General features: G+C 63.8%; 7 protein-coding genes across 8 annotated transcripts; 5 read left to right on the top strand and 2 right to left on the bottom strand.

Moving 5' to 3' along the window:
* The first annotated feature begins 9,749 nt into the window (after positions 1-9,749).
* LOC127380837 (sphingomyelin phosphodiesterase 5-like) lies at positions 9,750-13,562 on the top strand. Its single transcript, XM_051610320.1, has 8 exons — positions 9,750-10,101; positions 10,543-11,510; positions 11,633-11,705; positions 11,788-11,928; positions 12,130-12,219; positions 12,301-12,364; positions 12,957-13,110; positions 13,180-13,562. The coding sequence occupies exons 1-8, from the start codon at positions 9,750-9,752 to the stop codon at positions 13,273-13,275; spliced, it is 1,938 nt and encodes a 645-aa protein (XP_051466280.1). The 3' UTR covers positions 13,276-13,562.
* A 297-nt stretch (positions 13,563-13,859) lies between these two features.
* Positions 13,860-25,487, bottom strand: OPLAH (5-oxoprolinase, ATP-hydrolysing). Of its 2 annotated transcripts, none has more exons than XM_051611576.1 (26): positions 25,078-25,487; positions 24,347-24,538; positions 23,737-23,851; positions 23,537-23,660; positions 23,262-23,457; positions 22,641-22,806; positions 22,438-22,576; positions 22,272-22,339; positions 21,926-22,194; positions 21,727-21,839; positions 21,155-21,325; positions 20,937-21,074; positions 20,179-20,317; positions 19,987-20,099; positions 19,279-19,430; positions 19,000-19,160; positions 18,804-18,905; positions 18,393-18,567; positions 17,720-17,904; positions 17,525-17,656; positions 16,822-16,956; positions 16,218-16,367; positions 15,222-15,379; positions 14,986-15,146; positions 14,584-14,681; positions 13,860-14,514 (listed from the first exon to the last, which is right to left on the bottom strand). In XM_051611576.1, the coding sequence occupies exons 1-26, from the start codon at positions 25,249-25,251 to the stop codon at positions 14,362-14,364; spliced, it is 3,879 nt and encodes a 1,292-aa protein (XP_051467536.1). In that variant the 5' UTR covers positions 25,252-25,487; the 3' UTR covers positions 13,860-14,361. The 2 variants fall into 2 exon arrangements, with proteins under 2 accessions (XP_051467536.1, XP_051467537.1); XM_051611577.1 differs by having other exon boundaries at positions 24,347-24,896; positions 25,078-25,145.
* A 114-nt stretch (positions 25,488-25,601) lies between these two features.
* Positions 25,602-27,161, top strand: EXOSC4 (exosome component 4). Its single transcript, XM_051611578.1, has 3 exons — positions 25,602-25,813; positions 26,467-26,673; positions 26,754-27,161. Exons 1-3 carry the CDS (start codon positions 25,643-25,645, stop codon positions 27,114-27,116), a joined length of 741 nt encoding a protein of 246 aa, XP_051467538.1. The 5' UTR covers positions 25,602-25,642; the 3' UTR covers positions 27,117-27,161.
* Positions 27,162-27,947: 786 nt separating this feature from the next.
* GPAA1 (glycosylphosphatidylinositol anchor attachment 1) lies at positions 27,948-34,822 on the top strand. Its single transcript, XM_051612078.1, is given in 13 exon segments — positions 27,948-28,002; positions 28,675-28,764; positions 28,837-28,897; positions 28,899-29,017; positions 29,194-29,305; positions 30,185-30,332; positions 30,685-30,786; positions 30,856-31,052; positions 31,483-31,679; positions 32,549-32,702; positions 32,786-33,141; positions 33,221-33,391; positions 34,086-34,822. Coding segments are annotated over 12 exon segments (1,935 nt in total). The 5' UTR covers positions 27,948-28,002; positions 28,675-28,690; the 3' UTR covers positions 34,330-34,822.
* A 108-nt stretch (positions 34,823-34,930) lies between these two features.
* Positions 34,931-37,163, top strand: LOC127381211 (cytochrome c1, heme protein, mitochondrial). Its single transcript, XM_051611174.1, has 7 exons — positions 34,931-35,080; positions 35,654-35,847; positions 35,924-36,050; positions 36,127-36,284; positions 36,399-36,559; positions 36,644-36,744; positions 36,855-37,163. Exons 1-7 carry the CDS (start codon positions 34,997-34,999, stop codon positions 36,957-36,959), a joined length of 930 nt encoding a protein of 309 aa, XP_051467134.1. The 5' UTR covers positions 34,931-34,996; the 3' UTR covers positions 36,960-37,163.
* A 214-nt stretch (positions 37,164-37,377) lies between these two features.
* On the bottom strand, positions 37,378-49,342 carry SHARPIN (SHANK associated RH domain interactor). The gene is made up of 14 exons (XM_051611173.1): positions 49,095-49,342; positions 46,185-46,359; positions 45,440-45,550; positions 44,154-44,295; positions 43,262-43,352; positions 42,710-42,983; positions 42,030-42,160; positions 41,704-41,877; positions 39,248-39,408; positions 38,705-38,816; positions 38,445-38,624; positions 38,267-38,365; positions 38,000-38,143; positions 37,378-37,770 (listed from the first exon to the last, which is right to left on the bottom strand). The coding sequence occupies exons 1-14, from the start codon at positions 49,305-49,307 to the stop codon at positions 37,690-37,692; spliced, it is 2,088 nt and encodes a 695-aa protein (XP_051467133.1). The 5' UTR covers positions 49,308-49,342; the 3' UTR covers positions 37,378-37,689.
* A 204-nt stretch (positions 49,343-49,546) lies between these two features.
* MAF1 (MAF1 homolog, negative regulator of RNA polymerase III) lies at positions 49,547-60,010 on the top strand. Its single transcript, XM_051611664.1, has 8 exons — positions 49,547-49,883; positions 52,580-52,717; positions 54,536-54,664; positions 55,478-55,643; positions 56,675-56,796; positions 57,337-57,456; positions 57,889-58,008; positions 58,429-60,010. The coding sequence occupies exons 2-8, from the start codon at positions 52,635-52,637 to the stop codon at positions 58,448-58,450; spliced, it is 762 nt and encodes a 253-aa protein (XP_051467624.1). The 5' UTR covers positions 49,547-49,883; positions 52,580-52,634; the 3' UTR covers positions 58,451-60,010.
* The last annotated feature ends 4,770 nt before the right edge of the window (positions 60,011-64,780 follow it).

Consider the following 64,780-nt stretch of genomic DNA (forward strand, 5'->3'; position numbering starts at 1 on the left):
GATCCTCATCCAGCCAACAGCACTAGGGCAGGAAGTGAAGGAATGATCTCCAAAGGGCAGGAATGTTGACAGGTTGTTTGATGTCTCTGTTGTGGTTTTGTCACAGGTAACTGAACCAGCTCCTCTGCCTTTGGACTCACCTGTGTCTCACTTCCAGCCAGGAGACTCAGTCCACAGCTGGACCTGGCAGGAGGAGCCACGGAAGAAGCAGTGGGAGGGACCCTGTGATTCCCTGCTGACCACAGGGAAGGTGACCAGTGTCACCAAATATGGGAAAAATAACTGATTGACACCAACGTGCTGCAGATCAGCAGACACTTCCTTGTTTTATGCACGGAGGATACAGGGATAACTCCTCCCAGTGTATCCTGAGTTGCATTACAATCAACAGTTTTTTATATATTGAATTCCTGTTGTCCAAATATTTAACATAAAAATGCATATAATGCTCGCTTTTAGTTACCCATTAAGTTTAATCTTTGCATTGATTGGCCCCTTTGAGTTACATAACTTCATACATATTCATTTCTAACAACAATCTTTGGTCACCCCATTGATTATAGTCCCTGGTATTCAAACCAGGTTGGGATGGGGAAAGGGGATATTTGAGCAGCATAACTGGTTGCTGTGACCTTGGCCACCATGTGGTAGGTTCCAGATTTATTATTGTGCTATTCTTTCCACGGTAGCTGCTTAAGCATAATATCTTACTCTTTATGCAACACTAGCCCTAAGCTACTTGTACGTGCTGCTTGTCTAGCACACGTGGCTTCTGTGACTACTGAAGTAAAACTTAATTACCTGCTCTCCCTCCCAGTATGATTCCTATACAAACACTTTTTTCTAAAATCCTTGTCTTGGTCAGGCCCAACCAGGCCCAGGCCTTCTAAATACTCAAAATTTATTCAATTCCATAACACCAGCATCAGCTACTGGATCCATCACCCCTGAGGGAAGGACAGTCCTCTGGAGGGACAGGGAACATCAACTTTAATTCATGAGTTGTGCCTGGGAACTGGGGAATCCTCATCCAGAGCTCAGTCCCCCCTGGGGCCCCATATTATCCTGTGTGATAGCAGCACGAACCCCAGCAGTTCTCCCTTCATTGTGTGGAGCATCCAAGTCAACCAGAGCTCAACAGACCCCAGTTTTCCATGAAATACAACAAGATGACACGTCTTTGGGATTGACTGAAATGTGGGATTGGCTGACTTCTTGGTTTCCAGGCTCAGGGAGTTGGTTTCAATTCTCAGTTATTTTTATATCAGTGTTTTGTGTCTGTTTGTACCTGCACGCTGCACTTCCAGGTGCTGTGGCCAAGATCTGCTCCCCAGGAAACTCCTCCCAGACTTCATGAAGAGGAAACGTCACAGAACCTGCCCAAATGTTGCTGGGAAAATACATCCAAGGAGGAAAACATGAGCAAGAGTTAAATGAGTAAAAGTCTGTGTATATCTAAGCCTCAAAGAGGGGGAACTGATGTCAGTTATTGATTGAAATAAGTAAAATTTTGGGGGAAAAAAATCACGTTTTGGGGGAAATAATGAAAAAAAAAAAAAAAAGAGAGGGACATGCATAATAACAACAGAGCTTAGATATAAGTGAAACAGCAGGAATTAGAAATATAAACCAGATCCCAATTAGAGACAAACACATCCCAAGCAGTCACTGCCCCAGGCTGTGGGACACCTGCAGGACAGGGGACAGGAGAGAAAACACTGACCCATTAATAAACCATTAACATGTTAATGAGTTACTAGTGGCCCAAAATACCTACCCCCAGGCCAGGGGGACCCTTGCTAGCACCCCAAGCCTGAATCCCATCTCCAGCCCTTCCCGTGGGAATGCAGCCCCGTGTCCTGGCAGGACAGAGCTGCAGCTGGACACGGTGGGACCAGCCCCTCCGTGGAACCCCTGCGGGAGCAGCAGGGGTGGTGGAACCCATTCCCCGTGGGGCTCCCTGCTGGGTCCAGGTCACAGACCTCCCGGAAGAGGTGGGAAGGGTGGAATATCGGCCTCCTGCAGCTGCTGCCCCCACGGGCCCAGGGACGGTCCCTGCCCGAGGGCTGGGCTGTCACACTGTGGCCACCACTGCTGTGAAGGACACACTCTGCCTGGTGCCTTTACAGGAGGGTGGTCGGGAGAGACAAGCACTCCCATGGGAAGGTGTCCAGCAGCTTTCACTCCCAGCCCACACCCAACATTCCCGTCCCTTGGCACACCACGCTCTGGCCCTGGCTCCATCAGGAGTCCCTCTCCAGGAGGGGCTTGAGTGTCCCAACTTCGGGGACATGGTGGGGGGATCTGGAGCTCTGGACAAACAGGAGGGAAAAGAATTGCTCTGCTGGGAAGCTTGGGGCTACAAGATCCAGCTGAAATGGCACTGCTCCCTCTCCAGAAGGGAAATCCCTGGGGATACGGTGGAAGGGAGGGGCAGCGAGTGTGTCCCCTCAGACCTCACCTGCTTTGGAGCAAGGGACACAGCAGGGAAGCAAAGGAGCTGCACCAGGCCTGGGCTCCCTGGTGCTCTGGGGGAGGCATGTTCCCCATTTCCCCATCAGGGCTCGTTCCCTGTGGGATTGAGGAGGGAAAAGGGCTACCTGGGGCTGGAGCCCCCTCCCCAGGATGAGGAGAGCAGCTCCTGCGTGGGGCTGGGACAGACCAGGCTCTGGCTCCAGCACCCCAGGGATCCACTGCAGCCTGAGGGGGGTTTGGAGCCATGGGGCACCAGCCCAGGGGGCAGCAGCCTGGGGATCCCACCCCCATGGGCTCTGCCCTTGGCATTCCAAACGGGCAGACAGCAAGATTCCATGTGGGAGAAGGGCCTTCGGGGGGTGGGGAGAGGGTGCAGGGAGGCTGGGCAGGAGGCTGAAAGAACAATTCTGCAACAGTCCATCATCTTATGGGCACCTTTTAAGGAATTCAATTAATGGAATGCACAGCTTGGGCATTCCTGCCACACATTCCAAGGAGAATGAGCCCTCCAGGCTCTCCAATCACAAGGAGGGCTGTTCTGTCCCCAGGCCAGGAGACCCCTCTCTCCTGCCCAAGAGAAACCCCTCGTGGGGATTCCCTGTGGGCTTTGCTGGTGGCCCTTCCAAGATGCCAACCCCAGGGATCCCCTGGAGGGGATGGTGAGCAGAGGACACTCCACTCTGTCCCACCACAGACCTGCTGTGCTGTCACACCAGTGTCACTACTGAAGGTCCTGGCAGGCCCCTGATGGTGACCTCCCTGTCCCCAGGCTGGCCATGGACAGCCAGAGCTCACCATCACCTCAGCCATGTTCACAGCTGTTCCCATTCATTGGGTACAACCTCCACAAACCTCACACCAAGATTAAACCAGCATCAGCTGCAATCCCTGAACTCCCCCATGATTGTTCCAACTCTGCAGACCCATTTTCAGGCTGTTTTCACTCCCCCCCAGTTGGTGCTGCAACCACCACTGATGACATGGTTTCCTCTTCCCGGTTTTTAGGGGATCCCCCTCTCACCCTGTGTTTCAGGATCCATCCAAAAGGGGCACAGGGGCACACCCTTGCTCTTCCCTTAATTGCCCTTAATTGCAGCAACATGTTAGCTCAAGGGTTGTACCTGGTGTCCCTCCCTGCCTGAGGAGGGAGAGGGGCCAAGGGACCCCCCGACCAACTGGTCAGTGGCTCTGGAGTCCCTGCTGGTCCCTCCTCCGTGTCACAGGCAGCACGAAGACCCAGGCAGGGCTGTTGGTGCTGGCTCACCTGGGTCACCAACCCTGCTGTCCCCAGCCCAAGGCTTGTCACCCCACATGCCCTGAGCTGGGCACACAGAGAGCCCAGATTTTGGTTCCTCCCCATGGGTGGGTGCTGGGGATGGCATCACAGGGCTGCAGTACCAGGTGCTGGGACAATGCACCTGGTCCTTAGGGACACTGACAGCACTGACTGATCCAGAGCATGAACCTCCTGATAAGGAGCAGCAGACACAGAGCACAGAAGTCTGATTTTTTTTGTTTTCTTTTTTCCCTTTTCCTTTTTATTCAGACATTTAATTAAAAAAAAAAATAAACTATACCCAAAACAACAACAAAAAACAACCACAAAGAGTGACAACCTTGAATCAACTGGGTAAAAAAAGCACCTTCTGAAATGGCAAAGGGCCAGAGTGTCAGAGCAGCAATGCCAGGCCCCATCCTCTCCCTGTGCAGACACAGACCAGGCTCCAGGAAGTCGAACCAAGCCGGGATAAAGGCCCCAGTGCCGGGAGCGTGGCCAGGGCACTTGTCCCTTGGCCTTGTGCAAACTGGCTTCCAACTTCAGGAACTGAACAGCCCAAAAATGCTGATGAGCAGAGCGAGCTCCTGCTCCTGGGGGCCTTGTTCCTCATCTCGAGCTCCAGCACAGCTCCATGCCCAGATCCCGGGGTCTCCCCAGCCTCAGGAGCCCTGAGGAGCCCACCCAGCACCACGAGTCAGAAACACAACTGCAGGTGACCAGGCAGCTCTGGGCTGGGCACTGGAGAGAAGGGTCAGGGCTGCATGGTGCATCCACTGCACCATTCCCCAGAAAAACAGAAGGATAAACACAGCAACAATAACACCCCGGCAGCTGGAAAGAAAGACTGCTTGATATCCAGGGAAAGAAGCCACGTCCCAGCCAGACACTGCTAAAAGGAAAGGTCTAGAGGAGGCCACGGAGATGATGGGAGGGCTGGAGCAGCTCTGCTCTGGAGACAGGCTGGGAGAGTTGGGGTGTTCAGCCTGGAGAAGAGAAGGCTCCAGGGAGACCTGAGAGCACCTTCCAGTGCCTGAAGGGGCTCCAGGAAAGCTGGGGAGGGACTTGGGACAAGGGCAGGGAGGGATGGGAGCAGGGGGAAGGGTTTCCAGCTGGCAGAGGGAGCTGGAGCTGAGATGTGAGGGAGAAATTCTGGGCTGTGAGGGTGGGGAGACCCTGGCCCAGGCTGCCCAGGGAAGCTGTGGCTGCCCCATCCCTGGCAGTGTTGAAGGGCTTGGAGCACTCTGGCTAAATGGGAGGTGTCCCTGGTTGGAACTTCAGAGGTTCCTTCTCACCATTCCATGGTTCTATGACTCTATGACTTTGGAACCTGGTGTCCTGTGGTGATCCAGGGACATTCCCACCCCTGGTCCTGGTGCTGCCCCTGGCGTGGGGCACACGGGGTGGCAGAGTCCGATGCTGGTGCCCACCATGGAGATCCCCAACTCACACACCGCAGCCGCGGTGATGGCCTCCTACCAGCATCTGCTGGGGCACATCCAGGGGCTGCTGGCAGAGAACGAGGGCCTGCGTCGGGAGGTGGTGCTCGTCAGGGCACAGCTCAACATGCAGAACGTCCCGCGCCACCAGATGCCCGGCATGCCAAGCTCGGCTCCCCCCAACGTGTCTGACACTCGTGTTCCCACCGTCCGCTTCGCCTTCCCCAGCCCAGGTGGGGGCATGGAAGACCCTGCGGTGGCCCCTGGGCTTGGGGGGGCAACACCACAATCACCCCCCTCTTCCTGCAGATATGCCCTTCATGAACTGGGATCTCCCAGCGGATCAGAGCTCTGTCTTCCAAGCCCTGTCCTGGGAAAAGGATGCCCATGGCAACCTGATACCCAAGACCACTGACGCCAGAGTCAACATCGGCACCAGCAACAGCAGTGGGACCTTCCTGAACGTTCCCAAGATGTCAAGTATTGTGGGGCAGGGAGGAGGCTGAGCCCAAACTCATGGGAGGAGGGATGGGGTGGGCTGAGCCCCATCCCATCCCCACCCATTCCCATCCCCATCCCATCCAATCCCATCCCCATCCCAATTCCATCCCATCCCACACCATCCCTCCAGGTCTCCCACTGATGGGACACTCCAGCTCGAACACCGACAACCGCCACCTCTTTGAACGCCTCAACGCCACAGGCCCCGCTGCCCTCCAGCAGCCCTCGGCGCCGCCGCTCATCTCCGTCTCCCCGTATCCCAGCAGCTCCACACCACAGACCTCGGAAGTGCCAGACGCGGGCTCCTCGGAGGGGCCTCCACCACCACCCCAGGAGGCACCGCAGCCCACCTGGGAGCACCTGCTGGGCGAGATGGCCTTCCAGCTGGACCGCCGCATCCTGACTCACATCTTTCCCCACTTGTCCCGCCACTATGGCATCACCGTCTCCAACATCCCTGAGAAGATCATGGAGGTGGGCTGGGGTGGCCAGGGTGGGGCGCGGGGGATGGTTCTGGCCCTGGTGCCGCGGTGACCCCGTGCCCTGTGTCCCAACAGACGGCACTGATGGGCATGCCAGGGGGCTTTGAGGAGCAGCAGTCTCTGGGGGCGGTGCAGCGCTACCTGGAGCTGATAAGGCGGCTGCGGACGCTGGGCTACATCCCGGCCGTGCACTCAGCCTGGGCTGCACACCTGGTCAACACCTACGGCGTGATGCCCCCGGGGATGCGGGTGGACTCCAGCGTCGTGCCGGCCCAGCTGCGCAGCCTGCTCAATGACCCCAGCACCATGGCGCCCGAGCCGCAGCGCGACTGCCTGGTGCTGCTGACCTGCCTGCAGGAGATGGCGCGGGAGGACGGGCAGCCCCTCTTCATCTGGTGAGCACGGGGCTGGTGCACCCAGCACTGCACCCAGCACCACGCAATAAACCTGCTCCAGCATCATCACTCTCGTCTGCCCTGGTGGCTCCAGTGGGCACTACGAGCACCACCACCACTGCTGATGCTCCTGCTCGGGGCACCCCATGATGGGCAGCACTGCCAGGGTGTGGGTGGCAGTGCCGAGGGGCAGGTGGCAGTGCCAAGGTGTGGGTGGCAGGGTCAGGGTGCAGGTGGCAATGCTGGGGTGCAGGTGGCAATGATGAGGGGCAGGTGGCAGTGCCAGGGTGTGGGTGGCAATGCTAAGGTGTGGGTGGCAGTGCCAAGGTGTGGGTGGCATGGTCAGGGTGCAGGTGGTAACGCCGGGATGCAGGTGGCAATGCTGGGGTGCAAGTGGCAATGCAGAGGGGCAGGTGGCAGTGCCAGGGTGTGTGTGGCAATGCTAGGGTGTGGGTGGCAGTGCTGGGGTGTGGGTGGCAATGCTGAGGGGCAGGTGGCAATGCCAGGGTGTGGGTGGCAATGCTGGGGTGCAGGTGGCAATGCTGGAGTGTGGGTGGCAATGCCAGGGTGCAGCAGCCGTGCCGAGGTGGCGGAGGTGACGCCGACATCGAGGCTGCAGGTCGGTCCTTTCCCTTTCAATTGTGGTCGGATGCGGAAGCGAGAAACAGGAATTGGCCCCGGGCCTCACGTGGCACTGCAGCGGGGGGAGTAGAGGGGGGATCAAATCTCGTCCCTTTCTGCCCCAGCTCAGGATGTCCTGCTGGTGTGTCCCCCCCTGACCATAGCAGGACAGGGACCCTTGTGCCAGGCTGTGCCACAGTGTGCCGGGGTGCCAGCAGAGGAGTCCAGGGAGTTGAGGAACGGTGACCCTTGGTGGCAGTGATGTGGAGGACAGGTCAGTGTCACCGATGGAAGTGGGGTCACCGAGCTGGTCTGGAGGGGGAAGCAGAGTTGAAGGGACATGCCACACTGATGTCTGCAGCTCTGAGCAAACCGGAAAACAATAGCTAATTAAACTTGCCGTGACCTCACCTCATTAACATACTGAAATACCCTCCCTGAGGCTGGAAGAGCCCCCCCCCCCGCTCATAAGACACCCACCCTCCCCCCTGTCAAACGCGCCCAGGGAAAAGTGAAGCGCTGCCCCTGCAAGTGGAAGTGAAGAACTTGAACACGAAGCAGGTGAGCAGCCGGTGGCATCGGTGGCCTGAGAGATGAAGTCACCTGCCGGGTTTTGTGTATAACAGAACCCCTGTGTGCTGGGGGGGGGGGGTCGGCCGGGTACGAGGGGGGGCGGGCCCCGTCCCTGCACTTGACCGCGGGCCCAGCGGCGGGAAGGGGAGGGGACAGGGGTGCGGGCTGCAGCTGCAGCAGCTCGGGGCGATGCGTCGGGGGGGTCCCACCTGTTGTGCCCGGCCGTGGTGCACCGTGCTGGGCCGGGGGAACCGGAGCCCCTCGGGCGGGGGGTCGCGGCAACACGCGGGTAGGTGATCCCCCCAACCCGTATCGGGGGATGGAGAGCGGGGGAGGCACCCTGACACCCCTCCCGGCAGCGAGGGCGAACGCTCCCCGAGCAAGGGGGGCGGGGGTCGGGGGGATGTGGGGGTCCCTAGGCGCCCCCAGCCTCGCCAGAGTCTGACCTCGGCTCCTCCCCCTCGTGCCGGGGTCCAGACAGGGACCGGCTTGGCCTCGCGGTGCCGGAGGGGGCGACCCTGACCCCTCCCGGGCGCTTCGCCACCGTGTCCTCCCCCCGGCCCTGGCAGCCATCGGCAGAGCCGGTCCGGGTGTCACCGGCCGGGCAAGGTGCAGCGCGGCTGGCACCGGCCCGCGGAGCCCCGGGACGTGCTGGGGGCACAGGGAGCACGGCGCGGGGGACCGCGGGCTGGAGGGGTTTGCCACGCACCGCGGCAGGAATGGGGCCGGCCGGGGCCGCTACTAATTACCACCCGGTCCGGCCCGCGGCTAATTACTGCCCGGTCCGGCCCGCCGCCAGCTGATGTTTGTGACTCGGTGAGCTCCCGGTGAGCTCCCGGCGGGCCGAGACGGCCGGTGGCCCCGGGCAAGCGGTGGCCCCGGGCAAGCGGTGGCCCCAGGCAAGCAGTGGCCCTGGGCAGACGGAGGCCGCGAGCTGGCGGCGGTGGCGGCCGAGGCGGAGGTGCCGGTGCCGCGGGCGGTGGCCGCCAGGGACGCGGGGCGCAGAGGTGAGCGGGGGAGCCGGGACACTGGGGACATGGGCCGGCCCCGGGGTGTGGGACGGGACGGGCAGGTATCGGGCACGCACAGCGATCCGGCTGATCCCTCCAGGGGCGGCTCGGCGGCTGCCGGGCCCTCGGGGGAGGGAGCAGCGCCCGGCCGTGCTGCCGCTCGCCCTCCGGCCACCGAAGGCCGCCGGCGAGGGTAGGGCCGGGTCGGTGCTGCCGGCAGCGGGAAGGGAGCGGCCGCCGCACCTTGCGGAGCAAACACGGCCCCGGGGTCCGACGGGGCAGAGCTGCTGTGGGGTAGTGCCCATTCCTGCTGCCGGTGCGGGGGGGCCGTGTCCGTTGGTGCCCTGGGGCAGTGTCTGTTGGTGATAGCGGCTCCGGCTCCCTACGGGTGAGGACCGGGGGCTGCGGGGGCTCCGGCTCAGCCCTGGTGCCGGGTGCAGGTGGTGCTGCTCCTGGCACACTCATGCTCCCGTGACAGGTAATCACCTTCCCGTGGGTGTCAGGGATACTGGAGTGCCCTGGATGTGCCGGGATCCTGGCTGAGTCAGCCCCATGGGCCGTGGGGCAGGGCGATGTGCCGTGGGGCAGAGCGACATGCAAGGCACTCGCCACGGCCTGGAGCCCGGTGCCGATCTGGGGTTAGTGCAGGGGGCCCCGTGCCCCACAGCTGTGTGCTGGGTGGGGGGACCACTGGGACCTCCATGGTGGGCAGGGCCTGGAACTGGGGTTGCACTGTGGCCAAGTACCTGGGGACGGGACAGAGCCAGAGCAGCCACAGCCGAGTGCTCCAGACTTGGGGGGCAAGTGTGAGGCAGCCCCGTGGCGGGGGGGGGGACACGGGACCACAGGCTGAGGCACCCCGAGACCCTGCACAGCCAGTGTCCCCACCATTTCCAATGTCCCCAGCATTCCCAGTGTCCTCCAGTGTCCCCAGTGAACCCAGCAACCCCAGTGATCCCCCCATCCCCAGTGCCCCCATGGCCCCAGTGGACAGCGCTGTCCCCCTCTGGCAACGGGTGGGCAGGACAGCCGGGCTGTCTGGCAGCGTGGGGCAGCCGAGACAGGCAGGAGTCAGGCAGGAGTCACGCGGGGTCAGGCAGCACCGCGTCCAGGTGATGGGGCGGGCGGGGGCGGGGGGTCTGAGGTGTCCAGCCGAGGAGCCAGTTCCCGGCCCGCGGGGCGGCCGCGGGGCACGGAGGTGCCGGGAACCCGTCGGGCCGGGCCGGCCGGTCCTGGCGTTACCACGGCTCAGTCGTGTGCCACGCGGGCAGCCGGCAGGACTCCGGGAACGGGGGACAGCAGCCTCTGACCGCCCCAGCCCACGGGCAGGTGAGTGGGGGGCTGCGAGGTGGTGCGGAGGAGGATAGGAGCCAGCACAGGGACAACGGCAGCTGGTGCCATGGCCACCGGACAGGACCGAAGGGCCAGCAGCGCCAGGGGAGATGTCACCAGCCTCGACTCTGGATCCTGGCCCTGGGCTCCCCCCCAGCTGTGGCTCTGGGGGTCCTGGGGACCCCACAGGGGCCCTGCAGGGACATGGTGGGGGGCAGCCCCGCATGAGCCTTCCCACCCCCCTGCACGGCAGATGCCTTCACTCCGCTCCAGCAGAGCCCAGAGACGTGTGGGATGGTCCCCAGGGATGCGGGGGAGATCTGGCTGCAGCTGCAGCATGTTCCCACGGTGGCAGCTCAGCTGTGGTGGTCAGGCAGGAAGGGGAGGGGTACCTGCTGCGTGTCCCCCCAACCCTGATCCGGCATCTCTCTCTTGCAGGTCACACCAGGCAGGAGCAGGGGGATGTTGTGGTGCCTCTCACCCCCCAGCCCAACCCCCCAGAACCCCCAGATCCCCTGTCCATGCTGCGGGAGTCTCCCTTCCCCAGTCAGGTGCTGGTGGCCCTGGACTATTTGGCTCAGGGGCTGCTGGCCCCCAGCTTCTGGGCTGTGAACAGCCTCCTGGACCTGCAGCAGACGACGGAGGAGCGGCGGCAGCAGCGGATGCGGTGCAGCCATTGCTGCAGTTGTGCCCGTCGAGCACTGGCTGGGCTGGTGTACGTTGCGGTGCTGCTGCTGATGCTGCCGCTGACCGTGCCGGGGCTGCTGCTCTGGCTGCCCGTGCAGGCGGCACGGCGGCCCTTCGCCTACCAGCACACGGTGGGCCCGGCGCCGGCTGAGCCGTGGGACCTGCGGCAGCGCCGCACCTTCACCATCCTCAGCGCCAACGTGTGCCTGCTGCCCAGCGGCCTGGCCAAGTTCAGCAACCTGGGCCGGACGAGCCAGCGTGCCGCCTACCTGGCCCGGCACCTCGCCCCGGCCTCGCCGGAGCCCGCCGGCACACGGGCTGGCCTGGTGCAGCCATGGCATAGCCAGGCCAACTGCTATGGTGGGACACACAGCTCGTGGGCCAGCAGTGCCACCGTGGAGGTGCCGGTGGAGGCAGCTGAGCTGGTGCCGGAGCCACTGGTGTTGTCTGAGCATTTCCCAGCAGATGCTGACGTCATCTGCCTGCAGGAGGTCTTTGATGCCAGCGCTGCTGCCATCCTGTGCCAGCGGCTGGGGGGCTCCTTCCCACACATCATCCATGGAGTGGGGGGCCAGGGGCTGCAGGAGGGCTGCCTGAAGCTCTTAAACAGCGGGCTACTGCTGGCCAGCCGGTACCAGCCACTGGCCGCCCAGTACCATGGTTTCCCCAACGGCGCCAGGGAGGATGCCCTGGCTGCCAAGGGGCTGCTGACTGTCCAGGTGAGGCAGACCCTCTCCCCATGCCTGCCAGACCCCCCGGTGGAGGGTCTGGGCCCTGTCCTGCCGCAGCGGAGGGCAGGGGGTGCTGGACCCCCTGGCTGAGGGTGCCGCGTCCTCCCCAGGTGCTGCTGGGCTTGGTGCGGGGTCGGCGGGTCGTGGGCTACATCAGCTGCACCCATCTGCAGGCACCCGCAGGTGAGGGGTCCCCGTGCCCCACGAGGGGTCCCAGGGGGTCATGGCGGGGTGGGCAGTGACACTGTGTGTGTCCCCCCCCCAGCCGATGGTGCCATCCGGGATGCGCAGCTGACGCTGGTGCTGCAGTGGCTGGGCCAGTTTCGGCGAGAGCAAGAGCAACCGGGGGACGTGGTGGCCTTTGATGTCTTCTGCGGGGACCTCAACTTTGACAACTGCTCCCGAGGTTGGGGGATACATGGGGGGGCAGTGGCTTGTCCCCCTTCCCACAGTGACCTGCCCCCCTCCCTACAGTGACATAACTCCCTCTCCACAGTGACCTGTCCCTGTTCATATGATGGCCTGTCCCCCTCCCAATGCATGACCTGTCCCCCTGTCCATGGGTGACCTGTCCCCTTCCCTGTGGTGACCTGTCTCCCCCCCACAGGTGACAAGCTCAACCAGCGGCACCAGCTCTTCGAGGAGTACTGGGACCCGTGCCGCCAGGGGCCGGGGCAGGACGTCCCCTGGGCCATAGGTGGGACCTGCCGCCCCACCCCCTCCCATGTCCCCAGGTGGGACATGGCAGGGTCATGCTCACCTCCATCCGCATCCCCAGGGACCCTCCTCAACTACAAGAAGATCTATGAGGAGCCTGTGTCCACCCCAGAGAAGATGAAGAGGTGATAAGGGGGGGGGAGCATGGAGGTATGGGGGGTGGGCAGCCCTGAGGTACTGTGGGAGAGGCCACCCACAGCGCGGGGAGAGGGGGATGCTCCAGCCAGACCACCCCAGCCTGGGGAGGGGCAATGCCAACATTGGGGTCCTCTGTCCCTGTGCCACCATGTCCCTGTGCCAGCGCACACCCATGCCATGTCCTGGTGTCACCACCTACCCATGCCACCATGTCCCTGTCTCCAAAGCATGAAGTCCCTCTGCCACCACATCATAGTGCAAGCACATCATTGTGCAAGCACGTCCCCATGCCACTGCATCCCCATGTCACCATGATCCCATGACACCATGTCCCTCTGCCACTGCTTCCCTACGCCACCAGATACTTGTGCCACCAAGTCCATGCCAGCACAGCCCTGTGCCTACATGTCACTGTACCTCAGTGTCCCCATGCCACCATGTCCTTGTGCCATTGCATCCCCGTGACACTATGTGCCCATGACCTCACACCATTGCATCCTGGTGCCAGTGTCCCTGTGCCTCCATGTCCCCAGGCCACCATGTCCCCATGGCACCGTGTCCCCATGTTCTCTCCCACAGGACACTCTCGCAGCCAGCAGGACGGCAACAGTTCCTGGCGGGCCCGATCCTCTCCAATGGTGACCCTGACCCGGCGGCCACCAGTGCGTGGCAGGGCCGGCGTGTGGATTACATCCTATACCGGCCACCTCCCACGGCTGCGCTGCTGCGGACCGTGAGTGCCCGACCCCCCTGAGCCCCCCATGCCTCTGTGACCCCCCTGATGCCCCTCTCCCTCTCGCAGGAGGTGGCTGGGTTCTCTGTCATCACCCAGCTGGCCACCCGCTCTGATCACCTGCCCGTGTCCCTGCGCCTCCATGTGGCCCCCACGCCATCCTGAGAGCCCAGCACTGGCACCAGGTGGGGGGGTCCAGCCCTGCAGGGAGGTCCTGGCACCCCTCGGGGATGGCTCCTGGGGCCTGGGTGTGTTGGCTACACCACGCTGTGCCCCTGGGCCATGGGGTTGCCATGGTGAGTAGCTGTGCCCACCACCACAGCCCCTGGGTGCTGTGGGGGGTGGTCTGGCAGCGACCCGGCACTGGTCTGGCACTGGTCTGGCATCCCTCTGGCATGACTGGCACCAGCCGTGGCTTTAGCGACCAGAGCCAAATAAAGGCCTTGAGCGTGGCTCAGAGTGTGGTGGCACCGGCACCAGCCCCACGGCGTGTGTGGGGCTGCCAGGGCAGGCACTGAGCAGGGGGTGATGGGGCACCTGGACCCCCACCATGGGGACCCCTGGGTGCTGTGGGCCACCATGGGACCACCACAGCCACAAAACTGTGGGTTAGAGGATCCTTGGAGAGCACTCTGTGGGGACACTTGGGGACGGTTCCATTGGGACCCCTGGGGACTCTGCTCCTTGGGGACTTCCAGGGTGGGGCAGCCTGGCAGGACCCCCCCCTCTCCACCCTGAGCACACAGCTGTGCAGGAAGGGCCCAAAGGCTCGTTTATTGGAAGGCACCAAGCTGAGGGGGAACCCTAGGCCTGGGGCTCAGCCCCTCCATCAAGGAGGCAGGGGGCACCTGTGAGATGGAGGGGCTGAGCCCCGGGGGTGGGGGTCAGTGAGGAGGGAGTGTGGGAGCCCCAAGGGGGTGTGCATAGCTGTGGTGGGGGTTGCCCTATAGCTTGTGCGTGTATGGAGTTATGGGGCTGTCCCCATGCATAGCTGGGAGTGGGATAGAGCTCCTTGGGGAGTGCATTGGGGGTGGGGGGCTGCCCTATAGACTGTGCGTATTTAGGAATGGGGGGCTGCCCCCCAGAGTGTGCAGGTTTGGGGCTGGGGGGCTGCCCCATGAACTGTGTGTACCTAGGGGAAGGGGCGGCCCCATGGATAGCATGTCTGGAGTTGGGGGGCTGCCCCATGGGATGTGCGTACCTAGTGGGGGGGCCACCCCACGGGGTGCCTGGGGTGGGGGGCCGGGGCCCTCAGACCCCCTCCTGCGCCCGCCGGTACTCGAAGACGCTCCCGCGCTCGGTGAACCTCCGCGGCGCCAGTGGCTCTGTCGCCTCCTGGGGGTCCCCCCCATCGCCGGGGGGACCGAAGCCACCCCCGCCGGGGGTCTGCAGGCGGAAGACATCCTAGAGAAGAAGGGGGTGAGGGGGTGCTGGGGGGTGGGGGCACACGGGGGGGCTCAGGTGGGCACTCACCCCTGGCTCCACTGGCACCGAGGTCTTGGCGCCCAGGTTGATGGTTCGGCCGTCATGGCGCAGCAGCAGGTTGAGTCCCAGGGCGCCAGGACTGCCCCCTGAGGGGGAGGGGGGGGGGCAACAACAGGGGGTCAGGCGGTGGTGGGGTACCACGAGGGGCAATGGAGGGGGATCTTATGGGGGGGGGTGATGAAGTGCTAATGTGGGGTCATAAGTGGCTATGGAGGACTATAGGGAGCCATGGTGGCCTATGGGGGGACCTATGGAGAGCTATGGGGGGCTGTGGTGGGCCATGGATGTCCATGGCGCTATGGGGAACTGTGGGGGTGATGGGGGGGCTGTGGGGAGTGACAGGTGGCCATGGTGGCCCATGGGGGGGTGCGGGGGCAGTTCCCCCCTCACCTTGCAGGCCGTAGGGGCGCACGGTGCGGCGCTCGCTCAGCACCGACAGCACCATCTGCTCGCGGAACAGCAGCTCCCGGATCACCCCATCGCCGCCCCGGAACCGCCCTGCACCCCCCGAGCCCCGCCGCAGCTCGAAGCGCTGCAGCACCACGGGGTACCTGGGGGGGACATGGGGTCAGGGTCAGCCCGGGGAGGGGTCCTGCAGCCCCCCCGCCCCCCAGCCCGGCACCCACCGCTGCTCCAGCACCTCGGGGTCGGTGATGCGGGTGTTGGTCATGTGGGTGTGCACCCCGCTGCGGCCGTGCCAGCACGGGCCGGCCCCTGCGCCCCCCGCCACCGTCTCGTAGTAGCCCACCCGCTGGTTCCCGAAGGTGACGTTGTTCATGCAGCCCTGAGGGCACAGGGGAGGGCGGGGCGGGGGGGGGGAGGGGGAGCGGGAGAGCCCCACAACCCCAGCCGCGGGGTCTGAACTCTGGGACACCCGGCACCTCAGATGCCCAGGAACCCCCAATCCCTGGGTCCCCAGACCCCTGAGACCCCAATCCCCAGGACCCCCATCACCTGGGATTCCCAGGACCTTCAGCACCCTGGAACCCCCAACCCCTGGGATGGACCCCCAGCGCCCCAGGACCCTTGACCCCTTGGGACTGCCAAACCCTGCAACCCCTTGCCCCCCGGGACCTTCAGTGCTCTGGATTCCTGGGAGCCCCGGCACCCCAGAACCTCAGTTCCCAAACACCCAGGAGCCCAGATCCCTAAGACCTCCAAGACCCCTGACCCCTGAGATGCCCAGGACCCCTGGCCCCTGGCAAACCTGGTACCTCAGGACCCCCAACGTTGGCACATCTAGCACCCTGGGATTCCTGACCCCCAGGACCCCAAAGATTCCCAACCCCTGGGACCCCTGCCACCCAGGACTCCCAGTATCTCAGGACTCCTGAACCCCTGGGACCCCTGGCACCTGGGACCCTTAACCCACATGACCCCCAGGATTCTGGACAACCAGCAGACCAGGACCCCTGACCCCTGGGATGCCTGACACCTGGGACTCCCCACTACTGGGACCCCCAACACCTGGACCCCTGGGACTACCTGACTCCCAAGACCCCCAGGATGCTGGACACCCAGCAATCCTGGACCCCTCACCCCTGGACCTCTCAGCACGCTGGGCCCTCCAACCCCCAAGATTCCCAACCCCCTGGACCTCTCCCTGTCCCCTCAGTTCCTACCTGGGAGGCAGCACAGACGCCGAAGGCCCTGAAGATGACGTCCACCACACGCTGGGAGGTCAGGACATTGCCCCCCACCACAGCGGCCTCAGGCGAGGGGTCCAGGATGGAGCCCTTGGGGATGACCACCCGCACAGGGGCCAGGCAGCCCTGGGGGGCAGCAGGTGGCTCATCAGCCCTGGTGGACCCCCACAGATCTGGCAGCACCCCGAGCCCCCCTGCCCCTTCTTGTCCCAAGGGAACAGGGTTCCAGGATCCCTACCTCAAGGGATCAGCGTTCCAGACACACATCCCAAGGGAAAAAGGGTCCCAGGACCCCCCGTACCCCAAGGAATCAGAGTCCCAGGCTCTCCCTGTCCCAGGGGATTTGGGTTCCAGACCCCACGGTCCCAAGAGCCCCCACTCCCAGGTAAAAAGTGTCTTAGGACTCCCCCTGTCCCAAGGGATCGGGGTCCCAGACCCCGTGTCCTGCATCCCAGGGGGTCCCACAGCCTGGAAGTTGTGCAGCTGGGGGATCCTGCAGCCCAGGGGTCCTCTGTGGAGGGGTCCCATAGCTGGGGGGTCCCACAGAGGGGGTTCTGCCATGCTGGGGGTCCTGCCCCACCTGGTTGAGGGGGATGTCCTGTCCCACCATGCAGCGCAGGCAGTAGATGAGGGCCGAGAGGGTGATGGCGCGGGGGGCGTTGCAGTTCCCGTACACCTCCGGCCCCGAGCCCGAGAAGTCAAAGACGGCGCTGCCCTGGGGGGGGACAGTGGGGACCAGGGGTGGGCTGGGGGGGATCCTCCAACACCATCCCTGGGGAGTGAGGTGGAGGGATCTCAGGGCTGAGTGGAGGAAATCTCATCCCAGGTCCAGAAGGAGATCTCTGACATCCTGGGGCTGGGGCAGAATTCCCACATCCCAGGGCTGAGATGGGGATCCTGGGACTGAGGGGGCCCCCAGCACCCCGGGGCTGGGGGAGATCCCAGGGCCAGAGAGAATCCTGGGACCAGGGAGATCCTTAGCATCTTGGGGCCAGGGGCATCCCAGAGCTGGGGGGAATCCCAGGGCTGGGTTTGATCTACATTCCAGGGCCAGAAGGAGAATCTTCAGCATCCTAGGGCTGAGGGAGGTCCCAGGGCCAGGGTTGATCATGACAATTGGGTGGGAGGGGGAATCTTGAGTATTCCTGGTCCAGGGGCATCCCTGGTCCAGGGGGCTGGAGGGGATCCTGGTGCAAGAGGGATCCTGGTGCTGGGGGGAACCCAGTGCTGGGGGATATCCTGGTGCCAGGGTGGATCCCCCCGATCCCAGGGCACCTGCTCACCTCCTGGGGGTCCACCTGCACCCGCAGCCGGATGGGCGAGCCGTCGTCCATGCTGTCCTCAGCCTCCACCGCTGAGCCCCAGCGCGCAGCGAAGCCCTTCAGCATCTCCCTGACGGCCACCTCGGCGTTGGCCTGGGGACGGGGCGGTCAGGGCGGGCGGGGGGCGCCAGGGGGGTGTGGGGGGGTGGGGCCCACCTGGATGTGGGCCATGTAGGCCTGAACGGCGGGCAGCCCGTGCAGGCGGATCAGCCCGGTGACCAGCTGGATTCCCTTCTGGTTGGCGGCCACCTGGGCCCGCAGGTCCGACAGGTTGTCCCGCAGGTTCCGGCTCCCGCTGCAGCCTGGTACCCGGCCCGGTGCCAGCAGGGCCTCCCGCACCGCTGTGGGGAAGCGCCAGTGCCATGCCCATCGCCCACACGCTGCGGCACCAGAAGCCACACCACATCCCCCCTGCATCCCCACCATGTCCTCCCTGCATCTCCACGGCCGCGGCGGCAGCCACACCCTGACCCTGCCATCCCCACTGTGTCCCCCACATCCCTGCTGAGTGCCCACCGTGACCCTGCTATTCCCACTGTGTTCCCACTGCATCCCAGCCACATCCCCACTGTCTCCCCACCATCCCCAGCACGTCCCTATCATTCCCACCATGTTCCTACAACCCTACTGTTTCCACTGCATCCCCACCTTATCCTCAGTGTATCCCCACTGTCCCCACAATGTCTCCACCATGTCCCCACCACATCCCTACCAGTCCCACTGCTACCCCAGCACATCCTTGCCATGGCCACCACATCCCCAGTGTCCCAACCACTCTTGTCATCCCCACCACGTCAATGCCATCCCCCCTATGTCCCCATGGACCCACCCTCCTCTTGGAAGATGCCATCCTTCACCAACTTGAAGGAGATGAAGACAGCCCCCTCCTCCTGCAGCGTCCGCGAGTGGGGGGGCATGGAGCCAGGGGTGATACCCCCGATGTCCGCGTGGTGCCCACGGCTGGCCACAAAGAACACAGGCTTGGGGACACCTGGCCAAAACACCTGCGGGGGAGACCAGGACTCAGTGGGGGCCCAGGAAGGGGTCCTGCACCCCAGGAGGGGGGTCCTGCACCTCAGGTATCATGGAGGAAAGGGGATCTGCACCCTGAGAGGAGGTTCTTGCATCCCAGAGTGCCCCAGGGAGAGTCCAGCACACTGGGTTGCCCCAGGGGAGGTCTCCTGCACCTCAGGGTGCCCCAGGGGAGGGGTCCTGCCCCCCAGGGAGGTCTGTGACTCACGGGGGTGATGACAGTGAGGTCGGGGAGGTGGCTGCCCCCTGCACAGGGGTGGTTGCTCAGGATGACGTCCCCCTCATGCAGGTCTTCACCCAGGTTGCGGATCTGCACCAGGGAGAGACAAGCAGGTCCTGGTGGGGGTCTGTGGGAGGGGGCTTCACCCCCGGGACCCACCCCAGACCCACAGGGATCCTCCTACCTGGAACTGGACAGTCTCCTGCATGGCGCCCAGGTGGACAGGGATGTGGGGGGCATTGGAGACCAGCCCCCCGTCTGGCCCAAAAAGCGCGCAGGAGAAGTCCAGCCGCTCCTTGATGTTGGTGGAGATGGCCGTGCGCTGCAGGATGCGGCCCATCTGCTCTGCAGGGGGGGCGCGGACCCTCAGGGACCCCCATACACAGCCACCCCCCTCCCCGCCTCCCGGGATTCCCCGCCCCACACAGCCCTCCTGCCCCATCTCCTGGGACCCCTGCCCCACCTGCGATGCTCATGAAGCGGTGGGAGAAGATGGAGAGCTGGACGGGATCGAGCTGGGGGCCGAGGGGCTGCGGGGGGCCCGAGCCCACCGCGATGCAGATGTCGCCGAAGCGGGTCAGGCTGGCGGAGCAGCCCGGCTCCACCACGATGGTGCTGGGGGCAGGGGGGCACGGAGCTCATGGGAGTCCCCAACGGTTCCCTGGTGACCCCACCAGTTCCCAGGGGTCCTTCTGGCTTCCTGAAGTCCCCACCAGATTCCCAGTGTTCTCACTAGTTCCCTGAGGCTCCCATCAGTTCCTTGGGGTCCGCACCAGCCCCCAAGGGTCCTGTCCATATCCCCCCCCTGCCCCTGGATCCCATCAGCTCCTTAGGGTCCTGCTGTCACCTGGAGGTCCCCAACACCTCCCAGGGTCCCCACCAGACCCCTGGGATACCACAAGTGCCCTGAGGTCCTTCTGCCTTCCCAGAGTTCCACCAGCTCCTTGGGGTTCCTGCCATCTCATCCAGGGTCCCCACCATCTCTCTGAGATCCCACCAACTCCCCAGGGTTCCCACTGTTCCCCAGTGTCCCTGCTGTCCCCACTGGGGTCCCACCAGCTCCTTGGGGTCCTGCTGTCACCCCAGGTGCCCATTGTCTCCCAGTGTCCCTGCCATTCCTCCACAATCCCACCAGCAGCTTGGGGTCCCACTATCACCCTGCTGTCCCTACCTGTTCTTGTCAATGATGATGGCGGGGCCAGGGATGGTGTGGTCACAGGCCAGCTCCTCCAGCAGGAACACCGGCGTCTCCAGGTACCCCTCCTCGAAGTAGCACCGCGTCACCTGACGGAGCAGCCCCCACCCCATGCTGGGTCACCCCCTGGCCCCGGCCCCCCCAGGACCCACAGCCCCCTGCCCTCACCGTCTCCACATGGGGTGGTTTCCCGCTGGGGGCCAGGGGGGTCTCGCAGGTGATGCCGCTGCTGCCGGTGCCGCGCACCCGCACGTCGTCCACCACCACCGGCCTGTCAGCGATGGTGAAGCCAAACTCCACCAGGTACCTGGGGGGAGACAAGCAGCAGCTGTGGTGAGAGGGGACTGGGAGAGCCCCGGCTGCCCCGGGCATGCCATGGCAGTGCCAGGACAGGGGGCACAGTGCCAGGATGGGGATCACGGTGCTGGGATGTGGATTGCAGCACTGGGATGGGGATTGTAGTGCTGAGATGGGGATCGTGGTACTGGGAAAAGGATCATGGCACTGGGATCAGGATTGTGGTGCTGGGATAGGAATCACAGCACCAGAATGTGGACTGTGGCAGTGGGGTGAGGATTGCAGTGCTGGAAAACAAACTCTGGTGCCAGGATGGGGATCACAGCACCAGGATAGGGATGGTAGCACCAGGAGGGGGATCATGGTGCCAAGATGGGGATTGTGGTGCTGGGATGGGGACCACAAGACTAAGATGGGGATTGCAGTGGCAAGTGAGGGATGGAAATGCTGGGGTGGGGATCACGGTGGTAGGATGGGGATGGCACTGGCAGGATGGAGATGGAGGTGCTGGTACAGGAACGGTGGTGCCAGGATGGGGATGGTGGTGGCAAGATGGAGACGGAGGTGGCAGTATGGGGATGGTGGTGCCAGGAAGGGGATGGAGGTGCCAGGATGGTGCTGGGACACACCTGTTGGTGAAGGCAGCCAGGAAGTCTCCAGCATGGCAGGAGCTGGGGGTGGGCGGGTGCCCCTTGGCCGAGCACATCAGGGCGCAGTCGGTGCCCTCGTAGCGCAGGTGCAGGAAGGCCTCGGTGTGGATCTGCTCCCTGCGGGAAGCCCCAGCAGGGTGGTCAGCAGGCGGCCCCCCCGACCCCCTGCCCCCCGCCCCAGCCCTGCAGTGACTCACCCAGTGAAGCCCTGGGCCTGCAGCACGTCCCGGCACTCCTGCTCCAGCGCGGCGATGCGCTGGTCCAGCCGGGGGAAGGCAGGGGGCTCGTAGCGCAGGGCACAAGGGGTCTGCGCCTCATGTACCACGTCTGCCAGAGCCAGCCCGAAGGCCGACAGGATCCCGCTGTACCTGTGCGACCCCCACTGCTACACCCGCCCACTGGGGACCCCCACCCGCCTGCCCACCAGCAGCACAGTGCCTGGGGACACCCCCAAACCCTCTGGCTGCTGGCACCCCTGACCCAGCACCCATGGGCACCCCCAGACCAAACTAGACCACCTGGGGACAAGGAAACTCCCAAACCCCGTACCCAGAGACACCCCCAGACCCAGCACCTATGGGCACACCCAATCTTGGAACACCCACCTGGGGACAGGGGCACTCCCAAACTCAGTGCAGCCTCCTTGAGGACTGGGGAAAGCAGCCCCCCAGTCCCACACCCTCAACCCATGGCAACACTGGGCACCCCCATGGGTGCCCCCCTCCACCCCAGAGGGGGGTCCCCATGGAGCCCCCCCACCTGTACCTACTTGTGGATGAAGACGCGGCTCATGCCGAGGGTGCGGGCAATGGCACAGGCGTGCTGCCCCCCAGCGCCCCCAAAACACGCCAACACGTGGCGGGCGGCGTCGTGTCCCCGCGCCTGCGGGGGGGGTGGGGGGGACACCGGTGGTGATACCAGGCACCCACAGCGTCTGCGTTTCCCTCCCCAGTCCCGCAGCACCCCACCTGTGTCAGGGCACGGATGGGCCGGCACATGGCCTCGTTGGCCACCCGCACGAAGCCCATGGCCACTTCCTCCACCGAGAGCGGCCGGCGGGCGCCGGTGCCAGTGCTGGCGTGGAAGGCGTCGATGCGGGCGGCCATGTCCTGGAAGGCCCGCGCCGCCGCCTCCCGGCAAAGCGGCTGGTCCTCACCCGGCCCGAAGATGCGGGGGAAGTACTCGGGGAGCAGCCGGCCCAGGCAGAGGTTGGCGTCGGTGACGGTCAGTGGGCCCCCTGCGCCAGGACGGCGACGGTGAGCGCGGCACCGCAGCCTGGGCCCGCCAGCCCCTGCCAGCACTGCGGCCACTCACCCTTGCGGTAGCAGGCGGGGCCGGGGTGGGCACCTGCTGACTCGGGGCCAACCACATAGAGCCCGGACCTGGAGGGGAGACACCGGCGGAGGGTCCCAGTGGTGCTGCAGCGCCATGGCTGAGCCCTGCCCAGGGCACCTGTGGGTGCTGGGAGCTCACCGCCCACCTGAAGAAGAGCCGGGAGCCGCCGCCGGCTGCCACGGTGTTGATGTCGAGCTGCGGCGCCTGGATGCTGACGCCGGCGGTGCTGGCCTCGAAGACGTGCTCGTACTCTCCAGCGTAGCGGCTGACGTCCGTCGAAGTGCCTGGGGAGTCTGGCTCAGCACCCACCCCCCCCCGCGGCCCCCTCAGCTCCCCCCCAGCGCTCACCTCCCATGTCGAAGCCAATGACAGGCTGCCCATCCTGGTGGTGGTAGGTGGTGACAGCGTAGCCCACCACGCCGCCCGCTGGGCCCGAGAGGATGGCACGGGCGCCGCTGAAGTGCTGCATGGGGGTCAGCCCCCCGTCCGAGCGCATGAACAGCACTGGCACCTCCTGCGGGAGGGGGCACTGCCACTGGCGCTGCGGGGGGCACAGCAGGGCCCGCACACACGGCTGGCCACTGTGGGGTGGGTGCCAGTGAGGGGGTCCTGGTGGGACTGGCACCCAGGGGGGGTCCCGGTGGGGTGAGTGCCCATGGAAAGGTCCCAGTGGATGGGTGTTCCTAGGAGGCCCTAGCAGGACAAGTGCCCATGGAGGGGTCCAGGTGCAACAGGCAGTGATGGGGGGCTCCTAGTGGGATGGATGCTGCCAGGGCGTCCTGGTGGGATGGGTGCCCATGGGCATCTCAGTGGGACGGCTGAACATGGTGGGGGTACCAATGGGGTGGGTGCCCAAAGAGGGGTCCCAGTGGGATGGGGACCCATAGAGGTTCCCAGGTGTGAGGGGTGCCCACAGGGAGGTCCCAGGGGGATGGGTACCCAATGGGAGGACCCGCTGGCCCCCCTGACCTGCAGCTGGTGGGCAAAGCCAGCGCGGAAGCTCTCCAGGTAGCGGTGGATGCAGGGGGTGAGGTAGGCATCGGCGCAGGCCGTGTACCCGCGTGGCACCGCCCGCACCATGGGGGTCACCTTGGCCGACAGGGACACGTGCTGGAAGCCCATCTCCCGTGCCAGTGCCCCGACCTGCTCCTCGTGGCCAGGCCAGCTGCAGGGAACAGCAGGGACGGTGTCGGGTGTGGGGTGGGGCTGAGCCCCCCGCCCCCACCCAGGACCCCCCCACTCACGCATAGGAGTGGAGCAGCAGCACAGCCAGGCTGCGGATGCCGCGGGCCAGCACCCGCTCCAGCTCATGCCGCAGCGCTGACAGCTCCAGCGGCTGCTTCACCAGCAGGGATGCCCCGGTGGAGCCTGGGGACAGCTCCGGGAGTCACTACTGTCACCCTAGCCCCCTCTGCCCCCCCCAGCCCGCGGTGGGGGTCCCCACCTTCCAACAGTGGGAGTGTCTCCGTCCCAGGGAGGCGGCAGCCAGGCTGGTGTGGGATGAGCCGCTCATCCACCTCGATCACCTCCTCATACAGCACCTCTGGCATTGCCACCTCCTGCAGGGGAGACGGGGGTGTCACCAGGGGGGACGCGCTGCCAGAGCTGCTGCTGGCTCTCAGCGGGTGCTGGCATGGGGCCAGAGCTGGCACGGGGCCGTGGTGGGATCACGGGACGCAGTACCCAGGATCTGGGGACTTCCCACCACTGCCACCAAGGACATTGGTGCGGGGCAGAGGACACGCCGGGCCCCACCGAGCTGCAATGGCACAGGTCACGCGGGGACACGGTGCCAAGAGACCGGACGGTGCTGGTCACGGGGATGTGCCAGCCCCAGCACTGACAGCACGGGTGGCATGGGACACGTTGTGCCAGGGCTGGACAGCGCTGGTCACGAGGATGTGCCAGCCCGGCTCCAGGCGGCGTGGGCCATGGGGGTGGGCTCCCCATGTCCGGAGAGGAGGGGACACAGGGACACGGCCCTCTAAGCCCAACAATGAGGGGCAGAGGGACACGCCAGCCCAACCCCACGCTGCGGTGGTGCCAGGCCTCACCAGGTCGAAGATGTGTGGCCGGGCCTGGCTGCCGATGTGGAGCAGGTCGCGGAAGCCGCGGGTGACCAGCAGCGCCAGGCGCTCGCCCCGGCGTTCCAGCAGGGCGTTGGTGGCCACCGTGGTGCCCATGCGGATCCACTCGATGCCGGAGGCGTCCAGGGGCTGGTCCCGTGGCATCGCCACCCCGCGCTCCTGCCGCACCCCATGCCGCTGCTCACCACGGGCCCCAGACCCACCATGGGCCCCCAGACCTACAGCTCCGCTGCAGACCCCCAGCATCACCACAGACCCTCAGCCCCACAGTCCCACTGCAGACCCTCAGCCCCACAACTTCACCAGGGATCCCCAGACCCAAGGAGTCCCTAGGAAAGTCCCAGGGGGTCCTGGGGAGTTCCCAGTGGGAAGAGTATGTGGGTATGTGGGGAGGGGGGGTCCCAGGAGGCAAAAAAGAGTCTCAGAGGGAGGGTCCTGAGGAAGGGGTCCAAGGAGGTGGTTGCAAGGGTGGTCCTGGCATTGTGTCCTGAGGTGTCCCTGCGGGGTCTCACGGTTCCTGCGGGGGTTCCAGGGTGTCCCAGAGATCCCTGGGGGGTCTCAGGGTGTCCCAGGGGAATCATGATGGGGTCTCGGGGAGTCCCAGGGCATCCCGCGGGAGTCCAGAGGCTCTGAGGGCTGTCGCGGGGATCCCAGGGGGAATTCTCGAGGGTGTCCCGGGGGGCTCCCGTCGGACGCACCTCCTCTAGGACGCGTCGGATGCCCTCGGTGGGGGCGTCCCCGTACCCCGGGTCCTCGGAGAGCAGCTTGAGGACGCGGACGCGGCCGCCGGGGCAGCGGGCGAAGACGTCGGTGAAGGTCCCGCCGCGATCGATGGCGAACTGGAACCCGCGGGGGCTCGCCGCCGCCGCCATGCCGGGACGGGACGGGACCGCACGGCTCGGGACGGGACGGGAGGGCTCGGGAGGTTAACGCAGGGATTGACACGTTAGCGGAGGAGTCGGTACCTTACCGGACGGCTCGGTACGCTACCGCAGAAGTCGGCACGTTACCGTACAGATCAGAACGTTAACGCGGGCGTCGATACGTTACCGTACGGGTCGGTACGGAACCGTAACAGCCGGTACGTTCCGTGCGGCGCGGAGGGGGCGGGGCGGGGCGGGGCGGGGCGGGGCGGGGCGGGGGGGGTGGGGGCGGGGCCTCCGGCAGAGGCGCGGGCGTCGCGCGCGGCACGCCGGGAGTTGTAGTCCGCCGGTGGCGCGGGGCACGCCGGGAAGTGTGGTCCGTGGCGGGCAGGGCGGTAAGATGGCGGCGCCGGAGCTGCTGTCGGATGAGGGGTACCGGGCGGACGGGCGCCGTCCCACGGAGCTCCGCAAGGTCCGGGCCCGCATGGGCGTCTTCGCCCAGGCCGACGGCTCGGCCTACATCGAGCAGGGCAACACCAAGGCGCTGGCTGTGGTCTACGGGCCCCACGAGGTGAGTGGCCCCGAGCCCGGGCCCTCCGCCCGCCGGAGGCCCCTCCGCTCCCCTCCGCACCCTTCTGCTCTCCCCCGGGCCCCTCCTCTACCCCCGGGTCCTGGGATTCCCCACGGCCCCTTCATCCCAGCCCCCCCGTGGTCTCCCCGCCCTGACCCCTCTGCGGTGTAGGCTTCCCAGAACCGGTGCCGTTCGCCCCGAGTCCCCGCTCTCCCCTCCGAGCCTTCTGCTGCTCCCAGCCCTTCTGCTCCCTCAGGCCTGGGGCCCCCCGGGACTCCTCGTCCCAGCCCCCCTGAGGTCCCCTTGTCCTAGCTCCCCCCGGGATGCCGGCTCCCCGGCACCGGTGTTGTTCCCCCTGACCCCTCCACTCACCCTACATCCCTCCGTTACCCCGGGCTCCCCCGGGGGTCCCCCTGCCCCATACCCCCATCCCAGCCCCCTTTGGGTCCCCCTGCCCCATCCTCCGGGGGTGCTGGCTCCTTGATACAAAAGCTGTTCCCCCTGGCCTCCTCCATTCCCCTCGTCTCCAGCCCCTTGGCTGGAACCCTCTGGGATCCCCCCATCACATCCCCCCATCCCAGCCCCATCGGGGTCCCCCTGCCCTGTCCTCCGGGGGTGCTGGCTCCTTGGTACCGGTGCGGTTCTCCCTGCAGATGCGCGGCTCCCGCAGCAAGGCCCTGCCGGACCGGGCCGTGGTGAACTGCCAGTACAGCATGGCCACCTTCAGCACCGGGGAGCGGCGGCGGCGGCCCCATGGCGACCGGCAGGCCGGCGAGCTGGCCCTGCACCTCAAGCAGACCTTTGAGGCTGCCATCCTTACCCAGCTCTTCCCCCGCTCCCAGATTGACATCTACGTCCAGGTGCCGGGGCAGGGGGACGCGAGGGGAGGCGGGGGTGTCCCGGCACTCCTGCCGGCTCACCCCACCCGCTGTTCCCCCAGATCCTCCAGGCTGACGGTGGCAACTACTGCGCCTGCGTCAACGCGGCCACGCTGGCGGTGATGGATGCCGGCATCCCCATGCGGGACTACGTCTGCGCCAGCTCGGCCGGCCTGGCCGAGGAGACCCCCCTGGCCGACCTCAGCTCCCCCGAGGAGGTGGCGGCGGGCGGCCCCGGGCTGGTGCTGGCGCTGCTGCCGGCGGCCGGGCAGATCGCGCTGGTGCAGCTGAGCGCCCGGCTGCACCAGGAGCGGCTGGAGGCGGCGCTGGAGGCGGCGGGGCAGGCCTGCCGGGCGCTGCACGCCGTGCTGGACCGCGTGGTGCGGGAGCGGCTGCGCGAGGTCACCGCGCTGATGGGGGACTGAGCGGGGCGGGGGGGCAGCAGCAATAAAGGTCTGTGTGCGCCAGGACGGGCCCTGCTGCGTGCTGTGCCCTGTGCTGCAGCACGCCGTGCCATGTACCGTGCCACGTGCCGCACCGCGTGCCGTGCTGTGCAGTACTTTGGGTCGTGGTGTTGCCAGGATCCCCCCCGTGCCCGCCCCCCCCATAACCCCACGGTGCTGACAGGCACCAGACCCCCAGCACGGTGCCCACACAGTGTGCCGTGGCACCGGGCGAGTCGGGGGTCACGGTACAGCCCCCACCTTGCACACTTCTCCCACGTAGAATCATAGGGGTTGGAAGGGATCTCTGTGCGCCCCTTCTTGCATGCCCACCCCCATCAAACAGCCCCTGGCACACTTGTTCCACCTTGAACTGCTCTCTTGCACGCTTACTCATAATACACCTCCCTTGCACACTCACCTATGCACCCCAGCCCACTCCCATTGCACAGCTACTTCTGCACCCATCCTCCTTGCACACCCAAACCCACCCCGGTATACACCTACTGGTACCTTCTTGCACTCCTGCCCCCATTGCACACCTGCTCTCACTGTGCAGCTCCTTTTCACACCCGTTGCACATCCACCCTGACCCTTTTGCACACTCACTTCCACAGTACGGCCCCTTGCACACCCACCCCCCCATGGCCCCCCCAACCATATCGGAGGCCCTTCTGGCCCCGTTGCACATGTGCCCCCAGCCGCACAGATCAGCCCCTTGCACGCCCACCCCCGTTGCACAGCCCCCTTGCACACTCGCCCTGCGCATGCGCGGCGGGCGGGGCCCATCGATGTCTCCGGGCTCCGCCCCGGCCTGTCCCGGCTCCGCCGGCGATTGAGCGGCCTGAGCTGGCGGCGGGGCCCGCAGGTGGGAGCGGGGAGCGGGAGCGGGGGGGCCGCGGAACGGGGCTGTGCGGGGCAGGGACGGGGCCGTGGGGCGGGCTGGGGGCGTGGGACGGGGCCGTGGGGGCCGTGCGGGGAAGGTGCGGGGCTGTGGGGTGCTTGGGGGGAAGGTGCGGGGCTGTGGGGTGCTTGGGGGGGGAGGGTGTGGGGCTGTGGGGTGCTTGGGGGGGAAGGTGTGGGGCTGTGGGGTGCTTGGGGGGGAAGGTGCGGGGCTGTGGGGTGGGTAAAGGGGCCGTGGGAATCCTGTGGGGTACAGAGGCTGTGAGGTTTGGGGACAGGGCCACGGGGTGGGTGCAGGACAGGTAAGGAGGTGGGTGTGGGGGGTGTGGGGCAGAGACGGGGCTGTGGGGTACGTGTGGGGCGTGTAAGAGGCTATGGGGGGGGGGGGGGGTGGGGACAGGACCGTGGGGTGCAAGGACAGGGCCGTGGAGTGGGTGTGGGGCAGGAAAGGAGGTGGGTGGGGGGGGATGCTGGGCAGGGACGGGGCCGTGGGGTGTGTGTGGGGCAGGGATGGGATGTTTGGGGATGGGCCCAGGGGGTACACCGGGGGCTGTGGGTGCCTGGGTGGGAGGCCCGGGCAGGGGGTGCCCTTGGGGCCAGCCCCCCGTGCCTGTGGGGACCCCGTCCTGCCTCTCAGCCTCTCGGTCCCCACCATGGGGCTGCTGTCGGACCCCCACTGCCGGCGGGCGCTTTCCCGCCTCGTCCTGCGCCTCAACACCCCGCTCTGGTGAGTGTGGGGGGCCTTGTTGGGGCTGGGGGGTGACCTTCCCATCTCCCCCTGACCCCCGTCTCCCCGCAGCATCCTGAGCTACGTGGTGGGGCTGGGCTGGTTCCTGGCCTTGGCCTTCCAGCCCCTGGCCCCCCCGCACCTACATGTCGGAGAACGCCATGGGCTCCACCATGGTGGAGGAGCAGTTCCTCTTCGGAGAGCGGGCTCTTTCCTATGCCCGCGAGTTCGCCGGGCACAAGAAGAAAGTGGGGTGAGAGCTGGGGAGTTCTGGGGGGCTGCTCTTCAGGGGTTGCCAGGGGTGTCCCCCCAGGGGGCTTTTGGGGGGCTCCATGCTACCTCTCCCCCTCCTCAGAAGTGTACCAGGGGCAAAGGTGCCCCCAGGGTGTGTTTTGTGGGGGGGTCCATCTTGCCTCTCCCCCTCCCCAGGGGTATGCCAGTGGCCTGGCTGGAGAAGACAATGTGGAGCCTGGGGCTGGAGGTGCACCGGCAGCCCTTCGCCCGCACCCTGCCTTTCCCTGACGAGACCCGCGAGCGATACGTGCGTAGCCCCCTCCCCACTAACCTGGCACCCCCTGCCAGCCCAGGGTGGGGGTCCTGGCTGGGGATTCCCCCAGAGCCCCCCACCACATGAAGTGGAGGACCTGTAGTGAGGCAGTTCCGCAGAGTTGCCAGGACAGAGAATTGATTAACGTGATTTACTCAGGTAGCAGATACAAAAAGTTTGGAGTTGCCATTGATAAATGCTGTAAATATTGGAGCTCGAGTTAGCAATTCCGGGGTAACACCCGGCAGAGCTGAGATGCAAGTCTTACCAAAACAGCTTCCCTGTTTCTGGGGGGAGAGGATTGAAGCACCTCAGCCCACTCTGGCAGTTGGGGTTCTCTTCTTCTGTTCAGCCTGGAGAAGAGAAGGCTCCAGGGAGACCTTAGAAGGGCTCCAGGAAAGCCAGGGAGGGACTTGGGACAAGGGCAGGGAGGGATGGGAGCAGGGGGAAGGGTTTCCAGCTGGCAGAGGGAGCTGGAGCTGAGATGTGAGGGAGAAACTCTGGGCTGTGAGGGTGGGGAGAGCCTGGCCCAGGTTGCCCAGGGAAGCTGTGGCTGCCCCATCCCTGGCAGTGTTGAAGGGCAGGTTGGATGGGGCTTGGAGCAGCCTGGGCTGCTGGGAGGTGTCCCTGCCCATGGGTGGTCTTTAAGGTCCCTCCAACCCAAGCTGTCCCATCCCATGATGATAATTACACTAATTGCCCTGTGCTCCTTGCAGAAGGTCATGCACTGCCCAGCTCTGTTCATGTTCAGTTATAGTCAGCCTGAAACATTTCCCACACCCCCCTCCTCAAAAACCCTGGCATTCCCCCACTACCCCTCCACCACCCCGGGGCCGAGGACGCCCACTGAGCCCTCTCGCCTTCTCCTGGCAGATGGTGAGGGGCACCAACGTGTACGGCATCCTGCGGGCGCCGCGGGCGGCCAGCACGGAGGCGCTGGTGCTGAGCGTGCCCTGCAGCGAGGGGCCCCAGAACAGCCAGGCCCTGGGGCTGATGCTGGCCCTGGCCGCGCATTTCCGCAGTGAGTCTGCCCGGGGGGCTTTGGGCTGTGGCTGAAGGGGCCTCGTGGCGCTGAGGCTCCTCCTCCCCGCTGCCTGGGGAACGTGAGGCGTGGGAACACCGGGCACACGCTGCCTGCTGTGATGGGGGGCTCTGGCTGCTCGGGGGGCGGCACAAGGAGCAGGTCCCGTGTGGCTGCGTTGGGCTCTGTGGGAGCTGTACCAGGCACAGGAGCTGTGCTGGGCTTTGCCAAGCCATGGACCTGGCCCCACCAGGGCTGTGCCAGGCTCTGCAGGAGCAGGGATCAGGCTGTGCTGGGCTCTGCCAGGGCCGGTACTGGTTCTGTCCTGGCACAGCCACCCCATTGTCTTCAGGCCAGATCTACTGGGCAAAGGACATCATCTTCCTGGTAAATGAGCACGACCTGCTGGGCATGGAGGCCTGGTTGGAGGCCTACCATGATGTCAACCTGACAGGTGAGCCAGGGGCTGGGGCCGGTGGGGCTGGCTGGGCTGTGCCACGGGGCTGACCGGGCCGTGCCCCAGAGGTGCAGTCCTCGGGCTTGCTGGGCCGGGCGGGCGCCATCCAGGCGGCCATTTCCCTGGAGCTGAGCAGCGACGTGGTCACCAGCATCGACGTGGCCGTGGAGGGGCTGAACGGGCAGCTGCCCAACCTCGACCTCCTCAACCTCTTCCATGCCTTCTGCCAGAAGAATGGGCTGCTCTGCACTATCCAGGGCAAGGTGAGGGGCTGCTCTGTACCATGAACAGAGGGGTCTTGGGGTGCACTGTAATACCCTCACTTGGGATGTGGGAGTCTTAGAGTGCCCTTAAGTTCCCCCAGTGCAAATGTGGAGACTTGGGGCTCCCCTAAAGCTCCATCACAGGAACATAGCGGTCATGGGGCACCTGTAACCTCTCACCATGAACAGAGGACCTTGGGTTGCCCCATAATCCCTTCACTTTGGATGTGGGGGTCTTGGAGCACCCCTAAAGAGCCTGAGAGCAAGGAGTGGGGCTGCTGGTTTGCCCCTGAAACCCCTCAGGGTGTATAGGGGGAGCTGGGGTGCCCCCTGAGCCCCTGCCCTGCTTGTGCCCACGGCCCCTGGTGGCCTTGGCTGTGCTGGGTGTTCCTGCCGCCTGATCCCACTCTCCCTCATCCCTGCCCCGCAGCTCCCACGCCCCGAGGGGGACTCTCTGCCTGCCTACACCCACAGCCTGCAGACACTGCTGCTGATGGTGCTGGCCCAGGCCTCAGGCTGGCCCCGTGGCGACCACGGGCTCTTCCTGCGCTACCGCATCGAGGCCATCACGCTGCGCGGCATCAACAGCTTCCGGCAGTACAAGTACGACATGACCACCCTGGGCAAGTGAGTGCGGGGCCAGGGGGCATGGCAAGGGGGCTCGGGCTACCCCCGAACTCCTTCCCTGTGGACAGGGTGGGACTCGGGGCTGCACTCAAGCTCCAAAACGTGAATGTGGGGGTTTTGGGGCTCACCCGAAGCTCCGTAACGTGAACATGGGGATCTTGGGGCTCCTCTAAAGCCTCAGCAAAAGCAGGGGGGTCTTGGAGAACCCCAAAATCCCTTCACTGTGAACAGAGGGCGTGTCTTGCAGCTCCCATAAAGCCCCTCACCACAAACAGGGAGTCTGGAGGTGCCCATAAGCCCTTCACTTTGAACATGGGGGTCCTGGGGTGCCCCCAAAGCCTCTTAAAATGAACGTGGGGGTCTTGGGGCATCCCTAAACATGAATGTGGGGGTCCTGAGGTGCCTCTAAAGCACCTTATGGTGAATGAGGGGGGGTCTTGGGACTCCCCAACTGTGGATGTGGAGCTCTTGAAACACCTTTAAGCATGAACAGGGGGCTACTGAGTTGTCCCTAAAGCCCCTCACCATGAATGTGGGGGTCTTGGGGCACCCCTGAAGCCTCTTAACAGGAAAGTAGGGATTTTGGGGCACTCTTAAAACACCTTACTATGAATAGGGAGGTCTTGTTGCACCCCTAAACATGAATGTGGGGGTCCTGGGGTGCCCATAAGTTTAGCACCTCATGGTGAGTGGGGGGAGTCTTGGAGACTTTAGTCCCCTGAAGCCTCCCAACACAAGGAGGGGTGTCTTGGAGACCTCCAAAATCCCTTCACTCATGTCGAGTACGACATGACCACCCTGAGCAAGTGAGTGTGGGGCTGCGGGGGGCTCCTGGGGTGCAGCCCCCCCTGGCCATGCTGCTGCTGCAGGACGCTGGAGGGGATGTTCCGCAAGCTCAACAACCTCCTGGAGCGGCTGCACCAGTCCTATTTCTTCTACCTCCTGCCCTCCCTCTCCCGCTTCGTCTCCATTGGCCTCTACATGCCAGCCTTTGGTTTCCTCATCCTCGTCCTCATCCTCAAGATATCCTTTTGGGGCCGGGGAGGGCCCGGGGGCGGGCAGGGGGCACCGAGACCTCCTCCGCTCCTTTCCTTGACCCTCCCCACGCCCTGGACCTCTGGATGAAGCTGAGCAAGTGCGAGACAGGCAACTCTGAACGGCTTTGGGACGGCGACCGTAGCGCCGGCGAGGTGGGACCCTTCCCCTGCCCTTCCCCTCCCTGCGCACCCCCCGCGGGTCCCCCGCTCACCCCGGTGTCCCCGCAGGAGCCCCGTCCCGGCCTGCTGGCGCTGGTGCCGCCGCTGGTGGTGTGCCACGCCGCCGGCCTGGCGCTCTACTACCTGCCGGTGCTGGGCCAGCACGTGGCCACCCAGCACTTCCCCGTGTCCGAGTCGGAAGCCGTGGTCCTCACCGTCATTGCCATCTACTTGGCCGGCATGGCCCTGCCCCACAACACCCACAGGTGCTGGGGAAGGTCGGGGGGAGTCCCTAGGGCGCCGTCCCCCCACACGAGGGTGCTGAGCGTCCCCCCTGTCCTGCAGGGCGCTGGCGGGCGGCAGCAGCGACCGGGGCTGGATGACGCTGAAGCTGCTGGCCCTGCTCTACCTGGCGCTGCTGCTGGGCTGTCTCGCCCTTCTCAACTTCTCCCTCGGCTTCCTCCTTGCTGCCACCATGGTGCCAGCCGCTGCTGCCGTCACCCCCAACGGCCCCAAGTGAGTCCAGAGCCCCCCGCAGCAGGGGGACATCGGGGGCGCTCGCTGAGGCAGGGGACACTGGGAACTCCCCCTGGGGTGATGGTGGGAGACACCGAGGGCCCTGTCCCCAGGACGAGGGGATGCTGGGGAGAAGCCAGGGGCTCTCCCTGAGGTGGGAGTGCCAGGGGCTCTCCCCAGAGTAGGGGGATACCGCAGGGATACTGGGGCTCTCCCTGGGCTTGGGGGTGCTGATGGGGACACTGAAGGGGGTCTCCCTAGGGTAGGGGGACCCTGGGGTGGGGGAGGACACTGAGGGCTCTCCCAGGGCTGCTAGCAGGGGGATGGTGGGGTGAGGAATGCCAGGAGGACTCTCAGGTGGCCTCCCTGGGGTGGGAGGACACGGGGGGGATGCTGGGGGCTTTCACTGGCACGATTGTGGGGTGGGGGGCGTTGGGAATGCCAGGGTGGCTCTTCCTGGGGTTGGGGGGGACACCAGGATCTCCCCAGGCTGGGAGGATGTCAGGGGGGCACTGGAGGCTCTCCCTAGGGCTGTGATGGGAGGTGGGGAGATGTCAGGAGGAGAGCAGGGTGGCCCTCCTTGGGGTGGAGGGCTGCAGGGGTCTCTCCAGCTTTGGGGGATGTCAGGGGGGCACTGGGGGCTCTCCCCTGCACGTGACACCCCCTGCACGTCCTGACTGTGCCCCCTCCCCAGGGTGCTGCTGGCGGCGCTGCTGGTGGTGGCCACGCCGGCGGTGACGCTGCTGCTGGCCATCTTCCTGCAGCGGGAGCTGCTGGAGGCGCCGGCGGGCGTGGGCGAGGGCTGGCAGCTCTTCCTGGCGGCGCTGGCTGAGGGGCTGCTCCAGCACCACCTCTACGGCTCCTTCCTCTTCCCCTTCCTCGCCCTCGGCGCCCACCCCTGCTGGCTGCTGCTCTGGAACGTGCTCTGCTGGAAGTGAGGGGCTGGACCCACGGACGGACCCATGGCCAGACCCACGGACCGACACACAGACAGACCGCAGAGGGACACACAGATGCACGGACAGACCCGGGGATGGACACAAGGACAGACCCGTTCACAGACCCCGGTTCACAGACTCATGCCTGGACAGGGAGCCCAGGGGCACGCAGAGGAGCTGCCCCCGCTCCCCTCCCACCAAGACAGGGCCCCGGGCCCAGCTGAGCCCACCTGGGTGGCAGCAGATCCTGCCCTAGCAGGGGGAGCTGCCAGGGGGGACCCCACGGTCAGGGCTGCAGCCCCGGGGTGCGCGGGGGGCTCCCGGCACCGTCTGTGCGGGGGGCTGGGGTGGGCGCCTCCCGGGCAGGCGGCCGGTTACCGGGATCCCGGCAGTGTCTGCAGGAAGGGGGGTCAGTCCCCGGGCTGCGCTGGGAGGGTCTCGGGTCGATCGCGGGGGTCTCGGCACGGTGTGTATGGGCGGCAATAAAGGCGGAGCCGGGACGGGCGCGGAGCCGGTGTCGTGCTGCGGCGGGGGGGGGGCGGGGGAGCCGGAAGGGGGTCCGTGACGCCGCTTCCGCCGGTGGGTGACGTCAGGGCGCGGCGTCACGTCCGGGGCGGCTCGTCAGCGTCCCCTCGACCTCGGCGCGGCGGCCGCCGGGAGCAGCGCGATGGCGGCGGTGGCGGTGCGGAGCCTCCCGCTGCGGCCCTACGGCCGCCTCCTGCTGCCGCGGGCCCGGACCGCGCCCGCCCCGGTGAGACCCGCCCCGGAGCCGGCCCCGCCGGGCCCCGCGCTCCGGCGCCGTGAAGGTCACCGGGAGGGGGCGGCCCCGGAACCGGGCGGCGCGGCGGGAGCGGGGAGGGCGCTGCAGGGGCCGCCGGGCCGGGGTGATCGTGCCCCCCCCCCTCACCCCGCGCCCTGCCCAGCGTGCCCGGCCCCCCTCCCAGCGCTGCTCGGCGTGCCCGGTTGTTCCCCCGTTCCTGCCCGATGTTCCTGCCCGCTGGGCCCGACTCTCGCCTCCCGCCCTGCGCGGTGTGCCCGGCCCCGCCCGCTTGCTCCCCGTCCTGTCCGGCCCCGCTCCTGACCAGTCCGCCCCTCCTGCCCGGTGCCCCCGGTTCCCCCCGCCGCGGCCCTGCCCAGACCGGGACCCCCCCGGTCCATCCCCACCCCGGCTGCATTTCCTGCACTGCCTGACGTGCCACAGCAGTGCCCGGTTTCTCCCGTGTCCCCCCCCCATTCTATCCGCTGTGCCCCATCCCTGCGCCGTGTCCCTGAGCCCCCCCAGCCCTTCCTTCCTCATCCCCCTGACCCTGTTCCCCCTCCCCAGGCTGCCATGTCGTCCTCTGCCAGCCTCTCCCGCGGGAGGAAGGTGGCCCTGACGGCGCTGGGGGTGCTGGTGGCGGGTGGGGGTGGCTTGGCGCTGGCCCTGCACTCCAGCCTGGACGCCGGTGAGCTGGAGATGCATCCCCCCAGCTTCCCCTGGAGCCACGGCGGCCCCTTGTCCGCCCTCGACCATGGCAGGTACCGGGACAGGGTGACTGGGCCGTGGGCAGCCTCGGAGAGGGGACAGGGGGGTCACCTCCTCCTCTTCTTGCAGCCTGCGGCGCGGATTCCAGGTGTACAAGCAGGTCTGCTCCGCCTGCCACAGCATGGAGTACCTGGCCTTCCGCAACCTCATCGGCGTCACCCACACCGAGGAGGAGGCCAAGGCTCTGGCCGAGGAGGTGAGGCCCACCGGGACGGTCCCGCCACCATCACCGTGTCCCGGGGCCCCAGCTCAGGGCTCTTCTCCCCGCGCAGGTGGAGGTGCAGGACGGCCCGGATGAGAATGGGGAGATGTTCATGCGGCCCGGCAAGATCTCTGACTATTTCCCCAAGCCCTACCCCAACGCCGAGGCGGCGCGAGCTGCTAACAACGGGGCGCTGCCCCCCGACCTCAGCTACATCGTCAATGCCCGGTAACGTGCGTGGGAGAGGGGGCGATCGGAGGGTCCCAGACCCACGCGGCGCTCGGGGTCCCTGGCCCCGCTGCTCCAAGGGTGTCCTGAGCGCCCGGCTGGTTCCTTCCACAGGCACGGGGGCGAAGATTACGTGTTCTCCCTCCTCACTGGCTACTGTGACCCCCCGGCCGGTGTGACGGTGCGGGAGGGGCTGCACTACAACCCCTACTTCCCGGGCCAGGCCATCGGCATGGCCCCCCCCATCTACAACGAAGTCCTGGAGTTCGATGACGGTAAGAAGGGACAGGGGCCGACACGGTGCCAATCCACAGGGGTGCTGGTCCCCGGGCTGCTCATCCCCCCCTTGTCTTCTCCAGGCACCCCAGCCACCATGTCACAGATTGCCAAGGACATCTGCACCTTCCTGCGGTGGGCAGCAGAGCCAGAGCATGACCACCGCAAACGGATGGGCTTGAAGGTGGGTGCTGACCCCGGGGGGACCCCAGACTGCCCCCCACACTGCACACGGCCCCACGCTGGCAGGGGGGTGCTTGGTGGGATAGAGCTTGACTCCTTCTCCCCCCCCAGATGCTGATGATCTCGGGGCTCCTAACTTCCCTTGTCTTCTACATGAAACGCCACAAATGGTCTGTACTGAAGAGCAGGAAAATGGTTTACCGGCCCCCCAAATAGGGGGGGGGCAGTGGGGTGCCCCCCACCCCAGCAGCACTGCCTGGGCCACGCACAACCCCTGGGCTGTGGAGGAGGGCACAGCCCTCAGTGCCTGCCCCCACTATAGCTCCTTATTTAACATCGTCCTCAGCCCCCCCAGCTGCTGGCACCTGTGCTTGGAGGGGCTGGGGGCATGGAAATAAAATCTCGTTGTTCAAGGCGAAAGTATGGTGTGGTCTGCCCGTGCCGTGGTGTCTGCCTGTGGTGGGGGGGGCCCTGCCTGGGGAGCAGGGGGGGTCTGCGTGTGCTGTGGTCTCTGCCTGTGGGGGGGTTGGGGGCTCTGCTGCAGTCCCTCAGCAGCATCTGGTGGGCTCATACCAGGACTGACCCTCCTTCTCCCCATTGCAAGGGCACATTTCAGCAGCGTGGGCAGCATGGCTGGGGCACACGGGTGGCTTTATTGGGACACCCAGCACTGTGGACCATGCTGCTCTTCACTGCTGGGGCTCCACTACTGGCAGAGCCCCCCCCACATCCTGGCCTGGGGCCCCACTGTATCTTCTGGCCCCGTGTCCATCCTCTCCTTCCCTGGCTGCTTCACGTGGCTCTCCCTGGTGAGAGATGCACAAGCAGCTCCAGGCTGTGCTCCAGCTGCTGGGCTGGCACTGATCCTGGCTGGGCCAGCCCTTGGTGAGGGGCTCCCAGCCCTGTTTGCTTCCAGTGTGTCCCGGACCCTGGGCCAGTCTGGGGCTCAGTGGCAGTTCTGGCAGCGGGGGTGGCACCTCTGCCCATTGACATTGCAGCGACATCCACCACTGGTGTCCCCGGGACCCTGGGGATGGAAGAGCATGGTCAGGGTGGGAGCTCAGCTCGGGGCCATCTCTGCTGTGACCAGAGCTTGGTCCTGCAGGGCCACCCATCGCCCACCCTGCCTCTGAGGATCAGGGAATCCCTCTTGTGCCCCTCCTCCCCCCCAAGATGGCTCACCCCAAGCCCATCTGTCCCCCCCACCCTTCCTGTGGGAACTGAGGGATCCCTCCTGCCCCCCTTGGCCAGCTCACCCCGGGCCCCCAGCGTGGCCCCTTGGTCACCCAGCAGATCTCGGTCTGGCAGACGGTGCAGCGGATCCAGTCGCATCCGTCCTTCTTCTGGACAATGATCAGGCAGGTGGGGCAGTGCATGGCCTCCCCGAGCTGCACCAGGGTCTGTGGAGGGGGAGAGGGGGCTCAGGGGGGAGCTGTGCTCAGGGTGAGAGGAGAGGTGGCCATGAAGGATGCAGGGACTTCGCCCAGCCCCTGCCACCGCCACCAGCCCCCTGGGACCCCTACCTGCAGCATGTCGTTGGTCTGCCGGGCGGCCGAGTCGTTCTGCGCCTGGACCCGGAGGTCATCCTGGTACTGGCGGCAGTTCTTACCTTCATGGATGGCCTGGGGGGTGCAGGGGGGGCACAGCTCAGCACCGCTGCCCCTCTGCAGCACCGCGATGCCTGTGCGGGCTGGGGCTCACCTTGCAGAGGAGGCAGTTGAGGGCCTGGCAGATGGGGCAGCGGAACTCGTTGACTGAGTCCTCGTAGATACACCAGCCACGGCAGTCGGTGGTCTTGCAGTGGAAGCTGTTGCGGCTGCGCCGCTCGGCCAGCACCAGGCTCCTCTCCAGGAACCGCCGGTACTCCTCCGGCGACACCAGCTGCGGGGAGGGGCCAGCTGGTCAGGTTGTGGCCCCAGGGTCCCCCCAGTGCCACCAGCACCGCGCCTGGAGAGACTCACCGCCCGGATCTCCCGCTCCTGGAGGTGGCTGCTGCAGGCGTAGGAGTCGTCACGGAAGGGACAGGCCACCTGTGGCTCCTCGCTGTAGTTGATCACCTGGCGCAGACACTCCCTGCGGGAACAGGCAGCTGTCACTGTGAGGGTGGGGGTCTCAGGGCTGGTCACCACAAGAGATGAGGGCAGGCTTGGGGTTGGGGGGGTCTCAGAGCTGGTCACTTGTGAGGGCTGGGGGCGGTCTCAGGGCTGGTCACCATGATGGTCGAGAACCCAGAGCTGGTCACCATAAGGGCTGGTGAGGGTCTAATGGCCAGTCACCACAAGGGTGGGGAGCTTGGGGACAGTCACTGTGAGAGTGGCAGGGGGTCTTGAGGCTGGTCACCATGATGGCCAGGGAGGCTGTCAGGGCAGGTCACCACAAGGGCTAAGGGAAGGAGGTTGTGTCTCAGGGCTGGTCACCCTAAGGGCTGAGGTTGGGCGGGGTCTTGGGGGCCAGCCACCACAAGGGCCAGGGGGTCCTGGGGCTGGGTGGGCTCAGGGCAGTACCTGCAGAAGTTGTGCAGACACTCGCGCAGCAGCACCCCCTCGCCCGGTGCCACCTGCTGGTAGCAGATGCGACATTCCAGCACGTCCCGGTTGGGCACCAGCACCTCCTGTTCTGCCTGCAGCAGCTGCTGGAAGTTCCGCAGCCGCTCGGCCTCCAGCGCCTGCCGGCCAGGAACAGCCCGGTCAGCTCCGCCACCGGCCCCCAGAACGGCATTTGTTCCCTGCAGCAACCCCTGGCCACCTGCTCCAGGGATGGCTCCTGAGCTGGAGCCGAGGTTGCCCGGCTGGAGGGGACACCTCTGGCTCTGCCCCGCAGGGAGCGTGGCTGCCACCCGGAGAGCCACTTGTGGCCGCAATCCAGGTGACCTGAGCCACTAGTCCCAAGTTCCCTACCTCTTTGGTACCCAACACCTGCACGCCAGGAGCTGGGTCTGGATTTGAGGGGATCCCTCAGGGAAGGAAGAGCAGAGGGGAGGCAGCTGCCACTGGCTGCACCCCGTCACGGAGCCGTGCTCTGTCATTTCCATTTCCCCATCCATTTCCCACACCCGGACAGTCAAGAGGCACAGGCACTTTTCCAGAGACCCACCGTGTCCTGCTGCCCCCTCCCACCCCGTGCTCCACCCCAGCACTCAGCCGGGCCCCCCAAGCCCCTGGCATGGCAGCAGCCACGAAGCTGCAGCACCAAACAACTCCCACCCTGGTGACAGAGACCATCTCTGTGCCCCCAGCTCTCTGCAGCCCCGCAGGGACGCACCCACCAATTTCATCCCCATTTCATGGCACAACTGCCCCCCAGCAGTCCCCCCACGCCACAGCGCAGCTGGCACAAGGAGACAGCAGAGCCATGTTGGTGGGATCAGGTTTAATGGGGGCAGGAGCCCACCCATGGCACTGCTGGGAAACACCACTGGAAGACATCTCGCCCAACCCAGGGGCCTGTCCTTCCCTCGGCTGCAGGATGGGAGCTCCAGGGCAAAGTCCAACCCGGAATACCCGAACCTGCCGTTCGTTCCCAGGGTGCCAGCAGCCAGAGGGACCCGTGGCATGGGGAGCCCTGATCTGAGACCCCCCAGAGAACGGCTCCTAAGAGCCTGAGACGTGCCCCCAGCATGGCCCCTGGAGCCTAAGACCCCCAGAGAACGGCCCCCTAAGCTTGAGACCTCCCAGAGAACAGCCACTCTGAGCCTGAGACCCCTGAGCATGGCCCCCTGAGCCTCAGAGAACCCAAGCATGTGTCCCTGAGCCTGAGACCCCCAGAGTACTGCCACCCCCAAGCCTCAGAGACCCCCAGAGCAGTCCCAGGCTGAGCACCATCAGCACTGACAGTGCCAGCCCCTGGCTACGTTGGCTCTTCCCTGAAGCCCTCATGGAGCGGCTGGCAGCAGTGGGGCCGGCCGTGTCCTCCCCCCGATTCCTACCCCTGAGAGGGCTCAGAGACCCCCTGTGACCCCGAGGGTCCCAGTGGGTGTGGGGCAGAGCAGCAGCAAGGGCTTTGGCCAGGCAAAACCGCTGGCACGAGGAGGCGAAGGGAAAACTACCAGGACCGGGACCCTTGCATTCCCCTGGCAGTCCCCAGCTCCCAGACCCCCTGGCACATCTCCCCCAGCCCAGCTTCTCCTGCCCAAAGTTCCCACATCAGCCCTGGGGGGTGAGTAAGGGGGCAGCCCGGCAGCAGCCGTTGGGCGCACGCGGTGGGCACCAAGTCCCAGGGGGCACTGGGGGGGCCTGGCTGGGGTGCAGACTGGGGTGTCCGAGGGGCCAGGTGTGGGGTGGCTAGCAGAACTCGGAGGACAGGTGGATGAAGTCATCCAAGGAACCCGAGCCCAGGACGCAGTGCGCAGCTGAGCCATCCTCTCTCCTTCCCTTTTCCTATCGGGATCCCGGCACAAGAGAAAAAAGAAAGAGAAGGTTTGGTCAGTGGCTGAGCCTGAAGCCCCCCCGAGTCCCGCAGCGCAGCCCACAGCCATGGCCCTGGGTGTGGGAGGGTCCCATCGGACCCCCCTCGTGTCTATGAGATGGGAAACAGTGTCCAGGGAACAGGAGCAAGCACAGCCTGACCTCAGCACAGGGTTGCCAGCATGGCACGACATGCAGTTCTGTGAGAGAAGGATGTGCCAGAGCAGGTGCCATGTGCTGCCTGCAGTCTCAGATCCCTGCCGTGGATCCCTGCCAGCCCTTAGCCCAACCAAGGAGCACGCTCAGATCCCTGCCACAGCATCTCCTCTGACAGCCAAAACCATCACTCACGACGCGGCACCTCAGGACGCACAGGCAGGCAGTGGCTGCCCCTTGGGGAGGTGAGGAAGGGGGCTGTGACAGCCCCCCTGGGCTGCCCCTCCTTCCCAGACCCTGTCCCGGAGCGGCGCAGGATCCGTGCACACAAGACCTCCAAAAACTGCCCGTGTCCGATCCTCCCCGGGTCTGTCCCCAGGGTGCTGGTGAGCCCCCCTCACCTGCTGGTACTGCCGGATCCCCTCCTGCTCCTGCTGCATCCTCCACAGCTCCGTCTCGTCTGGTTTGTAGCCACCGGGAACCACGTAGTCTTCAGGACGGTCGGTGCTGCACATCTCGCAGCCCGGCCGTGTGGGCTTGTTGATGAAGGTGCATTTGGGACAGGCCCAGCCCGCCTGCAGGGACACGGCAGAGATGGAGAGACCGGGAAAAATGCTTTGGAGAGAGGGAAGGGGGGGGATAAGACACAGAGGGAGTGCCCACCCTTCCCCAGCACCCCCAGACTGGAAGCAAGGGGCACAGCAGGGTGGCTGAGGGGAACATGTACCTGCACTGGTGAGGGTGGACTGGTGGCAGCAGCCTTAGGCTGGCCACTGACCACGTCACCAATCTGCAGCGTGTCCAGGTGCTGGCTGATCTCCCTGATGTCCATTTTCCTGCTGGCTTCATTGCCCCAGCCTGGAGACCAACACCAGGAAACAGGGACGTTACAGCCATCCTAGGGACTGGCACGGTGCCACCAGCCAGGCGGGCCCAGAAGGTGCCACGCTGTGTTGGGGTGCCTCTTCTCCACAGGGATGAGGCTGCTCATCACAGGACAGGCCTCAGGCAGGGAGCATGGATCCTGGGGACCAGCCCACTGGAACAAGCCAGGTTGGCTCACAGTGCCAAGCCCATTCCCAGTGCCAAGGCACCTGGCAGCAGGGACCCCAGCACGTGACAAGAGGAATGCCAGTGCATGCACTGGATCTCTCCTCACCCCATTTTTGGTAAAGGGAAAAGCAACAGGAAGGGCCACGACTCTTGCCAAGCACAGAGGGTGCAGGCGAGTGGGGGCTTCTCAAGACAAAGGATATTGGCACCCAGAGACCACCCCAGATGTCCTCCCCACCCTGGCACAGGACCCCCTAATGCCAGGGTCTCCATGCCTGGGGCCACCCCTGGTTTGTCCCCCTGCATTGGAGCTGGGCAGGACGGGGGCTGCCCTGCCCACCAGAAGAGCCAGACCTTTCCTGGGAGAGGTGCTGGGCAGGGTGTTGTATCTGCGCGCCGCGGCAGAGTCCTCAGTGGGTGAGGAGGTGGAGCTGAGCATGGCCCGCGCCTGGTCCTCCTCGTACTGCTGCTCCGTCAGCTCGGCCGTGCGCGCGGACAGCAGGTACAGGAAGGCCGTGTCGCCGTCCCCGCGGATGCCGTAGGAGCCAACGGTCCGCTCGTCCACGCACAGGCACTGCCCGATGATCCAGCGCTGAACCAAGGGGTGGAACCCGTAATCCCGGAAGACCTGAGCAGCCGAAGAAGCTGGGAGGTGAACCCACAGCCATGGCTTCCCCACGGCTTCTCACCCCAGTAGGGCCAATGCCACGCTAGCACAGGCCAGCAAGCCAGGGGGACCAGTGACGAACCTGTGAGAGGCTGGTGAAGGGCGAGTGAAGGGCCAGGGAAGGGCTGGCTCCACAGACAGGAGGGGGTGGGGGAGCCCCACTCCCAGTCGGCATTTGGAAAGGGGGTATGGGGACCCCAGGAGCCCTGTCCCCCATCCAGGCTGGTGCTGCCCCATACCTGCTGCTTGAGCGTGGCGATGGTGGTGTGAGCACGGACCCTGATGGTGACGCTGGCCGAAGATGTGGCATCCTCCACCACAACCTTCATGCTGGAGAAGAGACAGAGCTGCTGTTGGCCCAGGGCTGGGGGTACAGGGGGTCCCGCCATCGGCACAATGCTCCCACAGAGCCAGTGCCACAAGCTGTGTCCCATGAGGGGAGTCCTGGCAGGTCCAACACCAGGTTCCCAACCACGATCCACACACCGAATCCCAGGGAACTGGGACAGGTACCCCCAGCCCTTGCCCTGCCCTCATCTTTCACACTCACCAGGAATTGGTTTTCCACCCATTTTGTTTATTCCAGCCTTACCCCCACAGCCCCCACACAGCCTCGGGCAATGATGTAGATTTAGATGCAGCAAGAAAAAGTCTTTCATTTAACTTGCTTTAAATCTGGTGCTTTCTCATTTCCCTGGGCCTCCAAGTCTGTCCCGTGAACAACATTACCCTTCTCCACTCTGGACCCCCCAGGCTCCCTCGTCTCCCAGCTGCCCCCCCCTTCAGACCAACACCCAATACTCTGTCCCTACATCCCTCCCTCTCTTTCCTCCCAGGAGCTAGACAACAAGTACAAACCCCAGGAAACCATGTCAAGAAGATGGACCCAAAGGCCACATAGCCCAGGGACACAGCGCAAGTGACCCTAATGTCTAGCAAAGCAGCAGAGCTGCAGGTGAGGAGGTGGGGATGTCCCCAGGCTCATGGGATGGCAGGCAGCTCTGGCACAGGGCCCATGGGAGCACAGCTCCAGCTCCAACCATGAAAGGTTGTTTCCATGGACCCGGGGAGGGAGGCGGAGGAAGAGGAGGAGCGCTCGTGCCGGCCCCAGGAACCGTGGTTGAGGCTCACCTGATATCCTCTGTGGGGTAGTTGGACTCCTTCCAGAGGATGCTGAGCGTGGCCTGCTGGCGCGCCAGAGCTGCCGCACAGAGCGAGGCCACCTTCTCATCACCAAATTCGATGGCCTGGGAGAGGTGCAGGGCCAGTTCCTCTGCAGAGGAGCAGAAGGGAGAAGCGTGCAGCAGCAGCTGGGCTGCAGACCACCCCCCCCAGGCACCCAGGGGGCTCTGCCACAGCCTCACAGCTAGAAGCAGCAATTCCGGCCCAGCTCAGCACAGGAGTGGTGCTGAAGGAGCCCTGCATGAGGCTTCTCAGACACACATTGCTCCCAGGAAAGGGGAGGACCAGCCACGCTGCTGCAGAGCTGCAACTGAGGGATCTACAGAGGGGCCTGGACAGGCTAGATTCATGGGCTGAGGCAAACTGTACAAGGTTCAACCAGGCCAAGCATGGGGTACTGCCCATGGGTCACACCAACCCCCCGCAATGCTCTAGGCTTGGGGAAGAGTGGCCAGGAAGTGCCTGGGGGACAAGGACCTGGGAGTGGTGGTTGACAGTGGCTGGAGATGAGCCAGCATGTGCCCAGCTTGGCCACCAGCATCCTGGCTTGTGTCAGCACTGAGGAGGCCAGCAGGACCAGGGCAGGGATCGTCCTGCTGTGCTGGGAAGCAGTGAGAAGGCACCTTGAATCCTGGGGTCAGTTTTGGGTGAGAAAAGGGACATGGAGGGGCTGGAGTGTGTCCAGAGAAGGACCATGGAGCTGGGGAAGGGGCTGGAGAACTTGTGAGGAGCAGCTGAGGGAGCTGGGGGTGTCCAGCCTGGAGCAAAGGAGGCTGAGGGGAGACCTGCTGGCTCTGCAGCTGCCTGAGAGGAGGTTGGAGCCAGGGGGGTCGGGCTCTGCTCCCCAGGAACAAGCCCTGGGACAAGAGGGAACGGCCTCAAGTTGTGCCAGGGGAGGCTGAGGTTGGATCTGGGGAACAATTCCTTCCTGGCAAGGGCTGTCAGGGCCTGGCCCAGGCTGCCCAGGGCTTGGAGTCCCCATCCCTGGAGGGGTTTCCAAGCCCTGGAGATGTGGTGCTGAGGGACACGGGGCAGGGGTGGCCTTAGCAGGGCTGGGGAAATGGATGAGCTGGAGGATCCTAAAGCTCTTTTCCCCCCTCAATGCTCCCATCAGTCTAAGATCAAGGAGCTGCCATCAGCCCCAGGTGGGGGAGCAGCTGGGCCCTGTCCCCCACCCGAGGGGTTGGTGACTCCCTGCACGTGAGAAGAGCCAGGACACCTCCCCCCTCTGGTACCTTTCTCAGAAAGCTCCAAGTATGGAGCAGCCTCCGGCTCCTGGTCTGCAGAGCCCCCCCCAGCAGCTCCAGGCAGGGATGAGTCCTGGGACGCCAGCATGCTGTCCGAGGCTGAGGGACAGCAGGAACACGTCAGTGCCACCCCCAGAGCTGTGACAGTCACCAACTGCCCTCCCCAGAGCGCTCCACTGGGGAAGCATGCATTGGGACGCCCTGGGCTACAACAGGTTGCTTGAAATGAAGGTAACAGGGACCCTAAGCCAGGCCCCAAGGGTGACTGAGCTCAGGGAGCACCAGCCCAGCCCCGCTGCCAAGCCCTGGTCTCCCCTCAGCTGCCAGGACCACCGGGCAGCAGGGCTGCACCTGCCCCACTGGCTCCCCAGGCCTTCCTGGTGGGGTTTTTCTCTCTCCACCTGAGCAGCTCACTCCTTGCAGGTGGGGCTGGGACAGTTACCCTGGTTCCATGCCACTTCCCACCTCCTGCCTCCTGGGGTCTCCTCCACCCCCTCAGATGTTCCAACACACACAGGAATCCCCGAACCTCCCTCTCCAGGTTAAAACCTCAGAGGAGGAGGAGGGCAAGGTGCTGCCCCAGCAGCTGGGGAGCCTGCAGCAGCTGGTACCACAAGTATTTCATGGCAGGGCCAGCCGCAGCCTTGTTCCCCAGCTGGGGACATTGACTACCAGGGCTGGGGGAAGCCTAGCAGCCCCATGGGGCAGCCCCCGGGTCCCTGCCAGCACTGACCCTTCTGCACCTCCCGCAGGGAGCTGCTGACGATCGTCCACCACTTCTGGGCCTCCCGCTCCTCCTCGAAGTTCAGCACCAGAGGCTCATCTGTGGAGCCGGGCACCGCCAGCTCATGGCACGTGGGGCTCCGCACCTTGTACGAGATCTCCTTCAGGTCATACTCAGCCATGTTCTGAGGGAAGGAGGATGAGGGGTCAGGCCAGCATGAGGGGTCAGGCCAGCAGGGAGCCAGGCTGCAGCGGGCCAGGGGGCGGCCATGGCATGGCATCCAAGCCAGGACTGGGGGACACAGGGCTGTCCCTCACCTCCACAACGGCCTCTCCCAGGGTAAGTGGACAGACACCCGCCCCAAGCTGAGCACAATGCTCCATCCCTGGGTACTGAGCCACATGCCCAATCTGAGACTGGCCCTCTGTGCCCAGGGCTGCCTGCAGCCCCCCAGCCCCGCATCCTCCCCCACCACCGGGCAGCACCCAGGGCTGTCACCTTCTCACAGCCACTCACCTGGCCCAAAGCCACCATGTGCATACACTCAAAGGCAGCCCAGGATAATCTCCTCTCTCAGGTGCAGGAGACACTCAAGAACAACTCAGGGGCCCTGACAGTGGTGCTGGGGGGGCAGCCCGTTCCTTCCCACTTTCACAGACTTGGCAAAACCCTTCCCCACACACACAGGCACCTTGGGGAGCAGTTCCCGTGTCCCTCCTGGCTCCCAGCCTTACTCCCCATTCTGTCTGACCCAGATCTGGGCTTCATGCCAGAGCTTTCAATTCCCCTTTGGTGAAATGGCAGCTAGGGAGGAACTGGGAGGGGCTGGGCTGGGGCAGATACCTGCCTCCTGCCCCACAGGCAGCAAGTGGGCAGGATCTGCTGCACCTGACAGGGACAGCAGAGCTGGATGGAAAATCAAGAGAAATGGCTGGTTTCCTTGCCCCTTGTCTGAGTTTAATGTCCTGCAACATCCCCCCCCCATCCTGCCCTGCCAACAAAAGAATTACAGGAATGGGGAGAAAAGAGAAAAGCTGATTAAAAGGCCCCCCCTTACCAGGAGCCTTCCCTTTGATCATCACCTGAAAGGGTCCAACCAGCCCCAGAACAGCCCCCAGGGGACCCCCGCCCCCACATCCTGGGGGACGATGCTCGCAGGGAAAGGAACCAAAGTGCAGGAGGGGCAAAGAGCTTCAGCTGGGCAGATGGGCCCCAGGATGCATCTTTGCCACGGTCATCCCCTGAGTCAGGAATGGCTGTCCTCAACACCCAGCCATGTCAGCCATGGCCTCACACCCCTGCCTGCCACCTGAATCCATCAGGAAAACATCCAGGAAAACACAGGTCCTACTTGCTGGGTACCCAGAGCTGCCAAGGGACACCCAGTCCCCTCCCTCCTCTCCAAGCTCTGAGGGCTGAGCAGCCCTCTGGAGCTGACAGAGGTTCCTCTGGCGTCCCAGGGGCTGGTCCCCTTCACCCCCCTGGTGGCACCATCACTCCCCGGCAGCACCATCTCCTCCCTGCTGAGGTTTTCCACGGCACTCTCAAGGCCTGAGGCCCCAGGTCCCTGCCTCCATGCCCCAACAGAGTAACCGCTGGCCCAGTTTTCCCCCCTCAAACCCGATAAACTGCTGCGGGCCATCCTCATGGGAGCAGGGAGATTCCCAGAACCTGGAGTTAGGAGGGACAGGGAAGGCGCCAGTGGCTCAGGGGGCAGCCCAGGCTCAATGTGCCAGCTGGGAAGGTTGACACACATGCAGCCCCCTCAAGAGGTGCGGGAATTGGGGGAGAATCAGGTAGGAACAGCTCTACTCCTGTTGCAGGGGCTGTGTGAAGCTCATGATGTTCAACCACGTCATGTGCAAGGTCCTGCCCCTGGCTCGGGGTGATTCCCAGTCCCAGCACAAGGTGGAGGGTGGATGGATGAATTCAGCCCTGGGGAGGACTTGGGGGCACTGGTGGTGACAAATGGGCCATGAGCCGGTACCATGCACTGGAACCCAGAACCTCCCATGTCCTGGGATGTCACCAGCGTGACACCAGTGTGACCAGCAGGGCCAGGGGGGGATTGTCCCCTCTGCTGAGACCCCCCTGCAGGGCTGGGGCCAGGCTGGGGTCCCCAGCACAGGAAGGACACGGAGCTGTTGGAGAGGCCAGAGGAGGCCCCGGAGATGCTGGGAGGGCTGGAGCAGCTCTGCTCTGGAGACAGGCTGGGAGAGTTGGGGTGTTCAGCCTGGAGAAGAGAAGGCTCCAGGGAGACCTGAGAGCACCTTCCAGTGCCTGAAGGGGCTCCAGGAAAGCTGGGGAGGGGCTTGGGACAAGGGCAGGGAGGGATGGGAGCAGGGGGAAGGGTTTCCAGCTTCCAGCTGGAGCTGAGATGTGAGGGAGAAATTCTGGGCTGTGAGGGTGGGGAGAGCCTGGCCCAGGTTGCCCAGGGAAGCTGTGGCTGCCCCATCCCTGGCAGTGTTGAAGGGCAGGTTGGATGGGGCTTGGAGCAGCCTGGGCTGCTGGGAGGTGTCCCTGGTTGGATTTGGAGAGGTCCCTTCCCACGAGGACCATCTTGTGAGTCACAGAACTGATGCTGAAGCTGAAGGACCAGGGCCCGGGTCCTAAGGGAGGGCGGGGGGACGCAGCGGCCAGGAGCCCCCTCCGGAGCTTAAGCACCCGGCGAGACAAGCGGCCAAAGGGACAGAGGACAGGGCGGAACCGGAGCGGTGCCCCCGGGCAGCCCTCCCAGGGCACGCGCCCGCAGAGGTCCCGGGGCGGAGCGACCCGGTCCCGGGCAATTCCACCCAACCCCGAAGATCCTGGGCGGGCGGCGGGACCGACCCCCCGGCGCGGGAGAGGGAACTCGGCTGTCCCCGCTCCCGCACAGCCTCCACCCCTGTGGCCCCTCCCTGGCACTTCCCCCGCTCTCACCGCGCCACCGGCCGCCTCCGGTTGCCGCAGGCCCAGGCGGAAGCGGCGCTGCCCGCCAGCTGCCGGTGCGACGCTGAGCTGCAGGCGCAGGGCGCCGGCGGGCAGCGGCGGGAGGCGCGAGGCCTGCGCCAGCCCCGCCCGCACCGCCATCAGCACGGTGGGCGGCGGCGGCAGCGAGGCCGCCGCCGGGGCGGGGGCACCGGGCAGAGCCATCGCCGCCGCCGCCGCCACTTCCGCCTCCCGCCGGTACTTCCGCCGGACGCGAGATCCGGCCGGAAACCCGCCCCGCACGCGAACGTTCCGCCGCGAGGGGGCGCCGCGCCGTGACTGCCCCGCCCCCCCCCGGCTTTGTCCTCGGCAGCCAATCAGAGCGCGGCGCCGCGGCCTGTGGGCGGGGCCTGGTGCCCGTCCCCCCGGGGCGGGCGCTGCCCGGAGTGACGGCCCCGCCCGCCAGTGGGGAGCGCTGCCCGCGCCGCTCGGGACGGACGGGCCGCGGGCGGGGCCTCGCTGTTGTTGTCGCCCGGGGTCTGAGGAGAGGATCGGCCGCTCGCCCGCCCGCCCCGGGAGCCTCCCAGGTCTCGCTCAGCCGCTCGCTGCGTCCCGAGCTAGTCGGGGACATGTCGAGGTGGGCGGGGGCCCGGTGGGCTGGCGCCAGACGGCGGACGGCGGCCGAGGCACACGCGCCCTCCTCGAGCTTTCCCCGGAGACGCCTTCCTTTACAAACGCCCCGGGCTTGAAGGAGCCGTCACGGCGAGGAGGCCCCGTCAGGACCGAGAGCAGGAAACGCCGGTAAGCCCGCTCCCGCCGCCTCCCCGCCTCGGTGAGCCGCCTCCCGCGCGGACTACAGCTCCCGGCGTGCACTGCGGCTGGCGCGTCCAGCCCGTGCGCGCCTTGGCTGCGCGGAGCATGCTGGGAGTTGTAGTCCGCGAGGGGCCGCCCGCTGCGCGCCGCGCGCGAGGCACGACGGGACGGCGCTGCCCTGCCCCGCCTGCCGGGCCCTGTCACCTTCAGGGCCGGGCGCCCGGAGCGGCCTCCCGGGGCTGCCAGCGGCCTCCCGGGGGTTCCAGCGGCCTCCCGGGGCTGCCAGCGGCCTCCCGCCCGGCCCGGGAGCGGGGACAGGCCCGGGAAGGGGCCGAGCTGCTTGCGAGCCCTCCGGGGCCTCCGGGCCCGCTGGAGCAGCCGGGACCGTCTCAGTTTCCCTGTGCTAGCCCCCCTTGAACCTGCTCCTCCTCCTCAGCCTTCTCCTTCTCCAGTGCCCTCTTGGCGCCCCCGCCTCCCTGTCAGGTAACGCAGGGAGTGTCTGGTAGGTCCCTGGGCTGGACACCACCAGTAATGATGGCAGTCGTTGCCTTGGTCCTGAAGAGGACGTTGCTGATTTCCATTACCTAAAATTATCCATTTTGCTGTTTCCTTTTCCGAGGTTGAGCACTTCAGGTCACCTGTCCCCTCAGCTAGGCTCTGAGTCTGCAGGCTTTTACACGAGGTAGCTTTCCACGGTCCCTGCTGGCACCAAGACACCCCACAATACCCAAAACCGTTTTGGTTACTCTGGTTTAAATTTAAAACGAGCCCTTTGCAACTTTTGGGATGTCCTTGGGCTGCCCCTCAGCTGTGTGCTAAATGAGCTGGGGCGAGGAGGGAGACCAAGCCGTGGTTTTGGGGCCAGGCATCTCCTGCCTGGTGTTGCTGGGCGCAGGCACTGTAGCCAGCAAACCTCTGTCCTTGTCCCCACAGGTGGGTGTTTTTGTGCCAAAGCCCCACTCTGACCACAGCCTGTGTTAAGGGGCCTTTTATTCCACCACCCAAGGCTATGCCTGTGCTGGGGTGAGAAGTTCCATATCCTGTAAAATTCCTGCTGTGGGTACAGTGATGCTTGGAAGTGCCCTGAGCATTGGCTCACCAAAGGCTCGTGTTAGTCCTTCCCATCTTGTCATTGCCAGGTCTTCTGCTGTGGTCTGAAGTGAGCTGGCACATCATCCCAGCTTCCACCCCAGAGCAATTCCTGGGTGGGAAATGGCCACCAGCTCTTGATTTCGCAGTGTCTGTATCACTTTTTCCCAGATTTCCCTTCTTCCCAAGTTGTTCCTGAGCTCATTCCTATCTCCTTTCACTCACAGCAAGAGGGAAAAGGTTGGGCTGGTGTGGGGGCTGCTGCAAAAGGACCTGGTTTTCCCTGGTATGGAAGACTGACCTGGACTGGGGGCCAAATATGGTGCTTTAGTGATCGCAACAGAACCAGAGACTTGCAGGAAAGCACCTGGGGGAAACTCGCTGCTTCCTTCCTGCTTGGAGGGCTGCCAGTCCCTGTGGACATTTGATGCTGGATCATGGAATCTTAGAATGGTGAATGTTGGAAGGGACCTTAAAGATCCTCAGGTTCCAACCTCCCTGCCATGAGCAGGGACACAGCCCACCAGACCAGGCTGCACAAGCCTCATCCAACCTGGCCTGAAACACCTCCAGGGATGGGGCAGCCACAACCTCCCTGGGCAACCTATTCCAGCACCTTCCTATCCTCCTGGTGAAGAATTTCTTGCTGATGTCTGACCTGAACCTCCCCTCTTTTAGTTTAAAACTGTTACCCCTTGTCACTGCCCTCTCTGGTGAAAAGCTCCTCCCCAGCTTTCCTGTAGGCCCCTCCATCCTGTAGGATGGGACTTGTGGAGCCATTTGCTGCCCTGGGCAGGAGAGCTGTCCTACCCCTGGCAGGGCAGGCAGGGGCACCACCCCAGTTTTGCTAGGGCTGTGCTGTTGGGAGGCTCAGGGCTGTGTAAGGGCTGAAGCTGCCTCGTGGAGGTGGTGTTTGCTTTAGTACAGTTTTGACCTGCACCTCGTCGGGTTTGGTCACAGTGGGTAAGGTCACAGGAAGCACGTCCCTGGCCCTGCCACAGTGTTGGTGTCACAGTCACACCTGCAATCCTGAAACCGAAGGGCTGGGGCTGTTCCTTCGCTGACCCTGTTGTGGTGCCCAAGACAGGACAAGTATTCCCTGGGAGCCCTGGCGTTGCCTCCCGAGAGCCCTGGCACCACTTCCCAGGAGCCCTGTCCTTGCCTGCTGAGAGTCCTGGCACCGCATCCCAGGGGCCCTGGCACCACATTCCTGCCTGTTTATGATTCTCCTGTTACGTTCCCGGAGAGGCTCCAAGCTGGGAAGGGAGCGTGGGCTGGGTGCTGCGGGGAGGCTGCCTTCCCCCTTCACCAGGAACATTAACCAGTTACCCAGTCCCAGTGTCAGTCCTGCTTGGACAGACCATGAAGCAGCAGCTCCCTGAGGGGCTGTGGTGGTCGCCCCAACTGGGGGCTCGGCTGGGGGGGCCTGTGTCCCCAGCCTGCAGCAGAGCAGAGCTGCAGGCTCTTCCCCAGCCTCGAGGGGGAAGGATCCAGCCAAAAAAGGTCAGGGATCTCTGAAGGCGGGGGGGACTCAGGAAGCCTGTCAGGCCACGCTGTGCGAGTGCCCCCCATCCCCTCCCTCCCTCCCTCCGCAGGATCCGCGCCCTTTGCAGCAGCCGTTGCGCAGGAATCGCTCCAGACGCCGCGACGATGAAGCTGTTGGAGAACTCCAGTTTTGAAGCCATAAACTCCCAGCTGACGGTGGAGACGGGCGACGCTCACATCATCGGCAGGTGAGAGCTGGAGCCACTGTGGGCCCCTGGACCACCACTGCTGCCTCTGGGAATACGGGAGGGTTGGCCTTGGGAGGGACCTTTCAGGGTCATCCAGTCCAGCCCCCCTTGACAACAGCAGTAATGACATTGAGTTGTCACACACACACACAGTTTTCTCCATTCCTCTTCCATTTTCCAGAGGGAACACTCCTCTCCCACTGCTCTGCTGGCTTAAAGTTGGCAGCTCCTTCTGCTGGGGGGTGAGGGGTGAGCTGCTGGTGTCAGGTCCTCTCCTGGGTGGACGATGACATTTGTGTTGATGGTTTCTCCTTCCTCGCTGGGATCCATGTGGGATCACCATTATTCACTAATGCCCTTGTGCCCCTTCCCTCTTTCCTCCTGGGGCTGCAGCTCCGTGTCGCAGGGGGATTTACTCCTTTTCTGCACACGGGAACCCGTTCCTGTCCTCTTTGTCCCCCGAGGCCCAGGCTGGTCCCAGCCCTGGTCCATGTTTCCCTGAGCACTGCTGAGCTGTCCCTCCAGTGCCAGCCTGTGCTATCTCTTGTGCCATCCTGCCTGAGCCCCTTCACGCTGCATCCCACCTCTCCACCCCTCTGGGCTGCTGGTCCCAGTCCATACTCTATGGGACAGGGAGGGAGAATGACTCCTCTTTGGCCACAGCTGCCACCTCTTCCCTTGCTTGTTGTGGTGCCATTTCCATGAAATTGCTGCTTAAACACTGAGCGGAGTCTCCTCTTGGAGCCAGGCACTGGGAACAGCCCGAGCTTGGGGAATTCCTTCCTGCACCCCTTGGTCTTCTCTCTGAGGCAGGGAGGGGCTTTGTGCAGTTTGTTCATTGAATCTTGGAACGGTTTGGGTTGGAAGAGACCTTCAAAGCTCATCTAGTCCAGTACCCATGCAATGAGCAGGAACATCTTCAACCAAATCCTTCAACTCCTGGAGTGTTCCCATGGATGAGGCATCTCCCACCTCTCTGACCAGCCTGGGCCAGGGTCTCACCACCCTCATTGCAAAAGATTTCTTCCTTATGTCTAGTCTGAATCTCCCCTCTTTGAGTTTAAAATCATCACTCCTTGTCTTGTCACTACAGGCCCTGCTAAAAACTTTGTCCTCAACTTTTTTATCAGTATTTTAAGTCCTTAAAGGCAGCAGTGAGGTCTCCCTGGAGCCTTCTCTTCTCCAGGCTCAACACCCCAGCTCTCCCAGCCTGTCTCCAGAGCAGAGCTGCTCCAGCCCTCCCAGCATCTCCGGGGCCTCCTCTGGCCTCTCCAGCAGCTCCGTGTCCTTCCTGTGCTGGGGACCCCAGCCTGGCCCCAGCCCTGCAGGGGGGTCTCAGCAGAGGGGACAATCCCCTCCTGGCCCTGCTGGTACCAGCCCAGGACATGGGAGGTTCTGAGCTCCAGTGCATGGTGCTGGCTCATGGTCCGTTTGTCACCAACAGTTGTTCTCCTGTTGGAGCTGGAAACTGTCACTGGGAAAAGCTTTTCAGGTGCCTCTGACAGGGTCCCTCGGCCGCTCTGTGTCCCTCAGTGTCCCACAAGGGAGTTGCTCCTTGGCCATCTGCAGACCTATTTTTGGTGCTGGCTGAAGGGCTTCTCCTTGGGTTCATCACTCGCTCCAATTTGCCAGGCACAGCTCCTGCCTCTCCCTCATGCTTCCTGTGCCAGCTGTCAGGTGGCTGCACAGGGGGACTTGGAGGGGCGGTGAGAGTTCCCATGGGGCATGTGCGATGCTGTTGGCAGGGTCCTGGGTCTGGGCTGGTGGCCAGGGTGGTGCCAGGGCTGGCCTCATGCAGGGTGCTGTGTGTCTCTGCAGGATCGAGAGCTACTCGTGCAAGATGGCTGGTGACGACAAGCACATGTTCAAGCAGTTCTGCCAGGAGGGGCAGCCGCACGTCCTGGAGGCCCTGTCACCTCCTCAGACCACAGGGATCAGCCCCAGCAGGTGCTGCAGGAGGGGGGGTTGTCTGCCCCACCCCACACCACGGGCAGCTGCATGTCTGCGGGGGCAGCTGGGATTTGTGGGAGGAAGGACCCTGTGGGGGTGGTGGTGACACTGGTGTGGGTGTGGGCTGGCTGCTCTGTCTGGTCATGGTGCGATGGAAGCGTTGAGAGGGAAAAGCCCTCTGAGGTCATCCAGTCCACCTGTTCCCTCAACCCTGCCAAGGCCCCCACTGCCCCATGTCCCTCAGCACCATCTCCGGGGCTTGGAAACCCCTCCAGGGATGGGGACTCCCCCCTGCCCTGGGCAGCCTGGGCCAGGGCCTGACAACCCTTGCCAGGAAGGAATTGTTCCCCAGATCCAACCTCAACCTCCCCTGGCACAACTTGAGGCTGTTCCCTCTTGTCCCAGGGCTTGTTCCTGGGGAGCAGAGCCCGACCCCCCTGGCTCCAACCTCCTCTCAGGCAGCTGCAGAGCCAGCAGGTCTTCCCTCAGCCTCCTTTGCTCCAGGCTGGACACCCCCAGCTCCCTCAGCTGCTCCTCACAAGTTCTCCAGACCCTTCTCCTTCTGCTCCAGCCCCTTCCCCAGCTCCGTGGTCCTTCTCTGGACACACTCCAGCCCCTCCATGTCCCTTTTCTCACCCAAAACTGACCCCAGGTTTTGAGTTGCCCCTTCACTGCTTCCCAGCTCTGGTCCTGCTGGCCACCCCAGTGCTGACACAAGCCAGGATGCTGCTGGCCTCCTTGGCCACCTGGGCACACTGCGGTTTGTATTCCATGTGCTGGTGCCCTGTTGACCCTCCCCTCCTGCCTCAGGCTCAGCAAAAGCCAGAGCGGCGACGAGGAGGGACCCCTGAGCGACAAGTGCAGCCGCAAGACCCTCTTCTACCTGATCGCCACACTCAACGAGTCCTTCCGCCCGGACTACGACTTTAGCACTGCCAAGAGCCACGAGTTCAGCCGGGAACCCAGCCTCAACTGGGTGAGCAGAGCACCCTGCTGTCCTGGCAGAGGAGGCAGCCTGGGTTGGTGGGGAGCGGTTGTCCAGGGATCCTGAGGAGGCCTTGCTTCAGGCAGTCCTCATCCCTCCCAGGAATAGGTTTGCAGGGTGTCTCCTGGGTTGTTTTCCTTTGGCAGCAGCCACCTTGCTCTTCAGTCTTTCTTGGGAATGGCCTCTGGAGCAGGTTTCCCTGCCAGCCTTGGTTAGAGTGCTCTTTCCCAGGGCAGATACTTGGAGGAAGGACTGATTCCAGGAGTGCCAGGAGCTTGAGTCTTTGAGCCCAGAGATCCTCTGATGGCTTTTCCCTCTCCACCGGTGCTGTTTCATAGAATCACAGAAGGGTTTGGGTTGGAAGGGACCTAGAAGATTATCTAGTTCCAACCCCGTGCATGGGCAGGGACACCTCCCACTAGACCAGGTTGCTCAAAGCTCTGTCCAACCTGGCCTTGAACACCTCCAGGGAGGGGGCATCCACAACTTCCCTGAGCAACCTGTTCCAGTGTCTCACCACCCTAACAGTAAAAAATTTCTTCTTAATATCCAACCTAGATCTTCCCTCTTTCATTTTAAAACCATTGCCCCTCTTCCTGTCACTACACACCCTGGTAAAAAGTCCCTCCCCAGCTTTCCTGGAGCCCCTTCAGGCACTGGAAGGTGCTCTAAGGTCTCCGTGGAGCCTTCTCTTCTCCAGGCTGAACACCCCCAACTCTCCCAGCCTGTCTTCATAGGAGAGTTGCTTCAGCCTTCAGATCATCTTCGTGGCCTCCTCTGGACTTCCTCCAAGAGCTTTCTGTCCTTCTGTTTCCCTGATGCCTGTCTCCTTGCTCCCACCCCAGGGCTCTGAACCCCAGGGCGCTCTGGACCATCCTGCTTCTCCCTACCCATGGTCATGGCCAGGCTCTGGTGTCCTTGATGGAGGAGGGCCAGGGGGAGGATGAGGATAGGGGAGGGGGTGGTGGGGCGGCGGGCCAGCGGCAGCCCCCTGCTTCTCTCAGGGCCTGCTCCCTCCCCAGGTGGTGAACGCTGTGAACTGCAGCCTCTTCTCTGCTGTCCGGGAAGATTTCAATGCCCTGAAGCCACACCTGTGGGACGCTGTGGACGAGGAGATCTGTCTGTCTGAGTGTGACATCTACAGGTAACACCGGGCCCCATGCCTGCACGCTGTGGCCTGCAGAAAAATAGTTATCCCTCAAAGAAAAGGGGACCTTTTGGCATGCTCCCCTGCACTGTGTCTCATCGCTGGAGTTCACTGGTTTGTGGCTGGTGCCGGGGGAGCTGCTGCTGCCCTCCCTGCCCACACAGAACTTCCATGCCCTTGAAATCTATGCCCCAGGCAGGCAGCAGCTGTGCTGGGATCTCCCTGCCTCCCAGAGCCAGCTGGGGCATGAGGTGGCTGCTGTCACCCACGGGGGCTAGCCAGGGCGGCTGCTGTCGCCCCTGGGGCTGGCTGAGGTGGCTCCTGCAGCCCATGAGGGCTGGCCAGCTCCTCTGATGAGCCCTTTGCAGTCTGACTCTGAGGACACTGACTCTCCTTCTTGCCCTCTGCCCACTGTGGCAGCTCCCTGCTCCCTCAGTCTCCCCCTTCCCTCCCTTCCACACAAGCTGGGGTGAGAAGGGGCTGGCATGAGAGTGGTGTCTGGCATGGTGTGTCTCACGCCTCCGGTTGCTGTTGCAGCTACAACCCCGACCTGGACTCGGACCCCTTTGGCGAGGATGGCAGCCTCTGGTCCTTCAACTACTTCTTCTACAACAAGAGGCTGAAGCGAATCGTCTTTTTTACCTGTCGCTCCATCAGGTCAGGCCACATGAGGTCTCTGAGGTCACCATAAGAAGGCATTGCCTACCCTGAGTTACCATCCTGGCAGGGCAGGGCCCTTCGGCCCCTGCTGGCCCCGGTGTGGTAGATGTGTGCTCGGGAGGTTCCCTCCTGGCACTGCTGCCAGCACAGCAGCTTGGCCAGGGCGAGGAGCTCAGCCAGAGCCCAGTGCCCTGTGACCTCCTGGGACACCCAACACCAAAGGAGAAGCTGAGGGGAGCTGTGGTTCCCGGGGAATGGTTGGCCCTGCCCCTGGCTGCAGGCATGGGGTGCAGTAACCCCTTGGGAGCAGCCAGCTCCTCCTTCCCGTGGGATCAGTGCAGATGCAGAGACTCGGCAGGAGCAGGATCTCCCCCGTGGCCATGCCGGGCGGTGCTGGCGGGACACTGACCTGTGCCGCCCTTTCCCCAGCGGGTACGCGTACACGCGCTCGGAGCCGGGCGCCGAGCTGGACATGGATCTCGGTGAGGGAGACGCAGAAGAGAACAGGGATGCTGGCGACACCGAGAGCGGCAGCATCGAGGAGGACAGGTCTGTGGGGGGATGGGGGCCACGGCCTGCAGGGACTGAAGTTCCTGCTTCGCCGCTTCCAGAGTGCGGCTCAGCGCTCAGCCGCTCCTGCACGGAGCTCCAGTTCTGCCTCACCCCGCTCCTGCTCTGGGCCCTCAGTCCTCTTTGCCTCCCAGTCCTGCTCTTGCCCCCCACTCCTACTCTGTCTCCTCCTACTTTGTGCCCCCCACTCTGCCTCCTCCTGCTCTGTGCCACCTCTCTCCCTCTCTGTGAGCCCTCCCTTGCTCCTCCATGCACCCCACTCCTGCTCTGTGCCCCTGTTCCCACTCTTCCTCCTGTTCCATGCCTACCACTCCCCCTCCTCCCGCCTCACCGCTGCCACCATTCATTAACATCCATGTGACGCTCTGTGATCATTAAGGCCCTTGTGCTTTGTTACAGGTTGCAAGTTATTTGCATGTGAGTCCCCGGAGGGCCCCGAGGTGCTGCTCGCCCTCCTGCCTTCTCCTGCCTGCATCCCACCACCGCTGAGGCAGCCCCCGGTCCCCGCCCCTGCCCAGCTGCTCTGCCCCACATGTACACTGGAGACCACTCCGGCATCCCGGAGCACAATGGACTGGGAGCAGCCGTGGTCTACTGGCCGTGGATGTGTCTCCTCGCTCCGGCGCTGCCGACCATCCCCCCCTTTTCCCCTGGGCCGGGGCCCCGGACAGCTGTGTGGGAGCTCCGAGAAGCTTTGCTGCACTTTATCGCTGATCTCGTTGGCTGCACTGACCTGCAAACTCCTCGCGACGCTGATCCCGGGCTGGATTTCCCTCGAGCAGTTTTCCCTCCTGGCAATCACCCGGTGACCACCATCCGTCCATCCGCAGCGCTGCAGCCGGAGGGAAGCTCTGCCCGGCCCCCTCCGCACGCCGCGCTGCTGAACTCCCCACGAACTGTCCCCAGTTCCTTCCACAGAGAAGAGTCCGTCTGTTTCAAGAGGTTTGCTTTGCTCCCGCCCTCCTGCCGTGGTTCTCTGCCCTGGTTTGGTTTTGTTGGTTGTTTTCTGATCCTCGTGGGGTGGTGCCGGTGTCCTGCACCCGGGGGTCCCACCTGGCAGCCCCGGGGTGGATGCTGGACCAGGCGCCTCAAGCCCACCCCCAGGGCTTCCTTTGGGGTTTGTTTCAAACCCTTCCTGACTTTGGGCTGCCCAGGGGCCGGGGCCTGAGCTGGGCTGGGGCTGTGGGGCTGGGGCCGTGGGGCTGGGCTTGGCTCAGCCTGTTCAGGGGCTGCGGCAGCTGATTTGGTGTTGGGGTGAGCCCAGTTCTACCACATCTCCCCCTGATCTCTCCATTCCCCCCACCCAGCAGCCACGGGGGGCAGCCCCCCACTCTGCCCCAGGGCCTGGGGGGCCACGGTACCCCCTCCATATTTCAGCAGGTGGCTGAGGGCAGGGAGAGCTCAGCTGAGCACGCACAAACCATTGGAGCTGCCTCCCCATGCCCCCAGCCTCCCTCTGGGGTGTGTTGGAGAGTCTTCCCCTTCCCTCCCAGTTTTTGGGAAGGGCTGTCTGGGAAGGTGCAGTGAATGCCCCATGGTTGGAGACACCTGGCACTGGGGGGCTTCCCCGGAGGGCTTCTCCCCATCCCTGGGCCCAGGGGGAGGCTCCAGGTGATGTTCCAGACATGGCTCCAGCCTCTAGGGGTGTAGAGGGGGTCAGACAGGTCCTCCCCTCTCCCCCAGTGTGGGCTCTGCAGCAGTGCAGTGTTGTCCTTGCTCCTCTCCTGCACTGTAACTCCTCCAAAGCTTGGTTTAAGTTGGAGTTTGTTTCTTCATCGCTCTTCTGGACTAGCCTGAGTGGGGAGGGGGTTGCCTTGGACCCCCTTTTCCCTCTGGGCCCTGGTGGGATGGAGCAGGATTTGTCCAGTTCCTGTCTCATCCATCCGTGGCCCCCCTTGCGCGCTGTTCCCCCAGCCCCTGTCAGGGAACCTGGACTTGGCTACACCCCAATGTATCATTTAACAATAAAGTTTTTCTGTGATTTGTCCACCCCCTTCCTTCAGGGACCCCGTGTGGGGGAAGCCTGTCCTGCCACGGCCATGGGAGATACGGTGGGGGTCTTAGGTCCTGCCAGGACCTGTGATCCCACCTGGGGCTGTGCAGCCCCCCAGGACACTGGCACAGAGCAGGGGCTGTGCTGTGCCCTGCTGCTGGCCATGCCTGTGCTCCCACTCAGGGCCGGGCAGGCACCATCTCTGTGATAGCTAACAGACCCCATGGCCCGGCCCTTCATTAACAGAAGTATTAACTCCCACGGGTGGGTGGCACAGCCTTGAGGAGCCCCCGGCCCGGCTGCCCTCACAGAAGCAGCAGCTGGCACGGCAGCATCACTGGTTCCCCGACATCGTTAGGAAGGCACCAGCTAAAGAAGGTGGCAGCTACGGGGGTGGAAATGGTGTTTTCCCTCCCCAGGGAGCGCCTGCCCCGGGCCTGGAAGGAGTCTTGTGTCCAGAACTCTGGCGCTAGCAGTGCGTGCCACAGCACACCAGGAATGCTGGGCTAGGAGCAGTTGCCTGGAGCTGGGCTCAAGCCACTGGTTCTGGGATCCCTCCAACCTCAGACATTGGTTTTTTTGGAATTAAACAACTTCTGACAAGTTTTCCCATCCTGACTGCCTCGTGTCTGCTCTGGGATTGAGCCTTTCCAACTCCAGCCATTCTATGATTCTGTGAGTAGCCAGAAGGAAAGTCCAGGCATCCAGCTGGGGTTGGTAGGAGGAGGAAAGGCCATGGGGAGAAAGAGAGGTACTTAATTGCAGGTGTGTAATTGCAGTTACCTGTGGGGTGTGTTCCAGGCCAGCAGAGTGGCGGCTGGTTGGCGGTCTGGCTCCTGGCAGAGCCGCTTCCTGGGAGTGTGTCAGTGTGAGGGGAGAGGGGGACACTGCAGGGCAGGGGCAGAGGTGGCAAAGGCTGCTTTGAAACACGGACCTCTGAAATTACTGGGGGGGAGATGAAAAAACAGGAATACCTGTGAGTGTGAGGTGTTGAAATGGAGAAAAACCTCTCACTTTTGTGTGTATTAGAAAATAATACTAATTTGTGTATCTAAAGGGACTTAAAAAGCCACAGCTTCCCTGGGCAACCTGGGCCAGGCTCTCCCCACCCTCACAGCCCAGAATTTCTCCCTCACATCTCAGCTCCAGCTCCCTCTGCCAGCTGGAAACCCTTCCCCCTGCTCCCATCCCTCCCTGCCCTTGTCCCAAGCCCCTCCCCAGCTTTCCTGGAGCCCCTTCAGGCACTGGAAGGTGCTCTCAGGTCTCCCTGGAGCCTTCTTTTCTCCAGGCTGAACACCCCAGCTCTCCCAGCCGGGCTCCAGAGCAGAGCTGCTCCAGCCCTCCCAGCATCTCCGTGTCCCTAACGCGGCACGGACGCGCACACCGGCTCGGCCGGCAGTCCTCCAGCACGGCGCACTGCCCGCTCAGTCTGTCTGCACGTCCCCGCACCCTGGAACAACCCCATCCCCCGTGCGCCTATCCTGCCCCCCGGCCCTGCCTCTCACCCCGGTGCTCACAAAACTGACGTCACGCCTTTTATTTCTGTTTTTATTTTACTTTTCGGCCCTCGGTGCTGCCCCCCTGTGTCCAGAGCTTGGCACTGCAGTTGGGCAGCGCCGCGGGGGCAGGGACGCGCCTTGCAGCGCCCGCTGGCGCCTGCTGGCCGGAGTGGGTACTGCAGCCCCAGGGCCGCGCAGGCGCAGTGCGGCTCCCGGCCGTGCGCTGCCTCCGGGGCGGAACCGGAGCTGCCGCCCCGTGTGCGCGGAGTCCGGCCCCGCAGCCCGGCCCCGCAGCCCGGCGGGCGGGCCCTGCACCGGGGTCAGGCCGAGGCCCCAGCGAGGCGCGGCAGCCCCTGCGGTGGGCGCGGAGCTGGGCACCATCCGCGGTCACCGCCTTCCCCGGGTGCTCCGCCCGGGAACCCGTTGCTCCGTCACGTGCCGGGCTGGTCCAGCTGTGTGCTGGACATCTGTCCGAGGGACAGCATCAAAAGCTTTGCTGACGTCCAGAAACGTGTGAGATCCACTGGTGGGTCACCTTGTCAGCAAAAGAAATTAAGTTTGACAAGCAGGACTTTCCCCTCGTGAAGCCGTGCTGGCTGTGAGCGATGGCTGCCTTGTCATCCAGGTGTTTTTCAACACCTCCCAGAATAATCTTTTCCATAATTTTACCAGGCACTGAAGTTAGACTGACTGGCATGTAGTTCCCAGGGTTCACCTTCTTGCCCTGCTTGAATATTGGGACAACATGAGCCAGTTGCCAGTCAACTGGGATCTCTCCAGATTCCCAGGACCTCCCAAAACCATCGCGAGAGGCCCAGCGATGACATCGGCAGGTCTTTGAGGATTCTTGGGTGGATCCCATCAGGTCCCACGGACTCGTAGGGATCTAACTGTAGCAGCAAGTGCTGCACAAGTTCAGTGTCAGCTAAGAGCTGATCCTTGTTGCAGTCAACAAGGGCATTAGGGCTCCCTTGGTCCCTCATCAGTGTTGAAGACAGAGACAAAGGATGCATTAAATACTTCTGCCTTGTCTGTATCCCTGTTGGTGAGGTGACCGTCCTTGCCCTGTAAAGGACCCATGTTGTTTCTACACTGCCTTTTGCCATTCATGTATTTGAAAAAAACTCTTTTTATTGTCCCCCACAGTTCTGGCCAGTTTCAGCTCCAACTGAGCTTTGGCCTCTTGAATTCTCTCCCTACAGTGGTTAGCAGCATCTCTGTATTCTTGATGACCTCAACCTACTGGCCATTCTCTTCCTAGTGCACCCCAGGATTCCACTGGCCTTCTTGGCAACAAGGGCACATTGCTGATTTATGGATAATTTACTATCTACCAGGACTACCAGATCCTTCTCAGAACTGCTTTATTCCTTTAATCAGTCTATTAATCTCAATAACCCTGGAGAGACTTTCCATGAGAAATTTTCTCTTGAGTGTGTCCTCACTGCTGTTTCATCCCTGCCCCACAGCGTGTCTCCAGAGGCAGGTGACAGAACCAGGTGCTTCTCCTCTAGCCCCTTAATTCCAGCTGGTGTTTGGCCCTTTCCCAGGGATTGTGGGAAGGACAGTGGGTGGCCCCAGGGGTATAAGAGCTGCTGCCTGTGGTCTGGGAGCTCAAGCTGTTCTGTGGTTGTGCTGGGTCTTTGCTGTTGGGGCTGTTTGGGTGAGTGTGTTTTGAAACTCATTGGAACATGGGTGTCCACAATCTGCAAGAGCTTCTGGGTAAGCAGCATGTGTAGTCAGAAGGGTGTTTCTCGCATGCTGCTTCTTCTCCTGTTGGTAACTTCATGTGGGATGTTTTGGGGTGAGAAGGTGGTTTAATGCTCAGTGGTATTTTTTTGTTGTTGTTGCAGGTGATGCAGAGGACCCTGGTGACTGCAGGACTAATGCAGTTGGCTGACTGGAGTTTTCTTTAAGCGAGGATGGATGTAGGCCTGAAGCCCTAGACAGCTAAGTTGAGGGGCAGGGGCTGGGGAGGGCTTGGGGAATGGAGGGGGCAAGGTTGGGAATTGCAGAGAGGAATTCTAAAGCTAGAGTTGAGGAGAGGGCTGTTTGGGAACTGCCCCCATTGGGCGGGTAAAGGCAGTGGGTTACTGTTCAGCAGAACACTAGTGTGTGCCAGGCAGGGCAGCTCCAGCCTGTGTGTGTCATTGTGTAGCTTGTGTGGTCTGTCTTCTGTGTCTCAGACCCTCCTTGGGTCTCAGTCTCCTCTTTGTGTTCTAGGAGCACAGCACTTTGCATGCCATCCTTAGGTCTTGAACATCTGTGCTCATCATCATAGTGCTGGTCAGACCTGTCTTCCCTTGTGTCAGAGCTCAACAGCTCAGCCTTGTGACTTGGACACTTCTGCTCAGTCCTCTTTTGCACCAGTGTTGTGGTCGGTGTCATCAGCACCACTCTGGAGCCTTCTTTTTTTCTGGGCATTCTTCCCGTGTCCTTTCATTTTTAGGTCTTACCAAGGCTTCTTGTGCATCTGCCTATTTGGTTTTGACCGTAGCTTCTTGTCACAGGTTGTGGTGTTTGACTTTTTCTCTGGGGCTGCCTTATGGCCTCCTTGCTGTTGAAAGCAGAAATTGATTGACTATAGGAATACTGGGAACAACATGTTAATTAAAGGGTTCAATTAATTAATTAAACAGTTCAAATTGTATACATATTAAAGATTTGAGTAAGCTGACAATTGCTTGGCACATGGGACATGACCTAGCCTGAGTAGCTGAGTGATAAGGCCTTAGGCTGCAGTTCTAATTAATCTTTAGCTGAACTCCTGTGATGAACCTTAGACTTTCACTCTACCACCTGTAACAATATTGAAACAAGATGTAGACAGCAAGATAATTACTCAAAACTATTATCTACAATGGGAAGGTGTGTTGACAAAAACTTAAGTTGGAGAAATCAAAATGTGGAAGAATTATCCAGCTGAGAAACAACTGGAAGACAGCAAAGAGAAATTGTCCAGACAAGTGACTGATGGTAAACAGGGACCCTCAGAGGAGCATAGAACCACTCGGAACATGTCATAATAATGGGAGATAATTGAATGAATGGTTGCATCTACAAGAATGTGGTCAGACTGTGAGCCTTTGAAAGGCACAGGTACGGTCCAGGTGGGGTCCATCTCTGGAGGCACCCAGCTCAAGCTGCTATAAACTGGTTCTGTGGCAGAACTGAAGCTGAAGGTCTGAGCTTCTCTTTATGGGTGCAGGTAAAGACTGGATCCAGCTGCAACTTGGCTTCTCCCTGAGAAGGAATTTAG

Source organism: Apus apus, chromosome 2 (genome assembly GCF_020740795.1).
Source record: "Apus apus isolate bApuApu2 chromosome 2, bApuApu2.pri.cur, whole genome shotgun sequence".
In the NCBI taxonomy this organism is placed as follows: Eukaryota; Metazoa; Chordata; class Aves; order Apodiformes; family Apodidae; genus Apus; species Apus apus.

Excerpts from the sequence above, each read along its gene's own strand:
- LOC127380837 (XM_051610320.1), top strand. The coding sequence starts at position 9,750 with ATGGCCCCAGTGGACAGCGCTGTCCCCCTCTGGCAACGGGTGGGCAGG. Across the intron at positions 11,929-12,129 it reads CTTTGACAACTGCTCCCGAG|GTGACAAGCTCAACCAGCGG; the intron begins GTTGGGGGATAC and ends TCCCCCCCACAG. Across the intron at positions 13,111-13,179 it reads CGGCTGCGCTGCTGCGGACC|GAGGTGGCTGGGTTCTCTGT; the intron begins GTGAGTGCCCGA and ends TCCCTCTCGCAG.
- OPLAH (XM_051611576.1), bottom strand. The coding sequence starts at position 25,251 with ATGGCGGCGGCGGCGAGCCCCCGCGGGTTCCAGTTCGCCATCGATCGC. Across the intron at positions 17,905-18,392 it reads TGGCATCTTCCAAGAGGAGG|CGGTGCGGGAGGCCCTGCTG; the intron begins GTGGGTCCATGG and ends GCTTCCCCACAG. Across the intron at positions 14,515-14,583 it reads CGGTGCCAGTGGAGCCAGGG|GATGTCTTCCGCCTGCAGAC; the intron begins GTGAGTGCCCAC and ends CTTCTTCTCTAG.
- EXOSC4 (XM_051611578.1), top strand. The coding sequence starts at position 25,643 with ATGGCGGCGCCGGAGCTGCTGTCGGATGAGGGGTACCGGGCGGACGGG. Across the intron at positions 25,814-26,466 it reads TGGTCTACGGGCCCCACGAG|ATGCGCGGCTCCCGCAGCAA; the intron begins GTGAGTGGCCCC and ends TTCTCCCTGCAG. Across the intron at positions 26,674-26,753 it reads AGATTGACATCTACGTCCAG|ATCCTCCAGGCTGACGGTGG; the intron begins GTGCCGGGGCAG and ends CTGTTCCCCCAG.
- LOC127381211 (XM_051611174.1), top strand. The coding sequence starts at position 34,997 with ATGGCGGCGGTGGCGGTGCGGAGCCTCCCGCTGCGGCCCTACGGCCGC. Across the intron at positions 35,081-35,653 it reads CCCGGACCGCGCCCGCCCCG|GCTGCCATGTCGTCCTCTGC; the intron begins GTGAGACCCGCC and ends CCCCCTCCCCAG. Across the intron at positions 36,051-36,126 it reads CCAAGGCTCTGGCCGAGGAG|GTGGAGGTGCAGGACGGCCC; the intron begins GTGAGGCCCACC and ends CTCCCCGCGCAG.
- SHARPIN (XM_051611173.1), bottom strand. The coding sequence starts at position 49,307 with ATGGCTCTGCCCGGTGCCCCCGCCCCGGCGGCGGCCTCGCTGCCGCCG. Across the intron at positions 38,625-38,704 it reads AGGAGCGGGAGATCCGGGCG|CTGGTGTCGCCGGAGGAGTA; the intron begins GTGAGTCTCTCC and ends CCCTCCCCGCAG. Across the intron at positions 38,144-38,266 it reads AGACCAACGACATGCTGCAG|ACCCTGGTGCAGCTCGGGGA; the intron begins GTAGGGGTCCCA and ends CCCCCTCCACAG.
- MAF1 (XM_051611664.1), top strand. The coding sequence starts at position 52,635 with ATGAAGCTGTTGGAGAACTCCAGTTTTGAAGCCATAAACTCCCAGCTG. Across the intron at positions 55,644-56,674 it reads GGGAACCCAGCCTCAACTGG|GTGGTGAACGCTGTGAACTG; the intron begins GTGAGCAGAGCA and ends CTCCCTCCCCAG. Across the intron at positions 57,457-57,888 it reads TTTACCTGTCGCTCCATCAG|CGGGTACGCGTACACGCGCT; the intron begins GTCAGGCCACAT and ends CCCTTTCCCCAG.